Genomic DNA, 72089 nt, shown 5'->3' with positions numbered 1-72089 from the left:
TCTGTCCAAAAATGCTCACGCAGCCTCAGCTGGCGTGTAAATTTATAGTTCTCTATAACATGCTCAAAAGGGTGATTACTCACCATTGGGACGAATGACAGTCCTCTCCTCAACACAGACATCTCGGCCGGTGTGGGGCTGTATGTAGATAAGTTGAAGATTAAGTCCGTTTCCCCCTCTGCCTTGTCGCCGGAAGTGTGCGCTGCCTTGCGGGTATGCCTGCGGCCCCCCCTGCGGGTGGTTTTCCCTGGGTCCTTGGTGCTGGCATCCGCTCCTAAAAAAGGAGCCGATGCGGAAGGTGCTGGACCGCGATCTGCCTGCTCACGTGGTACGCTGCCGTCTGTGTCGCTATCTGATGCGCCGCTTCCGGAGTAGCTCCCCAGCTGCCTCTGCTGCCGTCTGGCGCCTCCCCTTTTCTTAAAGGTACCTGCGCCGGTTGTCCAGCGGTAGACTTTTAACTCCTTATAGTCTTGATGTACTCTCAGACGCTTAGAGCTTTTGAATGCGAGTATCTCTGCTCGGTGCTTACTTATTTGTTCCTGCAGCCGACCTTGCCAGTCGATTTCCTTGTCTGCTGAAATTATAGGAACATGCACCTCTTTGAATGCTGTAAGATCACTCCTCACCAACTTAAGCTCACGACCCACTTCTTCAATAACGAGCAAGATGAGGTCCAGGGAACAGCGATCAAGGATGCCACACCACCGCTTGCAGAACTCAGGGTTGTTCCTGCCTAAAGTTGGTATGTTGTTGATGCGGAATCCCTTTGGGATTTTCTTCTCACGATAATAGTCTGATATATATATATAAAAACATGGAGGAGCATGCCCTAAACTTGTTTAGCAACTTGCCTGGGTGCTGGTAAATAATTTATATATAGTAAATCAGACCAGCAACACCAGGCAGTAGCGATCCTAGAGGGGGGCGGGCCCTGGTTCGTGACGCGCAGCCGGGCCCTGCCCCCTCCGTACGGCCGCATTTGGCCGCATTTGTATGTGGCGCACGGACTGCCGGGGTGGCCCTGAGGGGGTGTGGGCCCTGGCCCGCTCGCACCCCCTGCTCCCCTGGTAGTTCCGCCACTGACACCAGGATTTCTTAATCAAGACAACTCTATTGAAAGTGCATGTACAGCCGGCGTAACGTTTTATTGATTCAACTCACTTTTGAAGGAGGGGATCTGAAGTGAAGTACAGAATATTGATTCTGCCGTATATTAGAGTTAAGGGAATGCAATGCAGCACAATTGAAGAGACTCCGCTGTAATCATGACCTGCAGTTTGTTTTTAACTAATAGGTGATACGTGAGATTTTGAGGACTTACAGAATAAAGTGTATAAGGTTTTTTTTTGTATGTTTAGATAAACTGTTTGATAGTGAGCACAGTGAAATTGGGTTTTTTGTAGATAACTAGTTGTCTAATTCTGGGCAGTGTCATTCTGTCTTGCATAAAAAAGGGCATTAACTCAAGGGATGAAAACATAATTATGCCTCTTTATAGGTCCCTGGTAAGGCCTCACCTGAAGTATGCAGTGCAGTTTTGGACTCCAGTCCTTAAGAGGGATATAAATGAGCTGGAGAGAGTGCAGAGCCATGCAACTAAACTGGTTAGAGGAATGAAAGAGGGTAGACTGTCAAGGTGAGGGGTTGATTTCTCTGGAAAAAAGGCGCTTGCGAGGGGACATGATTACACTTTACAAGTACATTAGAGGACATTATAGACAAACAGCAGGGGACCTTTTTACTCATAAAGAGGATCTCCGCAGCGGAGGCCATCCCTTCAGACTAGAAGAAAAGAACTTTCATTTGAAGCAACGTAGGTGGTTCTTTACAGTGAGGTTAATGAGATTGTGGAATGCACTGCCGGGTGATGTTGTGATGGCTGATTCTGTTAATGCCTTTAAGGTTTTCATTTGGAGGGGTTGAACTTGATGGACTTTGTCTTTTTTCAACCTGATTTAACTATGTATCTATGTAACTATATATAGTGCCAGGCCTGGACTGGGAGTCAAAATAGGTCCTGCCATTCCAAGTACACAGAGGCCCAAACACCCTCCTACCAGCCCAAAACAGCCTCCTACCAGCCCACTATATGGTAACTTTCTATGGAACCATACAGCAGCCCCTCTGGCATTTGCCAGAACCCACAGATTGCCAGTCCGGGCCTGTATAGTGCCCACTAATTTACACAGTGCTACACAGAGATTGTCCATCATTCAAGTAATTCCTTGTACCAGTTGATTTTACAAACTATGTTCATTTACATAACAAACACTAGGGCCATTTTCATTGTTAACTTTCCTGTATGCTTTTGGAGTATTTTAGGAAACCCACACATTCACAAGAAGGGAATGCAAATTACATAGATATAGTGCCAGATTAGATTCGAATTTAGGACACCAGCACTGCAATGTTGAATTATCACTTAGCACATAGTTTATCACACAAACCCTGCAAATCCCTACAGCAGTGAAGGATTTAATTTCGCTGAAATAGTATTACCATTGACAAGTATTGAAATCTCCCAAAGCAAAACACACTGGGAGATTAGTAGCCTAGTATAGAGATGCAAATCGCCTATCATGATAGTTACATACATAGTTACATAGTTAAATTGGGTTGAAAAAAGACAAAGTCCATCAAGTTCAACCCCTCCAAATGAAAACCCATCATCCATACACACACCCCTCCCTACTTTTAATTAAAATTCTATATACCCATACCTATACTAACTATAGAGTTTAGTATCACAATAGCCTTGGATATTATGTCTGTCCAAAAAATCATCCAAGCCATTCTTAAAGGCATTAACTGAATCAGCCATCACAACATCACCCGGCAGTGCATTCCACAACCTCACTGTCCTGACTGTGAAGAACCCTCTACGTTGCTTCAAATGAAAGTTCTTTTCTTCTAGTCTAAAGGGGTGGCCTCTGGTACGGTGATCAACATAATCTCCTGGGCGTTAATTTTGAACTATGTGGCACTATGGGAAGTAAATTGCTGGGAAAGCAAAAATCGCTTGAAATCTTTGCTTCAAAAAGACAAACGTCTTGTCACCGAAATGCTCTTCTAAAAAAATTGTGGGGGACTAATCTTCCAGTGTGCCACTGCCCTATAGGATGGAATACAAACGCCACTAGGAACTGTCAGGGTCAGACAGGGGGGCGCGAGGCCCACCAGGGCTGCTGTCTCAGGGCCTGCTGAGCAGAGCCGCACGTGCTCACATTGTGTTTTTGTCGCGACTGGTCCGAAGAAGGGCGGTCGTGCCCGGAAGAAGCAGTGCAGGGTGCGGATCTGGGCTGGTGGGGTCCACAAGAGCCGGGGGCCGACGAGGTTTTTTCCCGGTGTCCAGTCGGACTCTGGGAACTGTCTACAGAAAAGTCCACTCAGAGTCTTTGAGATTCTAAAGATAAAAAGCAGGCATTCATTGAGTGAATTTTCAATTATTTTAAGGAATATGTACAATAAGCTGTACAATGCCATTCAATTATTAAAAATCATTTCAGTGATCATTTTCAGTGCATTAACAATATTTCTTTTGTGTTGAATATACTGTATGTATATTCATAGTACTAAAGTCCCTTAGGACATACTAATCTAACAGGAAGGACCCTTCCTCTCGCCCCGGTGGCTAGATTCCGCTATTTAGGCATAAAAATTAGTACAGACCCAACATCATATATAGCTGAGAATCTGGACCCGATCCTAGTAAAATTTAAAAACGCAACTCCGCACTGGGTTAAACTCCCTCTGACACTATGGGGTAGAGTCAACCTTTTTAAAATGCTATATCTCCCAAGGTTTCTTTACCCGCTCTGGAATGCACCGATTTACATAACCATCCCATTCTTTAAGAAAGTTAACAGTGAGATACTTTCATTTCTTTGGGCCAACAAAGCACCTAGATTATCATGGCTCACGCTTACTGCATCTAGGGATAAGGGGGGACTTGCTCTTCCACATTTGCAAAATTATTATTATGCGTCCCAGCTATCCTATATTCATAATTGGTTTAACCCAGATGATAGCAACCCATTAACAAATTTACATGCAACAATCATGGGTTCTATGGAAGCTTTTCGTAATGCTCCCTATAGAAGGGGGGGGGGGATCGTCCTTCATTACCAGGGGTACTTGTCACTCCTATTAAAGTGTGGACAACGGTGCAAGCTAAAGGCGCTATCTCTTCTCCTACATTATCAGGGAAAACACCACTGTGGAGAAATTCAAATCTGCCTCATCTGTCACAACTGCTGGATTTTCATTACTGGCCACTTATTGGGATCAGACACTTAGAGGACCTATTAGTGGATGGATCCTTCCCCTCCCTGGCACAGTTAAAAACTAAATTTAACCGGCAGGACATACAACTATTTCGATACTTTCAATTAAGACATGCTTTCTATGCCCAATTCCAATCATACCAGCTTTCACCAACACAGCAGGTGTAGGAGGCCAGACTTTGGGATCCTGCCCCAGCTAAACTGGTATCACAGTTATACAATATAATCCAGGCTTCACCATCTGTGCCGTTTGACAAAGCCAAAAGAAAATGGTTGGATACACTTCCCTCATTAGAGGAGGAACAGTGGGAGGAGGCTATAGACAACTTTACTCCTTTCTAATCTCCTTAAGGGATAAAATGATCCAATTTAAGATGATTCACCAAATATATATCAAGCCCCAGAGACTCAAAGTTATGGGTAGACTAGAAGGGGCTAAATGTGCTAAGTGCAGTACAGCGGAGGCAGGCTTCCTACACTTAATTTGGGACTGTTCCAAGGTACGGTCGTATTGGAGGGAGGTAATTCGATATTGTAATGAACATCTGTCTCTCCCTGGAATTTGTACTCCTGAAGTCTGTATCCTAGGTATAATTGACGAAGTGGTGCCCTTATAAAAAACTATAACTTTACTACGTTCTATAGTGTTTTATGCAAAAAAACTAATTATTATGAAATGGATGAGCCCTAATGCCCCCACACTCCAGCAGTGGATTGATTTAATAAATGTCACCCTTCCACTGATTAAGATGACCTATAATGCTCGGGGAACTCCTGACAAATTTGGGAAAATATGGACCCCTTGGTTGGATGTCAACCCCCAGGTATCGTTGTCAGATAGTTAAACTTTGACTGCAAGCTGTGATATATTGCATTTAGTAATGTGTCCATCACTGTGTTATGATATCACTTGTACCCAGTCTCCTCTGCAAATGCCAAGTACGATTATTATTATTATTGTTAATTTTTATTGTTTTCTTTTATGTTTAAAATGCAAAAATAAAAACCTTTAAAAAAAAAAAAAAATTGGTTGAAGGGGTGTATGTATCATCCAGATTTCTGTCATACTGTTTTTAAGCAACCAAGTAAATGTACATTTTTTCACGGGTCTGTGGCTAGCTGTAATAGCCGGGAAAAGGACCCGGTTTACAAGAGTGTTGAGTGTTGGGCAGGATCCTATTCCAGATGGACGGTCCAGGTTTTGCCCAACACCTGAGAGAGGAATAGGTGTTTTCTCTCCTTAAGCAGGGAAGGGATTGTGTGTGTCTCTCTCTCAATCCTGGGGAAAAGAGCAGGCAGTGCAGGCCTGTGAGAGAGCCTGATTCATGTGAGTACGTGCTGTGCCACAAATACTGTTTTCTGTTAGGTGCTGGGTGATAGATTCTCACCTAGTTAGTTAGGAGCTAATTGTTTAGTTAGTGCCGGACAGGCAAGGTTTTATTTTCATTTTTGTTTGTTTTGATTCCTGTCTTCCTGCCAACCAGACAAATAAAACTGGTTGCGGCCAGTTGCACATTACCAACCAGTTTTGTGTTGTTTTGCGTGGACTCCAATACTGCTGTGCACCCGTCTACCCCCAGGAGACGACGACCCTGTGACCTCAAACGGTTACAATATATATATGTCTTATATAAGAGTTTTCTCTCTATATATATCTATACAGTATATATGTATATGAGTCTTTTTCAATAATAATAAAAGCAACAAAAAATCCAAACATCAAACAAAAGCTATTTTTATTAAATATTATGGTGCTTTTTTGGCAATAGAACTACACTAAATACTATCAGTAGAGTCTAGCTGTGGGGAAGAAGTGATGCATTGTGTGTATAAATAAAAACAAAATGCATTGCAACAGTCAAGTTTTAAAAATACATTTTTGATATCACTTCAGTTCTTGTAAGATTACAGCACCTCTCGTCCTGGCAGCTTCCAGGTGGTGACAGGTTGTCTACCCTTTGGGTTAGAACAAAAACTTTGATGCAACAAACTGGTTTGAGGATCTTGTCTTTCCTTTTCCACAGTCCACACAGCTAGTTTATTCTGTAACTCTATTTTTTCTCCTTGACAAATCTCTTATCCATCTCATATATCACATGCATTCCCAAACCACCCAAGTTTACTATGACCTTGTTACTAAACATAGTGTCAGATACCTTTGTAACACTTAGGAATACCACACTTACTGACAGCTTCCTAAAGATATTTCTCTACCATACCGTCATTAAACCTCATAATATATCTACAGCGTGACAAGATGTTCCAGGTTTGTTAGTTTGAGCCTATGCTGGGAACATGTTCTCAGTAATAGATACAACTTCTGTGTAAAATACTGTAGTTTGCGCATTCCTACATTGTAGTTAGAAAAACATTTGCATTCCTCAGATTCTTTGTGATTTATATGACAGTTATAAGTACCAATTCAATAAAATTGTTACTAAATGAAGAACTGTATTGCACAACTACATGATTTGATTTAAACTACTGTATGTACTTTGTGACAGATGTTCCACCTTCTACACTTTGATGTAATTAAGAACTGATATTGCATTGCTTGGTTTACTAATTATCATTGTCTCATTAGAGCTGTGATGATTTGAGTATACAGGTCTATGAGATGCACACAGACACATTTTGGTGCTGTAAATTCAAGTTAAAGAGCACGCTTAAAATGATAAAACTTTCACTGGCTTTTTGTGGCAGAAATATCTTAAATGCTTGTGAGGGTGAGCATGAAGAGAGGAAAATGGAATCATTCATATAGTGCTTTTCTCCCGTGGGACTTAAAGGAAAACTATACCCCCAAAATGAATACTTAAGCAACAGATAGTTAATATCAAATTGAATGACATATTAAAGAATCTTACCAAACTGGAATATATATTTACATAAATATTGCCCTTTTACATCTCTTGCCTTGAACCACCATTTCGTGACTCTATCTGTGCTACCTCAGAGATCACCTGACCAGAAATACTACAACACTAACTGTAACAGGAGGAAGTGAGGAAGCAAAAGGCAGAACTCTGTCTGTTAATTGGCTCATGTGACCTTACATGTGGTTTGTATGTGTGCACAGTGAATCTTACGATCTCAGGGGGCGGCCCTTATTTTTTGAAATGGCATTTTTCTATTTATGATTACCCAATGGCACATACTACTAAAAAAGTATATTATTATGATAATGGTTCATTTACATGAAGCAGGGTTTTACACATGAGCTGTTTTACTCAGTATCTTTTAATAGAGACCTACATTGTTTGGGGGGTATAGTTTTCCTTTAATGAACTATACAACAAGCAAGGCAACCATTTCAGGCACACTAAGAATGTTGGGACACCGGGAGGTTAAGTGACTTATCCAGGGTCACCAGGAATCGAATCTGGGTCTCTAGTATGAGATCTCACATCAAAGGCTACCCACTTAACCCTAGGGCCAACTCCTCTTCCTCAAGAACCTTAAAACTGGCCACACAAACTAGGGGTGCCCCAAATCCATAATTTTTCGATTTGATTGAATGCTGAATGTTGCACAAAAACTCTGCTGAATGCAGGACCATGTCTGAAGCCTAATATAGATATTTAGATTTGAAAAATTAAAGTTGCATTCAGTTGCCCAGAGTTGTAAATTCAAATGAATTTCTAAGAGTTTGGATCCAGTTCAGATTCTTCAGTTAATTAGCGTACTTATTCAACCTAAAGTTTATCCCTACTGCAAACAACTGAACCATGCTGTTTGTTATTAGTGCATATGATGGCATTAGCCAATCAGAGCAGTGACTCATAGCACCAGCTCATTGGTTGCAGCCAGGAAAAAACATTATTTGTGTAACATATTTATTAAACATCCTCTACAGTTTAGGGGACTTTTAGAATAGTGACAATTCCCCTTTAAATTAATGAAAGGCCTATCGCATGTACAATACATTTCTATTAGGCAATTGTATGGAAAGATTATGGATGCCTGGAATCAGCAACATCACCCCAAGCCTGAAACAACTTAAAGGGCAAGTAAACACCAAAATAAAAATGTGCCTAGTAAAAAAAACATAATTCTAAGCAACTTTCCATCATACATTTATTCAAATTTGCAGTGCTTTTAAAGTTATTTGTAAAATCAACAAGGCAGCAGTTGCTTAACTCCTCGTTGTTACTTTTTAAACAATGGTGAAAAAGTCTTAGTTCTCCAGCAAAGGCAGGTCTCGTCTTACATTGTTTCAACAGTCTAAATCATCAGGACAGAGAATAGAAAGCAAGAGACAAACTTATTACTTACTTAAACTTAACTTATTAGGCTAAACATTTTTTTGGGGGGGTGGTTGACCATTCCTTTAAAGACTGTTACCATAGCAATAACAACACTCCTTTTGCTATCTTTAGCCATTAGATGGAGCTGCATTGCTGTTGTACTATCTACACTAAAGGGCAGATTTATCAATGGTTGATTAAAATTAGAATTTTCGAGTTTTTTTTATGGGCAAAACTGTCAAATTCGACAAGGGAGTTATCCAAATTAGATTCGAGTTTTTAAAAAAAATTTAATTAGATTTTCGAGATTTATCATACTTTGGCCCTTTAAGAACGTAAATTTGACTATTTGCCACCTAAAACCCGCCAAACTGTTATATAAGTCAGTGAAAGAGGTCCAGGGATCAATTTGGTGATGTTTGCAGCCTTCCTGACATTCAAGTTTTTTTCAGAGAAAAAACTTGAATCGAGTTTATAAAACTCGAATCGAATTAGATTTGAGTTTTCGGGTCAATCCTATTCACCTAAGTTTAGAAAATTCTATTTTTTTAATAAATTTCGATTGGTCGGATTTTGAGTTCTTGGGCGTTTATGGGAGTTATAAAAAAAACTCCCATGAATTTGAAATTCGATCCTTGATAAATGTGCCTCTAAGTAGATGAGTTCTTTGCAGGCTATCCCTATGCAAGAAATAATTAAATAATTAATGTTGCTAGTTTAAAGCAGGGAGTTCCAATCTTTTGCTTTCCAGCTCTTGTTAACATGTGAGTTTGAGAACAGCTTGAATCTATGGCAGGCTAGACATGCCTTAGCAAGTATATTTAAACATATATCTATCTAAGCTTTGAATCTATTTTATTAGTAGATGCTATATCTTAAATGGCAATTCCGGTATCTGAGGCTATAATGTATTAACAAACAAGTGTCTAAGGATATAACAGGATAAGAAGACTCTATCACATGTATCTGTCTCTTGTATGTAAGGTTGGTGCTTGGTTACTGCAGTGAGAGTCTGAAAAGGATTGGCATACCACAGGCACATCATAATTAGAATTTGTCCACAGTAACTGTTCATCAGCATCTTATGGAGCAATTTTGCAGAAAGCTGGTTATCTATTACTAAAAATAATATACTGTGTATCATAATGGAGATTGTTAAATACATACTGTATACTGTGTGTGTATATATATATAAGAGAATATCTTACTGACACAACAAGCTTTTTCTCAGCCAGTGAGTAAGGTGAGCCCTTATTCTTCCTGCCTCTTGAAGACCAAAAGCTAAAAGCCTCCATTATCAGCAGCATTTGAAACAGGAAAGCACTGAAAGCGTATTACTGCAACTGTAATGAGGCAGAACAAAAATAGCTTTCTTACAGCCCTTTTTGTAGCTAGATGTGAACAAAAACAGAAAAACAAACTGCACTCCAACTTGCAAAACTGTGTACAATTGTAAAATGCCATTTTTGCAAAGGTTGTTAATGTATTATGTAATTCTGTGTACAACTGTAACAGATAGCAGATAATCAGAGTGGCAGTCTTATGATATTCTACCTAACACTTCAGCTTTGGGTTGTCCTGTGTACAGCAACTAAGGATGGCTCTTAGATAAATAACAAGGAAGGGCTTTGTTGAAGGGGTAGGAAAGAGTTGCATTAATTAGGGTGAAACTGGTGAAAATTGGGGATTTAAGCATTGAGAGAAGTCTTCTTAAAAACATGGGTTTTTAAGAAGTCTCAAATTGAAAAATTTACAAAAGGGATTAGTTCATTTATTTCCAAATGGCTCCATGAGCAAGTGATATGAATGTTTAACACCTTAGCCACTCTCTCATTCATCTGCTTCATCATCATTCTTGATGGAAATGCTGGAAAATTACATTACATACACATTAACACTGTGTCAGAAGTGGCAGTTTGTTATCTTACCCCTATTTTATAAGAGGAACAGAGTAAGCAGTAATGTAACTAAGCCCTTCTGGGCCTGGGCGCAGGATGTGCAACCCCCCCTCTAGACACAAGAATTTATTATCTTGCCCGGAGGGGGAGCACGGGGGAGCAGACCCTGGTGCAATTGCACCACCTGCTCCCCCGGTAGTTATGCCACTAAAAGTAAGCCAGGTGCTGTAACAAGTAGCAACCATTAGGATGTCTGCTTTTAAACAGGTGAACAGTAAATAGTAACTGCTGATTGGTTGCCTTTGATACCTAGACCTATAGCAAAATGTCCCATGTTTTAAAGCTATAGACAGATATGGAAACTATATATGATATACACACAGTATCCATTGTTTCCTTTATGCACTCTTGTAAGAATTGGAAAAAAACGGATAAGTTCAAAACATCCTTCGACTTCGAATATCGAAGTCCAAGGATTTACCGATATTCCTACGATCGAACGATTAAATCCTTTGAATCGAACAATTCGGAGGATTTTAATCCATCGATCGAAGGATATTCCTTTGATCAGGAAATTGTTAGGAAGCCTATGGGGACCTTCCCCATAGGCCAGGGGTAGGCAACCCGCGGCTCCGGAGCCTCATGTGGCCCTTCATCCTGCTTGCTGCAGTTCAGTCTTGTGGCTTTACCGGTCACGTCGTCTATACAGCCCTCGCACTTGCTGGCGGCTTCTTGAGTGTGGACTGCGGTAAGCTAGCAGTTAGCTTACAACGGTTGCACACTCAGGAAGCTGCCAGCAGGTGTGAGGGCAGTACAGACATCCCAGGAGTGACAGGCAAGACCGAGCCGCAGCAAGATGATTCATCATGGTCCTTACCGCAGTCACACACTCAAGACAAGAAGGAAATTCAACATAGAGCTTCAGAAACAGAAGTCACATTGAACAGATGAGAACACTGGCATTTAATAGGGCTATTCAGTGTTTAATTTATTTAAATGTAGGTCTACGCATGCACACTGCACTTCTGTTGTATTCTGTTGTTGTTAAAATTAAAAAAAGGTTAAAACTTTTAAGTTTATAAGCTGTGTTATGTTTTGTGGCTCCAGACTATTTTTCTTTAGTGGAAGAGGGGGCAAAATGGATCTTTTCATAGTAAAGGTTGCTGACCCCTGCCATAGGCTAACATTGGCCTCGGTAGGTTTTAGGTGGCGAACTAGGGGGTCCAAGAATTTTTTAAAGAGACAGTACTTCGACTATCGAATGGTTGAATAGTCGAACGATTTTTAGTTTGAATCGTCAGATTCGAAGTCGAAGGTCGTAGTCGAAGGTCTAAGTAGCCCATTCGATAAGGCTACTTCGACCATTCGAAATTCTAACTTTTTTTCCTCTATTCCTTCACTCGAACTAAGTAAATGGGCCCCTATAAGTATGATATAGAGAGTGATATACTGCGAAAATTTGCAGTTGGTTTTCATTTTATATGATTTTAGTTTTTTGAGTTATTTAGCTTTTTATTCAGTGGCTCTCTAGTTTGCAATTTTAGAAATCTGTTTGCTAGGGTCCACATAAAAACACAGGGTCCAAATGAAATAGAAAATATTTCAAACACAATCCAGAATAAAAAATGAAGACAATTTAAAAAGTTACTTAGAATTAGCAATTCTATAACATACTAAAAGTTAAAGGAACAGTAACACCAAAAATTAAAGTGTTTTAAAGGAATGACAATATAATGTAACGTTGTCCTGTACTGAACTGATGTGTTTACTTCAGAAACAAAACTATAGTTTCTATAAACAAGCTGCTGTGTAGTCATGGGGGCAGTTATTCAAGCACAGGATACACAGCAGATAACAGATACATTAGAATCCCATTGTATACTACAGAGCTCATCTGCTGTGTACCCTGTGTCTTTTCTCCTTTTTCACCAGACCCCATGTCCACACAGCAGGTATAATCTATAGTAGAGTTTCTGAAGCAAACAAGTCAGTTGTACCAGTGCAGCACAAAAGTATATTACATGCTCATTACTTTAATACACTTTCATTTGTTGGTGTTACTGTTCCTTTAACGTAAAGGTGATCCACCCATTTAAGATGAACACATTTTTGGCTTCTTGTCCAACTTTATCTATAGAAGCCCCATAGAGGCCTACAACTGACCACAAGGTAGCCAGCTGGACAACCACACTCCCTAGATAAGGGAGGAGTGCTATATAAATAAAATAATAAAACATATAAGATAAAAGGCATGCTGTTTGAATTCCTAAACTTCCCAGAGAATTAGGCTTGAAGTAATGTCTGCATTACCAGCTTCTGAGGCAGAGGAGCTGTGAAGTTATTACCTTCAGCACCATGTCCTTTTGGGGTCTTTGTCTGGCTTATCAATGGTAATATCACATTACATGACCTGGATTTGAGATAATGCCCAAAGAACACTGTGAATATGCAGTGCCATCAATACAGTAGAAATGACCAAGTGAAGTCAGAAAGAAACTGATCTAAGCCAGCAAAGTAGGAGGCACAGATCACTGGGGTTCCCCAATAACTTTTTACGTGCAGTATATGTGGGACCATGCAGCACCTTTCTCCCAACCTCCCTGCTTCTCTCACCAAGCACTTCCTGTACAGGCCTTTCTTCCTGTCTGCTCATAGGTGTGGAAAGTGTGACTCCTCCCCTCCCTGCACAGAAACAACGCAGAGGGAGAGACAGGCATTCACATCCTCACTACACACATTTAAAGTCATAATTTAAGATGCCATGTAATGAAGAGAGGCTAAAAAGAAGTTGTTTATGGGTTGGTTCACCTTTAAGGTAACTTTTAGTATGTCCAATTCTAAGCAACTTTTCAATTGGTTTTCATTATTTTTTTTTATAGTTATTTGCCTTTTTATTCTGACTTTTTACAGCTTTCAAATGGGCGTCGCTGACCCTGTCTAAAAAACAAATGCTCTGTAAGGCTACAAATATATTGTAATTGCTACTTTTTATTACTCATCTTTCTATTCGGGCCATTTTCTATTGCCAATTTCTTATTCAAATCAATGCATGGTTGCTAGGGTAATTTGGACCCTAGCTACCAGATTGCTTAAAATGCAAATTGAAGAGCCACTGAATAAAAAGCTAAATAACTCAAAAACTGTAAATAATAAAAAAATGAAAACCAATTGCAAACTTTCTCAGAATATCACTCTGTACATCATACTAAAAGTTATCTCAAAGGTGAACAACCCCTTTAAAGGGATTCTGTCATGATTTATATGGTGTCGTTTGTAAATTACACTTTACACTACACAGGAGGGCGGGCCTGTGATGTAGGGGGGCAGGGTGGTGTTGTCAGGGGTGGGTGAAGTCAGGGGCAGGACTAATGACATGGCGATTGGCTGATCGCCATGTCATTCACTTCAATGTTCCAAAACAAGAAAACCTGTGCAGCCCTTCCAAAAACCAGGCAGTCCGAGTGAAATTCGGACAGGTGGCAACCGTACTCTACCATGTAAAATTTAGTTCCAACAACTGCTTTTCTTTAGCTGTAATATTGGTGTGTAGGCAGCCATGTAAGGTAATTTTTCTTGGTCATGTGCTTTCAGAAAGAGCCAGCACTTCAGGATGGAACTGCGTTCTGACAAGCTATTGCTTCTCCTACTCAATCTAACTAGAGATGTCTCAGTGGAACATGGATTTTTACTATTGAGTGCTGTTCTTATATCTACCAGGGAGCTGTTATCTGGTTACCTTGCAATTGTTCTACTGATGAGCTGCTGGGTTGGGGGGGGGGGGAGGGGAGTGGGTGATATTACTCCAACTTGCAGTGCAGCAGTAAAGAGTGACCAAAGTTTCCTCGTGAGGCAACTCAAGACGACTTCGGAAAATTAAGCATTTCGAGTGTCATCCTGCCAGCAATTTCCATTTTAGCGGTTCGGGGAGATTAGTCGCCGGAAGAAGAATCGATTTGTCTCTGGACGACTAATCTCCCAAAATTGCAGCGTGTTTCTCTACCCTAACAGTACTGAAGTACTCTGTAAATACAATGTTTATGCCACATTAATAAAATAATTTAGGTAAGTGAATGAGTCCTTTTATTTCTGACTTAATTCATTCAAGGGCTTAAGGGTTTATTTAATTAAAAGAAGTAAAAGCTCGTCACTTAGGAGTTCGATGATCATATAAAGGCTTGAGTCCAAAGACTCAAGTGTTTTATACAGGTCATGGAACTTCTTCGTGCCTTCTAGTAGCCTTTTTATTGTACTACAGCAGGCACATTGTTTTTTTTAATAATACACAAGTTTCAGTGAGTCATGTGACACATTTTCTCACTAGGCACTGATTATAATGCATGACTTGTAATTTGCATTTGTATGTAGCAATAAGTGGGATATTATTCACTATATCATTCTCAGGATATTCATGGCTCGTGTGTATTATAAAATAATAATCACAAACCTGCACCCATTAGTAAGGCATTCACTGTGCTAAACCTTACTGGGGTGGTCACTCTGTCCGTCTGTTGAACAGAACATTAGAAAGGGTGTTCATGTAAACATCCCCTGGACATGCACTTGGCACCTACACAGATTGCATAATCATTCCCTGGCTCAGATGTTAGCCTTTTTAGAATGGGACCTAAATGTTTTTTGCAGATATCAGCAGGTACGTTGATCGGGCATTGCTAAGAAAAATGGTGCATTGTTAATAAAAACATAATTTTTTCTATGGGTTTTTACCCTGCACCATCTAACAAATGAGCTGTGTCCTTCTAACTGATTAACATTAATTTTAAAAGGCAACTGAAGATGCCATAGTGATAGATTGCATGTTGTGTATTGGCACTAGTGGTGTAGGATAACTCAAATGCAGTCAAGGTTCCACAGCACAAAGTATACAAATTTTGGTACAAAGGTGGTTTGGTCATTGCATTCCATATCAACGTTCCAAAGTACAACAGAAATAGTATTCTGTATACTTTAATAGGAAATACTGTGAGTTGGCCTGCATTGGTTCATTTTGAACCCATTTCCAATCCCTGATGAGGATTTGGGTTAAACAATGTGTGAAATATGACTCCTTTTCTGATACAGAAGCTTTCATGGCTACCTGTAAAAATTACATTGAGTTTGTGTGTCCAGAGCCATAACCTATCTCAAAATTTGTAATTGGAGGTTTAAATTATGAAAATTTGAAAGTTGCTGTTGTATCTTCACAGATTTAGTAATGCTCTTTTTTTAATAAACATAGGTGGGGCCTAACTAAAAAAATGCTGGGCCGAGGATCCCTTGAAGAGACCGGCTTTCTTTTTTCTTCAGAAACAGCTTAAAAAGCTGAAAAATTACTCTTAGCGATGAACTCAAAACATGGGAAAAAGAATGGATTTAGATGGTGCAGTCAATCCAGCCTTTGAAGGTGTGTGATTTCCTTGTCAACAATGACTGTCCTATAACACTGGTATAATATAAAATGACAATGTTTGTGTTGCTTCATAAAAGAAAATGTATTTATAATTATCGTCAATATTGTTATATTTATCAAGTTATAAACATCTAATGGTAGTATAATTCCTGTTACTCAGAAGCCCAAACATAACATTCTTCAAAACAAACACTCCTCAAGATATTTACAGCTATGAAACAAACATCAGTAACAAACAAAATATAGTAGCTGAACCTACTTATTAGACACATTTCACAGACCCAGGTTATTTCTCTAGTTAACATAGTAGTGAAGTGGGATGTTGAAAAATCAAATGCATACAGTATGTCAGGTAATATTTAAATGCAATGTTTAAAATGTTAAGTTGGATTTCTGGGCTATGGTATCTATAAATTGCTAGAATGTCTTTCATAAATCTTTGTCATAAGACATATACTGCCAGATCTATTTCTTTGGAAAGGCAAAGTCCTGAGGAAGAATTGGTCTGTATAGGAATACTATGTTCACAGGGATAAATAATAATAAAATACTGGATATGATCTTCTGTGGCAAAATGTTGCACTAAAAAATATGTGGAAACACACCATGCATATAAAAGTCTAATTTAAATCATATATTATGATCAGTCAGACTGCTGAAATAGTAACACAGACACACACTATACAAAAATACCACAGTGACTTTATGCAACTTTATTTAGGCAAAATCAACACCAAATGCTTACACAAGAAACAACTCTAAACTTAGGCAAGCTGGCTGGCAAGTGTCTGGGACATAAATACCAAGGTTTAATTGGATCTTTTAATATTTAGCCACCTTATAAGCATTTTGCAACCGATGGGCATTGGGGGCTAGTAATTTTAAAGCAGTTCATCATTCAGAGGGATTATTTCGTCCTATATATAGTTATATATATATATATATATATATATATATATATATATATTCCAGTTATATAGATATATATATATATGTATATATATATATATATATAATCACAGATATATCAATTGTTTAAATGGTGGTGAAACTTCCTCCATAAAACTCTCCATTTGGCTCCACAGCTTTTCAGTGTTAGTGGCATATTTTCAGCTACAGATGCAAGAGGATGCCCAGTGATAATCCTGCTTGCTGGGAATGTTGTTGGTATAAAGATATAGACAGATTGCTGTATACAGTGGTTTAACTACTCTACAGCAAATGGGGATTGATTAAATATGGCACTGTGCATCCCACCACCCCATCTGTACCTGTACCCTCCCACCTCCCACAGGGGCCTGAAATCTATTTTGCAGTGGGGTCCGAATGTAAAATCTGACTTGCTGATTTTACAGTCTGAGCAAACATCAGAATAGAAAATGTTTAGTGCTAGACAAAATATTTTTAAAAGGGGTTTTCACCTTTAAGTTTACTTTTTTATGTTATAAAAAAAGGCTTATCCTAAGCTACTTTTCAGTAGCATTTTTTACTTTTTGAATTATTTGCCTTTTGTTTCTGACTCTTTCCAGCTTTCAAATGGGGGTCACTGACCCAATATAAAAACAAATGCACTGTAAGGCTACAAATGCATTGTTGTTGCTACTTTTTGGGTAGTTTGGACCCTAGCGAAGATTGCTCAAATTACAAACTGGAGAGCTGATGAGTAAATTCTAACTTATAAATTTATAACTTATAAACCACAAATAATAACAAAATTAATTTGAATTGAAAATTGTCAGAATATCACTCCCTACATCATTCTGCAAGTTAATTTAAAGGTAAACACCCCCTTTAATACACTTACTCCAAGCGCAGGAACAAAGTAATTTTAATTAGAGAGTACATATTCTTTGAATGGTGTCTGCTGGGGAATTAGGGAAAGTTTTATTAAGCAGTGTTGCATAATGAGTCCATTCCTGATATTACTAAACTACAGCTCCCTGCATACTTTATCTCTGGATAATATAATGTCTCATTTTAGGAGATAATTTCCAGAAACATTTGAGTCATGGTTAAATAGCATGTATCATTACCATAACTGATTTAATACTGTGTAGTGCCAGCGATGTACACAGCTCTTTACAAAATTATTATAACAAACCGGGAATTTATAACAGATAATCAAACTGGAGTTATGGTTAGATGCTTAGACCTTTTTAATGAAAAGCATAGCTGGAGTGTAATGATATGCAGGCTGGCCAGAAAGTGCCAGATATTATATGGCAGGCCAATATCTGGGCCACATACAGAGGCCAATAAGCTGTCAACTTGTTCTTAAGGTATCAACTTCGCAGCTTTAATCAGCCAGTGTATCGCCAGCTTTATTTGCAATTACCAGTGCAACCGCTTCATGGACAGACTTTTACATATCGTCAATGTAAAAAAAACATGAAAATGAAACTTCCTTTCTGCTAACCTCAAAGAATGCCTCTTAAACGCACACCCCCTGTGGCTTCATTGACGGGACTGCAGTTGGCCTGTGGGGAGCTACATGGAGTGGAGAATGCACAAAAATGTGTTCATTCAATGCTTTCATGCTGATTTACCTTTGTCCTTAGAATGGATACTTAAAACAGATCATGTTCTTTTATTTAAGGTTCTAAATTGCAGAATTCCTATGATTTATTCTAAAACTTATCTTACACAATATTGTAGAAGAAATAAGTGTTTTTTAAGGCACTAATGACATGTGACTGTCCAGAGTACACATTAATGAAGTAACATTAAAGACCAAGGAAAGCCTATTTCACTGTGTCAAAATATACCTCCCCCCATAGATCACAAAGTTTTTCCTGTGGCTGGTTCCTCTATTTGTAGAGTACCTGTAAACAGCACATTCGAAACGTATGATTCAAAGTTTCCCCCCCCAAAAAATGTAGATTTTTCAAAGTCCACCAATTGACTCAAATAGGTTCTAGGAGGTCCCCCAAAGGCTAAAACAGCAATTAGGCAGGTTTTAGATGGCGAATGGTCAAAGTTGAATTTTTAAAAAGACAGTACATGATAAATTTTGAAATTCAAATGTTCTGATTTTTTTTCATTTCAAATCTAATTTGCACTATTCCCTAGTCAAAGTACACAAAAATTAGCTTGAATTTGAATTTTTTTAATTCAAATTTTCACTTTGACGTTTGATAAATCGGCCCCTTAATGTTACTAGTTGAATTTTTACTTAAAGCACTACAAATGATTCACAACAGTGAGGGCAATGAGGTTGTTGAATACACTGTCTTGGTAGACTCCGTTAAGGCCTTTAAACTGGCCATAGATGTAAAGATTTTTAAAACATCTGATCGTCATCGTAAGACCATGATTATCTCGAAATGATTGTACGATCGTGCGAATTGTCCATCAACTAAAAAGACCATTTCAGGCGATATTGCCAGGAAAACAAAGGCTAGCTGCTTGCTTGTCCCTGCAAACATAGATAGATTGCACTGGGACCGATAAAGATTTTTTAACCTAGCCGATCAATTTTCTGACAGATGTCGGCCGATAAATCATAAGATACCATTGTTTGAATCCCACTAACCGCACGATAATTTCGAAGGATTGGTCGGACTTCGCTAAAATCTGTCGTTCAGGGAAGAAAAATCTTTGCATCTATGGGGACCATAAGAGTAGCTTGAATGGCTTCTTGGGCTACAATAATCTCAATATATAGATATATAGTGAATAAAGTACCTCCTCTTGTAAAATATAAGGATATTATAAGTTACCAAGGAGTTTCATGACCATATAAAAACACGAGGCCGAAGGCCGAGTGTTTTTATACAGGTTATGGAACTCCGAGGTAACTTCTAATATCCTCATATTTTGCAACAGGGGGTACTTTATTTATTATAATACACACGTTTCAGTGAGTCATGTGACAGAAATGAGATCAGAACTCACCGTTTATAACTGATGACATCAGAACTCACCGTTTATAAGGATATAATTTACAAGATATTCATGGCTTTTGTGTATTATATATAAATATATATAATATATATATATATATATATATATATATATATTTCTCACAAAACATATTTTGCAACATAGAGGCCTATTTATCAAAATTCCAATGGTTTTTAAGTCACATAGAAAAACAACAAAATATTTTTCCTTCTTGGCCCTTAACTGTTTAACTGTTACCAAACACATTACATATTACAATATAAATATTTGGAGGTAATAATTCTGTCAAATCTTGCAGGCTTTTCAAGGATTTCATGTGTTATTGTCCTAAGGCTTTTAAATGCATCTATTATATTTGATTTTTTAATGAAAAATACAGTGAGGTTAATGCAACAGGTTTGTAAATGTCCATTCTGTTTGACCTTTCATTCCTACTGTGAAAGCTATGCTACCTTAAAAGCATAAAATAATGTGTTTTCCTTAATATCAAATATAACATATTTTCCTTCTCTGACAAATTGTGTTGTTTGTCATTACCATTACCATGTAATTAGGACTTGCAGATATAAACGTTTAGTTACTGGAAGAAGTGAGAAAAAAGGAATGAAAGGGGCATAAGGCTACTTCAGATATTGATAAAGCAAGTTTTATCAATTCTGTATTTAATGGAAAACTTTGTGTTCTGGTATGCATGGCAAGGCTCACTAAATACTTAAATGCATGCAGGAGTGTCTGCAAATTAACTCACCTCATCAAAGAGTCCAGGGCCACCATCAGGGGGTCACAGGGGGGACAGTTGTCCCGGGCCCGCAAGATTTTATGTCTAAGGGGGGGGCCAGGCCATGCTTCACTCACTTGATTAGCCGGGCCCCCCTGCTTTTGTGCTGCCAGCTTCACATAATAGGACACAGCACCTCTGTGCACAGAAGCTTTTCTTCTATTAAGATTTTCTGTACCCTCATTGGTCCTTTAAGAATAAGTCAACACTTTTTACTCACGGAGCGTCAATGGCGGAGCTCGTCCGGACCGATACGCCTTCCTGCTAGGTCGCAGCTCTCGCGATAAGCCGGTCACTCCACACCGGCTAATGCTTCCAATCCGAAAAATACAAGTCGCTGTCAAGCGCTGACCAAGTATTCAGGAATCCAATTCAATTATCATCAAATATAGGCTTTTATTCGCACAATTAAAAGGAGTTACAGTGGGGGGTGTGCAATTCTAACGCGTTTCATGCCCCATAGCTGGGCACTTCATCAGAGTGATTGTGTGCACTTGTGTGAGTACCGTATATACTCGAGTATAAGCCGAGTTTTTCAGGCCCCAAAATATGCTGAAAAACTCTACCTCGGCTTATATTCGGGTCAAGTGCAAAAACGGTCGCCGGCATCTAAGAATAGTCGCCGGGCCTAAGAATAGTCGCCGGTGTCCAAGAATAGTCCCCGGCGTCCAAGAATAGTCTCCAAGAATATTCGCCGGCGTCCAAGAATTGTCGCCGGAATCCAAAAACGAGACGCCGGCACCTCCAATGGGAGCAGAAACCCTCAATTTTTTGATTGAAACTTACCAGAAGCTGCTGCATTTCTCACCCTCGGCTTATACTCGAGTCAATAAGCTTTCCCAGTTTTTGGAGGTAAAATTAGGTACCTCGGCTTATACTCGGGACGGCTTATACTCGAGTATATACGGTACTTAAATAACCACGTGTGAGCATGTGATCAGAATAAAGGCGAGTTAATACCTCAATGTAATACATATAATAAAAACAATTTTTTATCACATATACTAAGATTTAACATATTAGTATATTGTAAATATATATAATTATACCATATAGGTGAACTTATACATAAATAAATAAATAAAATACACACTGTGTCATTTGTCATTTTTTATGTGATTAAAATAATTTTACTTTAAAAAGTGATAATAAGTGTCACAATATTTATTGAAAACAATTTAAATTCTGTATCAAAATTAACCTATCGTGATCAAGAATAATAAATATATGTATATGTGTAAGTCCATGTGATTCAGTAAAGGAAAAAAACTCTATAAATACATACATCTTAATAACATCATATATCATATCCATATCGAGTATTCATTTTTATGCAAGCACGTGTAATTTTTTATTATTTTTTTATTTTTTCTTATTATTCTATAATTTAGCAGGATATATTCCCATAAGTGCTTGTATGCCTCCATATAAATATTATTTTATCAATTAATGAAACGGAGTTATAAAAATTATAAAAGTTAATGGGGGTTTTCTTCTTGACGAAAACTATTAATTACTCAATCATTTATTAAATCCATTTATTTATTGTCTTATTTCCGCACTAGTATAAATGGTAAAAACCTTTTACCCGGCGGATGGATATATTAAGGCACATAAATAAATGAATAGATAAATAAATAAATAAATACATCAACAAATGAATACATTTTACTTCCTTGCAGAATCTGTTATCCCAATTGCACTAAATTGATACTCTACCCTAAAAAGTATTTAATATCACAATCTCTATTCAGCCCTTTAGGTACAACAGTATCCATTATGGTCATCCACTCAACCTCTTTCCTGGATAACAGAGTATCTATATCGCCTTTTCTTTTTCCCAATCTTATTGTCTCTATTACCTGGAAGGAAACAAAATTGTCATTAGCTCCATGCTCATGAATTATATGCTCTGCTATGGCTGAGGATACATCTGCTCTGTTAATGCATGCTACATGTTCTAAGACCCTGTCCTTCAACATTCTCTTTGTCTTGCCTACATATTGCTTGCCGCAGCGACAGGTTGATAGATATATCACACCCTCGGTTCGGCAATTAGCATATGTCCTACATTTATAAGTTCTCCTTGTTGTTGTGCTTTGTACACTTTTTGCCACTTTTATAAATCTGCAGCATTTACAGATGTTTGCACCACATTTATATGTTCCAGTGGTTGCCAGCCAATTCTTACCACCCTTCTTTTCTGGTAACATACTAGGAGACACTTTGTCTCTAAGGCTATTAGCCCGTCTATAGACAAACTGTGGCCTTTTTAAATCCAATTGTGCCAGAATGGGATCAGATCTCAATATGGCCCAATGCTTCATAATTATATTCTGTATTTTTCTTGCCTCCATGTTATATGTAGTAATGAACCTCATCTTATTTGTTTCCAGTCCCCTGTTATTCCTCTTTCGTCCATGTTTCACGGTGCTGAGTAATTTAGATCTATCGCTGAGCACCGCTTTCTCATAAGCCTGTTTCACACAAGTTGTGCTAAAACCTCTAGCTATCAACCTATCCCATAATTCCATGGACCGCTCTTGAAAGGAATCCCATGTGGAATAGTTCCGTCGAAGGCGTATAAACTGGCCCACTGGGATGCCCTCCAACAGAGGTCCAGGATGACTGCTCTCCCTTCGCAGGATGGAATTTCTGCTAATAGGTTTCCTGTATATGTCAGTATGTATCTGAGTCTCACTTGATATAAATTGTATATCCAAATACTCAATGGTATTCGCATCACATTTATATGTAAATCCGATATTCTTATCATTGTTGTTGCAGTGTTCCACAAATTGTTTTAATTGTGACTCTGTCCCCTCCCAGATCAGTATCAGATCGTCAATGAAGCGATAGTACCCTTTAATTTTATCACTGAATGCAGATTGTTCTCCAAAGATATGATATCTCTCGAACCACCCCATAAACAAATTTGCATATGAGGGCGCAAACCGCGCCCCCATCGCTGTACCACACCTCTGTAAGTAATACTGACTGTTAAACATAAAATAGTTATGGGTTAGTAAATATTCTACTGCTTCTACTATGAATTGGTTTTGTTCCCTTGTATACAGGTCTTTCTCAGCTAGCCAATATTGTAACGCAAATATACCATCGCTATGTCTAATGGAGGAATACAAGGCTGTGACGTCCATTGTCACCCACATATATCCCTGCTTCCACTGTACATCAGTAAGTTTGTTTATGGCATCCCCACTGTCTCTTAAAAAAGAGGGCAATTGTGTTACGATAGGCTGTATCAACTTATCAATGTACTCACTTAGTCTCTCATTCAAGGAGCCTATCCCTGCAACTATAGGTCGCCCCTTGGGTTGATCACTATTCTTATGCACCTTGGGGAAGGTATGGAATACAGGGATCTTAGGACACTCACACCATATATATTCACACTCATTGTCATTAAGGATACCTTCTGATTTGCCATAACTTATTAACCTTCTAAGTTTTTCTTGAAAACAGGGTGTGGGATCCCTCTCTAATTTTATATAGTTGGTTAGGTCCCCTAATTGTTCCATTATATCCTGTTCATAATAGTCCCTGTCCAATACGACTATGGACCCACCTTTATCGGAATTTCTCACTACTATGTCCTGATTTCGTTTCAGAGATTCTATTGCTTGGTATTCGTTCTTTGTTAAGTTAAACCGTTCCTTATGTTGCCTCAATATTCTGTTTTTATAATTTTCCTCATCCAATATTTTTAAGTCACGTATTACCAGGTCATAGAATCTCTCAATAAACGGACCCCTATGTTGTGCTGGGTTGAAATTCGATCTCACTTTCAAATCCGTGTGAATTATGGCCTTTTCTATATCCCCTCCTATTAAACCCGGGGTATGGTCTTCAGTATTCTCCCCACTTATACAATCTATAGCTTCCAATACATCCTGTGTCAGGAAATCGGTCTCCTGTTCCATAAGTACCTCATTTTGTATAGTATCCTTAGGGTAAAAGAATCTCTTCAGTGCTAGCCACGATAAGGAAAGAGACTGAAGACTTGGTAATTAATATATCTAAATATACTTTGACAGAAAGTGAAAGAACTTTATTGAATAAGGGACTCACTTTTTGCCCCTCATCACATTTTTCTCTGACAGATACAATTATTGATGTTAATAGATTCATGAGGGTTCTAGCACTGAAGAGATTCTTTTACCCTAAGGATACTATACAAAATGAGGTACTTATGGAACAGGAGACCGATTTCCTGACACAGGATGTATTGGAAGCTATAGATTGTATAAGTGGGGAGAATACTGAAGACCATACCCCGGGTTTAATAGGAGGGGATATAGAAAAGGCCATAATTCACACGGATTTGAAAGTGAGATCGAATTTCAACCTAGCACAACATAGGGGTCCGTTTATTGAGAGATTCTATGACCTGGTAATACGTGACTTAAAAATATTGGATGAGGAAAATTATAAAAACAGAATATTGAGGCAACATAAGGAACGGTTTAACTTAACAAAGAACGAATACCAAGCAATAGAATCTCTGAAACGAAATCAGGACATAGTAGTGAGAAATTCCGATAAAGGTGGGTCCATAGTCGTATTGGACAGGGACTATTATGAACAGGATATAATGGAACAATTAGGGGACCTAACCAACTATATAAAATTAGAGAGGGATCCCACACCCTGTTTTCAAGAAAAACTTAGAAGGTTAATAAGTTATGGCAAATCAGAAGGTATCCTTAATGACAATGAGTGTGAATATATATGGTGTGAGTGTCCTAAGATCCCTGTATTCCATACCTTCCCCAAGGTGCATAAGAATAGTGATCAACCCAAGGGGCGACCTATAGTTGCAGGGATAGGCTCCTTGAATGAGAGACTAAGTGAGTACATTGATAAGTTGATACAGCCTATCGTAACACAATTGCCCTCTTTTTTAAGAGACAGTGGGGATGCCATAAACAAACTTACTGATGTACAGTGGAAGCAGGGATATATGTGGGTGACAATGGACGTCACAGCCTTGTATTCCTCCATTAGACATAGCGATGGTATATTTGCGTTACAATATTGGCTAGCTGAGAAAGACCTGTATACAAGGGAACAAAACCAATTCATAGTAGAAGCAGTAGAATATTTACTAACCCATAACTATTTTATGTTTAACAGTCAGTATTACTTACAGAGGTGTGGTACAGCGATGGGGGCGCGGTTTGCGCCCTCATATGCAAATTTGTTTATGGGGTGGTTCGAGAGATATCATATCTTTGGAGAACAATCTGCATTCAGTGATAAAATTAAAGGGTACTATCGCTTCATTGACGATCTGATACTGATCTGGGAGGGGACAGAGTCACAATTAAAACAATTTGTGGAACACTGCAACAACAATGATAAGAATATCGGATTTACATATAAATGTGATGCGAATACCATTGAGTATTTGGATATACAATTTATATCAAGTGAGACTCAGATACATACTGACATATACAGGAAACCTATTAGCAGAAATTCCATCCTGCGAAGGGAGAGCAGTCATCCTGGACCTCTGTTGGAGGGCATCCCAGTGGGCCAGTTTATACGCCTTCGACGGAACTGTTCCACATGGGATTCCTTTCAAGAGCGGTCCATGGAATTATGGGATAGGTTGATAGCTAGAGGTTTTAGCACAACTTGTGTGAAACAGGCTTATGAGAAAGCGGTGCTCAGCGATAGATCTAAATTACTCAGCACCGTGAAACATGGACGAAAGAGGAATAACAGGGGACTGGAAACAAATAAGATGAGGTTCATTACTACATATAACATGGAGGCAAGAAAAATACAGAATATAATTATGAAGCATTGGGCCATATTGAGATCTGATCCCATTCTGGCACAATTGGATTTAAAAAGGCCACAGTTTGTCTATAGACGGGCTAATAGCCTTAGAGACAAAGTGTCTCCTAGTATGTTACCAGAAAAGAAGGGTGGTAAGAATTGGCTGGCAACCACTGGAACATATAAATGTGGTGCAAACATCTGTAAATGCTGCAGATTTATAAAAGTGGCAAAAAGTGTACAAAGCACAACAACAAGGAGAACTTATAAATGTAGGACATATGCTAATTGCCGAACCGAGGGTGTGATATATCTATCAACCTGTCGCTGCGGCAAGCAATATGTAGGCAAGACAAAGAGAATGTTGAAGGACAGGGTCTTAGAACATGTAGCATGCATTAACAGAGCAGATGTATCCTCAGCCATAGCAGAGCATATAATTCATGAGCATGGAGCTAATGACAATTTTGTTTCCTTCCAGGTAATAGAGACAATAAGATTGGGAAAAAGAAAAGGCGATATAGATACTCTGTTATCCAGGAAAGAGGTTGAGTGGATGACCATAATGGATACTGTTGTACCTAAAGGGCTGAATAGAGATTGTGATATTAAATACTTTTTAGGGTAGAGTATCAATTTAGTGCAATTGGGATAACAGATTCTGCAAGGAAGTAAAATGTATTCATTTGTTGATGTATTTATTTATTTATTTATCTATTCATTTATTTATGTGCCTTAATATATCCATCCGCCGGGTAAAAGGTTTTTACCATTTATACTAGTGCGGAAATAAGACAATAAATAAATGGATTTAATAAATGATTGAGTAATTAATAGTTTTCGTCAAGAAGAAAACCCCCATTAACTTTTATAATTTTTATAACTCCGTTTCATTAATTGATAAAATAATATTTATATGGAGGCATACAAGCACTTATGGGAATATATCCTGCTAAATTATAGAATAATAAGAAAAAATAAAAAAATAATAAAAAATTACACGTGCTTGCATAAAAATGAATACTCGATATGGATATGATATATGATGTTATTAAGATGTATGTATTTATAGAGTTTTTTTCCTTTACTGAATCACATGGACTTACACATATACATATATTTATTATTCTTGATCACGATAGGTTAATTTTGATACAGAACTTATATTGTTTTCAATAAATATTGTGACACTTATTATCACTTTTTAAAGTAAAATTATTTTAATCACATAAAAAATGACAAATGACACAGTGTGTATTTTATTTATTTATTTATGTATAAGTTCACCTATATGGTATAATTATATATATTTACAATATACTAATATGTTAAATCTTAGTATATGTGATAAAAAATTGTTTTTATTATATGTATTACATTGAGGTATTAACTCGCCTTTATTCTGATCACATGCTCACACGTGGTTATTTAAGTACTCACACAAGTGCACACAATCACTCTGATTAAGGGCCCAGCTATGGGGCATGAAACGCGTTAGAATTGCACACCCCCCACTGTAACTCCTTTTAATTGTGCGAATAAAAGCCTATATTTGATGATAATTGAATTGGATTCCTGAATACTTGGTCAGCGCTTGACAGCGACTTGTATTTTTCGACTTTAAGAATAAGTCCCTGATCACCAATGGCTTTTTATAACTTGTGGGGGGGGCCTAGGCCATCATTTTTTTTTACTTGCAGGGGGGCCCCTGATCACCAATGGCTTTTTATAACTTGTGGGCGGGGCCCGAGGCCATCATTTTTTTTTACTTGTAAGGGGGGCCCTGCCACCAATGTTTTTTTAAAAAAAAAAACTTTTATGGGGGGCCCCGGCACCAATTTTTTTTAACTTATGGGGGGGCCCTGATCACCGATTTTGTTTTTTAACTTGTAGGGGGGCCCTGATCACCAATTTTTTTTACTTGCAGGGGGCCCCCTGATCACCAATGGCTTTTTATAACTTGTGGGGGGGGCCAAAGCCATCATTTTTTTTTACATGTAAGGGGGGCCCAGCCACCAATGTTTTTTTTAAAAAAACTTTTATGGGGGGCCCTGGCACCAATTTTTTTTAACTTATAGGGGGGCCCTGATCACCAATTTTGTTTTTTAACTTGTAGGAGGGCCCTGATCACCAATTATTTTTTTTAACTTGTAGGGGGGCCCTGACCACTAATTTTTTTAAAAAAAAATTTGGCGGGACCCTGGCACCACAGTTTTTTTTTACTTATAAGGGGGCCTGACCATCAATAGCTTTTTATAACTTGTGTGTGTGGGGGGTTACCATTTTTAGTACTGATGTCTATATGGTCTTTTAACTGTAGTGTGGAGTGGGCGGGATCTGGGGTGGGGCTTGGGCGTTGGAGTTGGAGAAACAACAGCATGCCAGAAAGCTCTTTCTGAAAGCACATGACCAGGCAAAAAACCTGAGATGGCTGCCTACACACCAATATTATAAATTTAAAAAAATACACTTGCTGGTTCAGGAATTCAATTTTACATGGTAGAGTGAATTATTTCCAGTGTAAACAGTTTCATTTAGAAATAAAAACTACACCATAAAAATAAAAACATCCATTTAAGGGCTAAACTTTCTGTTATAAGCAGGATGTTTTTGTCCCTTACGATCATGGTAGGGCACAATATGCTCTTTCTGCAGGGTAAAATCATGACCCCCTATCTAACCTCTTGAACCCTTCTGCAAAGGTCTTGGTAGCTGTGTACAGTATGATTGGGACTATCCATGTATAAGGTAATGAAGTCATAATTCAAAACGATTATGTCTTAACCGTGGAAAATGCCAGCAATAATTGTTATTTTGTGAGGATAATGTATAGTAACAGGAAAAAACAGCATCAAGGCAGTATTTTCAAACTGAAAGTGTTTCATTTATTAGCAATGTAAACACTACATGTTTCGGGTACAACCCTTTCTCAAGTCGGGTACAACTTGAGAAAGGGTTGTACCCAAAACATGTAGTGTTTGAAAAATACTGCCTTGATGCTGTTTTTTTCCTGTTACTATACATTATCCTGACTACGTTGAGGAGTGTGACACAGGCTCATTGGAATCTACAGCACTATAAAATTTAATTAACCAATTGTTATTGTTAAGGGGCGTGACCCCGAAACGTTGCTCACTTCCGCATTAAACGTGCAAGGGGATCCTTGCTTGCAGCAGCCTGTGTGCCGTGGCTTTCTTTCGTATTGATTCAACTGTGAGGTGGCCGAACCTCTACCACTGAGCACCGGACTTCGCATTATACACTGGGTGTGCGAGAACCAGCTTTTGTTTTACAACCAGTATGGCTGTAACAGATACAGATAAGGCAAATGTGTTAAATCAGTTCTTTTCTTCTTGTATACAATAGAGGAGTCTGGGTTCACAGGCTCACTTAATAACTGCACGAATGGTTCAGCTCAATCTAGTCAGTGGCTGACTCAGGATATGATTCAAAAAGCTTTAATACAAATTAATGTAAACAAGGCTCCAGGGCCTGATGGCATACACCCCCGGGTTCTAAGAGAGCTTAGTTCAGTTTTAGACCAGCCCTTATTTCTGATTTTCTCAGATTCACTGTCATCTGGTATGGTGCCTATGGATTGGAGAAAAGCTGATGTTGTTCCAATATTTAAAAAGGGATTACGATCTCAGCCTGGCAATTATAGGCCAGTAAGCTTGACATCTGTGGTGGGCAAATTATTTGAAGGCTTGTTAAGGGATCACATTCAAAATTTTGTCCTATTGAATGGCATTATGAGCAACAATCAGCATGGCTTTATGAAGGATAGGTCATGTCAGACGAATTTGATTGCATTTTATGATGTGGTAAGTAAGTTTCTGGATAGTGGGGGGGCAGTAGATGTGATCTATTTGGATTTTGCCAAAGCGTTTGATACTGTGCCCCACAAACGACTGCTTTCTAAACTAAGGTCTGTTGGGCTTAATGAAGTCGTTTGCACGTGGATATGAAACTGGCTACAGGATCAGGTACAGAGGGTGGTTGTTAATGGGACATTCTCTACTTGGAGTAAGGTTCTTAGTGGGGTCCCCCAGGGCTCAGTATTGGGTCCACTTTTATTTAACTTGTTCATTAATGACTTAGGGGAGGGTGTTGTATGTAATGTATCAGTGTTTGCAGATGACACAAAATTATCCAGCCAAATTAATTCCATCCAGGATGTGGCATCCTTGCAACATGATCTTGACAAACTGGCAATCTGGGCAGCAAAGTGGTAAATGAGATTCAATGTTGATAAATGTAAAGTCATGCACCTGGGATGTAAAAATATCCAAGCCACTTATACCCTTAATGGGACTGCACTAGGCAAATCCATTATGGAAAAGGACCTTGGAGTCCTTGTAGATGATAAACTTGGCTGTAGCAAGCAATGCCAGTCAGCAGCATCAAGGGCAAATAAGGTCTTGAGCTGTATTAAAAGGGGCATATAATCAAGGGAGGAGGGGGTCATTCTTCCACTGTATAGAGCACTTTTAACGCCCCATCTAGAATATGACGTACAGTTTTGGTCTCCATCACTCAAACAGGACATTATTGTATTAGAGAGGGTACAGAGAAGGGCAACTAAGCTGGTAAAAGGTATTGAAAATCTTAGCTATGAGGAAAGACTAGCCAAATTGGAGAAGTTCACGCTGGAGAAGAGGCGCTTAAGGGGTGATATGATGACTATGTATAAATATATAAGGGGATCATATAATAATCTCTAATGCTTTATTTACCAGTAGGTCTTTCCAGCTGACACGAGGTCACCCATTCCGATTAGAAGAAAAGAGTTTCCGCCTAAATATTCGGAAGGGGTTTTTTACAGTGAGAGCTGTGAAGATGTGGAATTCTCTCCCTGAATCAGTTGTACAGGCTGATACATTAGATAGCTTTAAGAAGGGGTTGGATGGCTTTTTAGCAAGTAAGGGAATACAGGGTAATGGGAAATAGCTCATAGTCCAAGTTGATCCAGGGACTAGTCCGATTGCCATTTTGGAGTCAGGAAGGAATTTTTCCCCCTCTAAGGCAAATTGGAGAGGCTTCAGATGGGTTTTTTTGCCTTCCTCTGGATCAACTGGCAGATAGGTAGTTAATAAAAAAAAAAAAAGGTTGAACTCGATGGACATGTGTCTTTTTTCAACCTTACTTACTATGTTACTATGTTACTATGTAGATCTTTTAGAATAACATTTACAATGTATCATTACTTCTGTTACATATCTTTTCCAGAATAAAGCTGGCCATAGATGTAAAGATTTTTAAAAGATCCAATCGTTATAGTGAGACCACGATTATCTCGAAATGATCGTTTAAATGTACAAAGCTTCCATCAACTAAAAAGACAATTTCAGGCGATATTGCCAGCAAAACTAAAGAGTGCTTGGCCCTGCAAACATAGATAGATTGCACTGGGATCGATAAAGATTTTTAAACTTGGCCGATCAATTTTCTGACAGATGTTGGCCGGAAAATCGTAAGATGTACGATCGTTCAAATCCCACTAACCGCACTATAATTTGATGGATTGGTCGGACTGCACTGAAATCGGTCGTTCACCAAAGAAGAATCGTCACATCTTTGGGGACCTTAGCACATTTATTTTATCTGCATAGATGTCATTTGAAGCTTTGTTTTCAGTATATTTCTGGAATGTCATCCGGAACTTTATTCTTTAGAAGAGCAAAATTATGACCTAACTTTTAAAAAGGTCAGACAGAAAGCATTACTTGTTTTTGTCAGACCTGCAAACATACAGTGATATATACCTGCACGGCTGTCTCTGTGAGTCCCACAATTAGCACTGTACCAAGTTAGCTCCAGGTTCTTGGTAGAGGCTAATCTAAGATCAGATTTCCATCACACCTCCATACTATACATGCCATTCATGATAATAAGTATGCCTTTGACCAGAACTGTACAACCCCTAGTCCCAAATCACTGGGACCTATAATAAGAGGACTTATTTATCTCAGGGGCAATGCACATGCTTTTTGCCCACAATACATCGCTAACAGGCACAACTTCCTTTTTTTTCCCTTACTCTGACAGGCACAACTTTTAGCATCCTCTTCTATGCCCTTCTTTGTGCATCATTCAAGAAGTAAGATTACAAGGGACCCTAGAACCTCATAGTTAATTCTCAGGGTTCTTTCATGCCCCTGTGTCCTTCCTGATGTTTCTTACACCAGGATTTCCATTCAGCACAGGGCACAGTGTACAGCTTGCACTGATTTTTGATATAGTGCAAATGTTTGGGTCTCTAAGGGGCAGATTCCTTGTAAGTAAATGACATACTGTACAGCCACAAATGGGCACTTCTTCAATGGCTGAAAATACTGGCAGACCACATGCAGGTCTGTGTATCTGCTGGCTCATTAGTTTAATCTAATTTAACTTTAAAGGAGAACTGAACTCTAAAAATTAATAGGGCTAAAAACGCCATGTTTTATATACTGAACTTATTGCACCAGCCTAAACTTTAAGCTTCTCAATAGCAGCAATGATCCAGGACTTCAAACTTGTCACAGGGGTTCACTATCTTGGAAAGTGTCTGCGACACTCACATGCTCAGTGGGCTCTGAGCAGCTGTTGAGAAGCTAAGTTTAGGGGCCGTCGCAAATTATCAAGCACAAAATTAGGTTGGCCTGTCATATAAGCTGATGCTACAGGGCTGATTATTAAACTCTGATGCTAATTGCACTTGTTTCTGTGCTGCCATGTAGTAATTATTCATATTAATTACTAAAAAGCCTTATAATGTGACAGTTATATTCTATGTGTAATGTATATTTCCGGTTCCTAAGCTCAGTAAGTGACAGCAGCACAGAGCAGATCAGCAGAAAAGAAGATGGGGAGCTACTGGGTATCTTTGGAGACACATATCTTCCATGCTAAAGGGCTGTGGTTGCTGGTACAGAAGCCCAAAACATTATGTACAACATTTCTAGTCTACTTTTTTAGTTTAACTTTCCTTGTCCTTTAACTAGTTTAATCCAGAAAACAACCAATTTTGTGATATTACCCTTAACCTCTGCCTTTACAGTTTATAGCAAGTAAACCAAAACAGCCAGCGTGGGTAAAGTGTTCAATTTAATGAAACAGGTGCATTTGTTCATAAATAATGTAATTGCAGGTTGAACCTTGTATTAATTTAGATTTAGAAGGTATTACTGTGGTTTTCAGTTGTGATCAGTACTGAAAATACAGATGCATCAATCATACTATAGTTCCATAAGAATCCAAGTAGTAGTACAACCCTGGTTTATAAAATAGGAGATTCAATTTGCAGTAGCTCTAGCCAAGTCGTTGGTTTAGTAAAGTATAGATAAAATGTATTCAACAAAAAATCTTTGTGCTGTATTTTCTATTCATTAGAACTTGGGTGGAAATACACACAGAAAGAGCAAACATATAGGGAATAAAGTACCCCCTCTTGTAAAATATAAGGATATTATAAGTTACCAAGGAGTTTCATGACCATATAAAAACACGAGGCCGAAGGCCGAGTTTTTTTTTTATACAGGTCATGGAACTCCGATGTAACTTCTAATATCCTCATATTTTGCAACTGGGGGTACTTTAATATAATACACAAGTTTAAGTGAGTCATGTGACAGAAATTACATCAGTTTATGTCACCGTTTATAACTGATGACATCAGAACTCACTGTTTATAAGGATATAATTTACAAGATATTCATAGCTTTTGTGTATTATAAGTAAATAAACTACAACATTGAAAATGGAAATAAAAATAAATCACAAAATGAAATATGACTCATTTAGACATTCTACAGTGATCATTCAATTTGAGGAGCAGTGTGATGTAAAAGGAAATTGTATATATTCTTAAAGGGATACTGTCCTGGGAAACATTTTTTAATGCATCCGTTAATATTGTAGTTCCAGCAGGCTTCTGTACTGAAATCCATTTTTCAAAAGAGCAAACAGATTTTTTATATTTAATTTTGAAATCTGACATAGGGCTAGACATTCCATGTGCCCCCAGTCATGTGACTTGTGCTCTGATAAACCTCAGTCACTCTTTACTGCTGCACTGCAAGTTGGAGTGATATCACCCCTCTCCCCCCAGCAGCCCATCAGCAGAACAATGGGAAGGTAACCAGATAACTCCCTGGTAGATATAAGAACTAGTAAAAACAATCAATAGTAAATCAATAGTAAAAATCCATGTACCACTGAGACAACTTCAGTTACATTGAGTAGGAGAAACAATAGCCTGCCTGAAAGCAGTTCAATCCTGAAGTGCTGGCTCTTTCTGAAAGCACATGACCAGGCAAAATGACCTGAGATTGCTGCCTACACACCAAAATTACAACTAAAAAAAATACACTTTTTGGTTTAGGGATAAAATGGTAGAGTGGATTGCAATGTAAACAGTGTAATTTAGAAATGAAAACTACACCATAAAAATCACAACAGAATCCCTTTAAACTTAAAGCTCCTGATTCCCAGGGTTTTCTTTACTGTAACGAGTTTAATATTCTTTTCAATAAACTGATATTGTATTTAAGGCTTTTCTTAGTACTGATATATAAGAAGGTAACAATTATAACAGCTTCAATAAACAATATTTTCTGTAAATAATTCATATTAGCCCTGGCTTCACCCTTAGCTTCAGTGGTTTGAAGGCTATCAGCTCACAATTTAGTTGTAGTCCTCAAAAATCTAAATCCTTAAAGGAAAACTATACCCCCAAAATAAACACTTAAGCAACAGATAGTTTATATCATATTAAATGGCATATTAAAGAAACTTACCAAACTGGTCTATATATTTAAGTAATTTTGCCCTTTTACATCTCTTGTCTTGAGGCACCATTTCGTGATGGTCTATGTGCTGCCTCAGAGATCACCTGACCAGAAATAATACAACTCTAACTGTAATAGAAAGAAGTGTTAAAGCAAAAGACAGAACTCTGTCTGTTAATTGACTCATGTGACCTAACATGTGTGGTTTGTTGGTATGTTTGTGTGCACGGAGAATCGTACGATCAATGGCACATACTATTATAAAAGTATATTATTATGAACATGGTTTATTTACATGAAGCAGGATGTTACATATGAGCTGTTTTATGTGATATCTTTTTATAGAGACCTACAATGTTGGGGGGTATAGTTTTCCTTTAAGCCTGCAAGAAAGAGAAAATGGCAAGATGTAAGCAATGTCTTAAATGCGTTAGCTAGTCTTGCTTCATTACTATCATTTGATGTGATCTCTCCATTTTTAGTTATGTAAAACCAAATATCACATGGATTAGGTTTTCTCCAAGTAGCATTCATTTTTAGGAGCCAAATAGTAATCTATATCTGAGTTTTAGGTGTTTGTTTTTAAAAAACATGTTTTTATGCAAAAGTCGACTTAAAGGTACTGTAATCTTTGTTGGTTCAAAACACACTGGATGATGATTGAACTGAGTTCTGTCTGCTTGCTACACTCTGTTGGCTCAGTACCATCAATTGGACAAACATTACAACAAGGAGCTAGGTTATAGTGCCGCTCCTGTATTTTTCTTGGCCTGCCAGAGCTGGGTTTTGCAGCAACTGTGCCTGTGGTCTTCTATTTCCTGATTACATTCCTTACAGCTAAAACTGACAGTTTAAACCTCTGAGACAGCTTTTTGTAGCCTTCCCCTTACCCATGATACTGAACAATCTTTGTTTTCAGATCTTATGAGAGTTGCTTTGAGGATCCCATGCTGTCACTCTTCAAAGGAGAGTCAAACAGAAGCACAACTTGCAATTGGCCACCTTACTGTAAATACTGTACCCTTTCTCATGATTATATACAGTATAAACTTCAAGCTGGAAAAACTGCACTCACAGGGCTTAGTAAAGATAAAAATGCTTTTATTGTTAAATCAGCCATTCTCAAAGTGAAATAATGTAACAAACACCTACATTTAATACCCAGTTTGGCGGAAACCCACTGTGATGTATAGAGAGTGACAAATGTGTAATGCATACAGGCGTAAATCACCGCCCCACTCGAACCCAAGTGAAAATCTCGTTACTAAACATTTACGTGAAAGTTCCTTAATATCGCTCCGTATGAAAAAGTTTGAAACTAAAAAATAACAAAGTAGTGAATGAGTACAGATTATAACTTTGTAGCTAGTTGAAACATTCCTTTATGAAAGTCCAGAGAAAGCGCACCTTTCTTGACAGAATTAATTGAAGCATACCTGAAAAGAAAAAGGATTAAAGAAATTGAAAAAGGAAAACAAAATGACCACTTCAGTACCAAGTCAGTTTGTGGTTGCAAGTCAGTACAGCACATTTAGTGAGATTCTAAGGTTGTGTCTCTCTGTTGGTGCTCAAAGATGGTAGATGTTCGATTAATGGTTGCGGCTTAAGAGCATCATACAATAACAACTGGGGTAAAAAAACCCTCCCATGGCTTACACACGTAAGGACACTTAGTTTCCAGGTCCATGGACAAGTTTAGTAACCCCCCGCTATCAGCCCCATCAGTGTGGCTAATTTTATAGGAAAGAAGGTATGCCAGATATTCACAAAATTAAAGCAAGCCTGCATACCATCCAGTGATGATCCTAGACTCTCAGTGCAACAATAAACTGCAATATATTATATTGTTCCATCACAAGAGTTCTACAACTGTATTATGTAGTCTTCATCCACATTTACCTAAACTCATCAAATCTCTATTGGTGGTGCTTCCTTCAAGAAGTTTTTTTTTATTTAAAAAGACTGAATGCCCGGAAGCAAAAGTCTACTTGGGTTATGTGAAGAATTCCAGTGCCAAAACAGGATATAGGATAACTAGTGTATGTGGCAGGGGGTAAAGGTGATGAGAGAGAAGGGAAAACACACAATAAATCATCTGTGAATTGCAGGGGATGCTGGGAGGTGTTGGAACTGGTACATGAATACATACTTGTAATGATGTTATATTATGAGACCTAGCCCGCTATGAATATCTAGAGAAAAAAAAACATTCATTGTTTGTTAATTTGGTGTTTGTACTCCCTTTCAAAATAACCCTGGAATATCATTCAAGAAGTAGCAATCAGGGTCAAACAAGGCCCGAGGGACACCTGACAGTCCGCTGCCTGTATGGGCCCGTTCTGCTTTCTGATCTTCCCCCTTCTGGCCCGATTGAGAGAATAGGTATGGACAGTGGCAAGGGGGGCCTGGAGGGGGTTTGCAGCTGGGGCAGGGGACCTGGAGGGGGGTTGTGGCTTGGGACCCAAAGGAGGGGTTGGGGGGCCCTGCTGTGTTGGAAGCCCTAGTGGGCCTTGGACCCTCCAGTCCAACACAGAAATACTGTCAGCAAGGTGAGATAAGATGTAAGTTACGACTTTATTTGCTGAACCCTCTTGAAATACTGTACATTATGGTTGATTACCTCAACCTCAAAATCTGATTTTATGAGGGATTTACAACAAAAATAGAACTGAGGCAAAAAAACATCTTTTCATAACTTAGCCATCATTACGACTTGGGAAAATATATGATTATTCATAAATGCTCCCTCTAATTCTAAATGTTATATGAGCATTAGGGCTTTTTTTTACTTATACCTCTGTGCCAGACTGTGACATTTTTATCCATCAGGTACATCTTTCTATCTTGTGCATACCATAAACTTTCCCATTGAATCAAGCGCTTAAAATTTTAGTCGTAAGCTACAAACCTTCCCAGTGGAGGTGTCTTGGGCCTGTAGTCACAAAATATACAGTATTTTGCATAAAGGATTTATAATTCACTTTTACTTTTCAGTCCCAACCACCTATAAAAGGCCCTAAAGACACTTGCACCATGCCATCATCACCTGAATTTCTAACCTGCTTAAAATGTATCAGGTCAATTTTCAGTTGGGCAGGGTTGGCCTTGGGAGGGCCACATACACAGGCTAATTAGTTGCTGACTCTGGAGGGACAGTATCAGCAGCTTTTATAAGACTGTGTATGGTCACCTTTACAAACACAGTTTTGTTTTAAGTATTTAAATCTTGTATTAGTGTCAGAACATATAAAGGGCAATTTACTGTATATTTGCTACTACAGTTGTGCATAAAATCCCATTCAGTAAAGGAACTTGTGTCATAATGTGCTGGTGCCTCTAGCCCTTTGTGCCTCCTGATTGAATTGAGCGCAGTTGCACATATTGACACCGAAACTCTGGATCTACTGCTGCGTTCAGACCAGGCGGTAGCTGCGAAGTTCATTCAGCACCATTAGTTAATAGGTGCACCATACTTGCGTCTAAAGAATTAGATGCACATGTCACTCTCTTGCTTAACTTGAAAGCTTTCAGCACAATTGAATCTAAATTAGGGCAAAGTACGAGCACAATTGCACAATGGCTACAATTGCATTAGTTGCAATACCCCCTTGTAGCCAAAACAGTGGTAGAATTCTGGGAAAAATGCTGCATTTTGGGGGGAAAAAACATTGTGATTGTGCTTGAAGTTGCACTTTGCTCACTGCACTTAAAAGATAAAATTCCTGTTTAATCTAACATGAACTTTTTATGGCAGCATAAAAGTCTGCCAATGAATAATAATCCCAATAGTAGATGATGGGGTCCCCCCAAAGCTGCAGAAAGAGGTATTCCTGTTTGAAATATTTGCAATTCCAGATTAATGACACTGAGAAAATGCATGGATTCTTTACTTAGTTTGTTAATGCCCAGCAAGCACATACAATAGGCCAGAGCATGGGCAGTACCTCACAATGTTGAAGAGGTCTGAAAAGCAAACAATTTTGTGGGAAAAAAAACCCACAAATAATAACAAATGGTAACCAAACTAAAATGAATTCAACTAAAAGTTAATTCAAAGGGGAATATCCCACTTGCCATATGGGAGACTTTTTCATGATGATAATATTATTGCAGAATAACTGCTTAGTTATTGCAATAAGCCTTGTGAGGTATGTGAGCACTTGGCTGATATGACCCTTCAACCTAAGTCACTGTAAGATCCCAGCGAGAATATTCACATTCTATAGTATCTCAGCCACCTAATAAATGAGTGATTGGCTGGTTGATATGGATACAAAGCCAGCTAATTGCTGCAAGGAAACTTGTTGATAGCCTTCTAGACTACCTCTTTCTGAGGGTTTATATTACGTTCAGTATTTTGTAGATTTAACATTTTCAGGAAAAAAAAATAAACAATTTGGGGGCATCTGTCTATCTTTCTGGAATTTTATTTTAATAAAAGGGATATAATTCACTATTGAAATGTTGGTTTGCTTAATGTATTGCATGTGGAATCTACTCATTACCCGCAGAGGGACCCTCAGCTGAAAATTGTATGTGGCTGCCTCTGTAGAGAAGCTGTTACACTGCACCCCTAAGTGCATGAACCCTTTTATGTGTTCATTTTCTGATTCTGCATATGCAAATTAAAGTGTTTAAATAAAAACATGATGCTTGAAGAAACCAGTGGCCTTTTTAAAGCACTTTAACATAATTCAGTTTGTGTATATATTTTCATACTAGCACCTATAAAGGTAAGGTGTTTCCCACCTAATAGTGCAGGCAAAAGAATATACTATATACTGTATTTGTGTGTTAACATTTACACTTTCAGGTCTTTTATATGTTGAAGAAATACTTCAAGTCCTGCCTTCCACAGGCATTTATTTAGAAAAAATACTCTCAGTGTTCTTGACCAGTGTGGAGGTCATAGCTAGGAACAACTGGAAGCTCTTCTTGGACTCTCTCTTGCCTTTTTAGGTTATGAGGGTCTCAGTGTGTTTAGGATAGCGTGATTGACAGCTCCACTCCTGCCCCAATTAGCACCCTATAATTTATTATCTTCTGCTTTCAGATTATGCGTTAACTTCACAAATATTTCAACCACGGAAACAGCAGCTATCAAGTATCTTTCCTTGATCCAGCAGCCTGGAGCTGTAGTTAAGAGCATACAGAGCTGTCTGCCCAAGCCTGTTGGGATCTAACAAGAATAATCATTTGCGAGTATGTGAGCTGGTGTGAGGCCAAGTAAGAAAGAGAGCACTTTAGATATTGCAGTCATGGAAATTGGACAATGTGTCAGGATTCCACTCACTTTGTTCAAAGGAGGTGGGGAATGAAGGGGATTGTAACGATGGGGGTTTGTTTGTCTAACTGCACTGCCTGAGCAAATAGAGAGCTTCAATTACACACAAACAAATGCTAATTCTACCACAGGCTATTATTTGTCCCATGAAGCCCAAATCATGCAACTGATAAAAAATCCACAAGTGCAGACAGAAATTACTTGACCCCTTTGTGGCCTATATGTTTATATTTAAGTGTACATGTGTACAAGTTATAGATTGCCGGAGGCTCAGGCCATAAAGGGGTTCAGCACTTTCTGTCTGCCCTTGTTGATTTTTTATCCAGAGTGAAGTGCAGAGAGGACCAAAACTATAGGCAGAAGTGATCTTTGAATTAGCACTAAGCAGTATGTTATGCTCCCCGTAGTGCTCCTGCACTTCTATCAGGGATATATGTAAATGACCCATTACAGCTGTAAAATATAGAGTGCTTTACAGAGACTCTACCATATAAGTGTCTTAGCGGTATATACAAGATGATGATGTTTTTGTACTAAAGACCTTTAATAATGTTAATAATGTTCTCAGGAATCATAGTGAAGAGCATCTGTGTCATAAAAGATTACAGAACACAAAAAGGGTAGATACACAAGCAAGATTTCATAAAGATATCATAAATCAAGGGCTTGATGTACTGTTACTAACACCTACTGTGCAGTCTCTATATATGAGAAAGGTTATCATGTTTACATAATTGCCAAGGAAAAAGTTTTTACAGTGAATGGGTCCCAGGATCCAAAAACACCATATATTTTCCAACCTTTCAGAGAGAGCCAGGCTTAAGCTTAGTTGATGTTTGGCATGAATCTGTGATCACAGTGGGCTCCTGACTTAAGAAGAAACATGACACAACCTACAAGATTTATTTGCATGCAAGCTTTGGATAATTTAAAGGTATGAAATAATATGTAGACAGGAGTCATGTTAGGATGGACATGGTCAGTGGAGTCACATTGCTGTCCTTTCTATGTCAGATCATCAGGTGCAATTTAAACCCACAGGGTAAGTAACTCATTCAGTGCTTCTGTGCAGTAGACAAGGATAAGAGGCTTTCTTAATCAGTCCCTCAGCTGACATGAGTAACAGCAGAGTTGCAATAAATCACACATTTATAGGGGAGGTGTGGAATTACAACAGATACCAGTCTACTGTTTTATTTGACTGGCTCTGTTGCTGTCTTTAACCATTTCGGCAGGTCTATTGCTTTAGAGCAGTAGCACATGGCCAAATGCATAGCTGCTAATATTCTCTAGGGCCTTTTTGACTATTTAAAAAATTATTAGCATTGCTGTACATGTGTACTGCACATTGCATATATTGTATTTTTAGCATAAATTAACAGAAAGTACAAATACTATATTTCTAGCATTTCATGGTTTACTAACATCCTATTAAATCCTGTGCTAGGCTTATAGTAAAGTCTTGATAAACCATAAATATGTGATCTAAATGATTTGACATTCACACCAGATTTTTTAGCTTTTCCCCATGTAGGAATAAAGAATTCCAAGCAAAAGCCATATGTATACATGAAGAGCCATCAGCCAAAAAAGGAGGTTGTCGGCTGCATGGCTAATGAAGCTAAACCAATGCAGCCAACCATATATGTTGTATGAAACATGGCACAAAATGAGAGTAAAACCTCATTACTATGGTAAATGTTTTAGAGGCAGTGGACCCTCTTGTTCGACGTGAGCTTAATGCATAGGGCATGTACTGTATATACTTTTGCTTTATTATTTTTTTTTGTCAAGAGAAATCAGTGGCTTTTATTATTCAAGTTAAACAGGGCTACTCCATGTTTGGTCTTTATGAGATACTGCATCCTTGTTCCAAGTTCTAGATCATATTGTGCTGATAACTATGTTGCTGCTGCTATTAGCATCCCAGTCAATTGTAATAAAGTAAAGTATACTTGTCAGAACCCAGTCCATAGGAACTTTTGAATGTGCAATACAGGTAAATGCTGACATTTAGAATTAAATTTCTCTAATAAATAATGATACTGTTTTTAATTATATGGATTTAAAAAAAAATAATACAGAAAAACTATTTATAGGGGACATAAATGTTATACAACTCTCACATTACTGTTATACAACTCCCATTACCCTCCATCTATCAAAGGTTAATGCCAACTTAGATCTAGTTAAGATATTTTAGACTGCAAAAGCAGCATAATTAGAAAAACCAAACTGTGTGGTAAATCTAAATGTCATTACAGATTAAACTAGTTATCTCCCCCACACTCATTCTTTCTCTATAGAACTAATGCCAGAGTAGGGGGCGCTTCCCAATGATATAAATATTTTTGGTTTTTATGAAAAGAATTGGATGCACTCATGGAACTTCTAAAATAAAAAAACTTTATTTATATATATTTATCTTGATAATGAAACAGCGAGATATTTTTTTGAAAGTATAGAAATTCCTTGCAGTTCTACAGTAAATTGATTCTGGGATTATCACAGGCACTTACATTCATTTAACTCCAGATAACTAAAGCCCAGCAGGAAGGGAGCAAAACCTGCACAGGCCACCCCACCCCAGGACATGTACCCACACACACTTGTACCTCCCATCCTTCAGCATCATGCTGTGGTGTTCCTGGCAGGACCCTATGGCAGGCTTGGGTGCAGTCCCACCTTCTCCCACCCCTAGTAGTTATGCCACTGTTTGACTCACTTGTGTTTTAAATATATTTAAATGTGATAGTCATCGCTGTTACCTAATTTACAAACAACTGACTTTTTGAATGTTAGTTCATTTAATCTTCAGTGTTTCACGTTTTCAATTCTTTATTTTTACATTTTATTCTGTATTTGAAATGTATCAGATGAAATATAGACCACTTAAGCCACTCCTTTTTTATTCTCCCTGACTGTATTGTCAAATGACTAGATGTTGCAAGGGGCAACTTTGTGGGCTGTTCTTCTTATGTATTGGACATAACATATTTGCAAAAAATTACAATAAACATAGGTTCTTAAATAATGCTTTATTGCATGCTTTGGCATTATGCCTGGCTTTTAGTCACAACATTATGACAGTGCATGTAAATATTTTCTGATTGGTCAAAAAAAAGAAATATCAAAATATTAACACCCTTACGGATTGGGATTTTGCTATATCACAAATTACAGAAACATTTTTATTTATAAAATTCGTTTTAATGCCCATAATTTAAAGGTTTGTGAATGAAATCTTAAATTCTTAAGTGGACTTACTTTCAGTTATGTTTTAGATTACAGTTCTAATTTTTCTAGACCAGAGCCTTCACAAAATTAACTGTGATCACCCAGTGAGCAGACAGATGTGAATCTAATTTCAGTAAAATGCCTGTACAGTTATAGAGACAATTTAGCAGGATAAATATGATAATGCAAGGGTAAATAAACGGTGATATGTCAAGTGTTCTTAGTTTGCAACTTTTAAGCCCACAAGTAATTTTACTGAACAATGAACATGACAGAAGCAACTTATGTTACATATAAACTTTGTTAGGTCATTCTCAAACAGCTGTTTATTCAAAAGGCATAATATGCCAACCACTATAAATATAAGTGGGCCATTGCTCTTTGATTATTTTTTTCCAGAAATTAAAATGGTATGTTTTCTTACAAAGCAAGTCAGCCAAAATCAAGGAGATATTTCTAATACTCAAGTTCTACAATTAAACACATCTTGCTCTGTGTCCCAAAGTGGCAGAAGGACAGCAGTGCAGAAGCTGTCTGAGATCAATTGTCCATGCTGAGCTCTCTGGAGATCTCCTTTCATTCTGTTCCTGCAGTTGTTCCATGTAAAGGCTGTCAATTTTCTAAAGGGTTTCTTCTTTCATCATAAAATTCTCCTTGTAAAAAAGAAATGCAATTGTTGGGCTAAACCCTGGGAAGTGCCACCTTGCTTGTCATATTTCTGGAGTTTGAACAGTTGTCTGTTTAACAGCTGCAGTTCTATAAGCTTGGGGCAGGTGGTCCATGTACAACATAGGCTGGATTGTGTATCAACCTATAGTCCACTGACCTTTCATTTATGTGTGTGTCTCTGTGTGTGCTGTTTTATCAACATACAACATAGTACTCACTGTACAGACATATATATATATATATATATATATATATATATATATATATATATATATATATATATATATATATATATATATATATATACTGGACTGGATCATTAAACAGGTAGCTTGCAAGGAAAGTAAAATTCACATAGGCATAAAAAATATTCACAACACCATAAAATAGTCTTTTGTCAAAAGTAAGCCAATAAATTTATATTAATATATTTATATATATATATATATATATGTACTGTATATATATATATATATACGTACTTCTTTCAGATGGCACCAATTAGTTTTAGATAACAATTTAAATAGAAATAACATTGTTCTTTTGACTGGTCTCAGCAAAGAAGGAAGAGACATTTTATCTCCTAATAGTCTTGGGATTTGGAGTCCTATTTTCATCCTTCCCTTGCAGTCCCAGTGCTGGTTCAGATCTGTTGTAGGTCTTGATTAAGCTGAGACGTTGGGTGAATGGTTTGACTCAGAATCTTTAAGAACATCAGCTCAGGAGAGTCCCGCCACAGAAGGAATAACGACGAGCTGCAAACCAAGATCACAAGCGGTTACCACCAAACCAAAGCAACTCCAAAGTCAGCTCAGAATGTCATCAATTCTACATGCTGGAGAAAATTTAGCTGTGAGAACAGGTTAAAACCAGTACAGATCCTTGCTTTTATCCTGGGGCTGTAGACCTGGGAATGGAAAAGAAGGAGAAAGATAAAGAAGAAAAGGGAGATATAAAGGTACAAGATGTTTTAAGACAGGGTGAAATAAAAGTATGTGATAGATTTAATGTGGCAGATAAGGATATTTTATGACAAGAGGCGAGCAAGAAGGTTAAAAGCACAAGATTAGAAGTAAATAATCAATATTTACATAAAACAAAGAAGGACATAGGACATGGTAAGCTTGGTATGTGCCATGCTTAGGTTCATTATATCTATCATTTCTCTGGTTTGGCAAGTATAGTTTTGCCCTTCAGAATTCATTGTAATGTAGCAGATAATAAAAAGTTGATTGTAACGGGTGGTACTAACTAGTGGTCCATTAAGGGGTGCCAGCTGAGGCCCACGACTTGTGGAAAACTTTTCCGCCTCTCATCATGTCACTAAATCTTTCTTTGCATGGCTACAAAATAAAAATACCTAGACTAACCAGTGATAGTGTCCGTTGTGTGAACGAACAGCCATTTATTAACAGAGATTTTAAATAAGTTTACCTGCATCTACATTAAGGCCAATGCTCTGTCCCATCTCTGTTGCTGGCCCTGTAAATGGCCCAGGTGTTGTCCATGCAGAAGTGGCTGGTTCTCCTTTTCCCAAATCACATTGTGCTGTAGATGCAGATGTCCCTGCTGGGGTGATCCTGTGAGGTCGAACAGAGGCTGGCACAAGGAGGGAGCTGTAGCGGGGATCAAAGTGTGTGCTGTAGACCTCATGCATACCCGGCCGAGGGTAACTGGAGCCTTGAGTATTTAAAGCTCCCCCAATGGCATAAGGGTGGTGATGATGATGATGGTGATGTGCATGGTGCCAGGGCTCCGGGGGACCTTGGTGAAGGTGACTGTGAATAGATGCTGGAGAATAAGGGTCTGCCCCAAATGTAATATCTGCATGTGAACCACTCAGAGGACTAGCTAGGCTACTGCTCAAGGAAGAGGGAGCAGAAACTGCAGAAGGATGATAACTGCTATTCCAAAATGATGGTGGGAAGCTCCTTTGACTCATTGGGAAAGATGACTCTGCAGAGAAAATGAAATAAAATCAGTTTTAATTAACCTACATACATCTTGGGGTCTGTGAAGTTAATATCACAAACCAGACGCAAGCCATACTGAACTCCCAATTTTAATAAAATGCATTAGGTTATCCAAGTCCAGAAACCAATCAGCAGTAGAATTTCCTGGCCACCTGTTTAAAATCTAACATCTTCCTTTTTATGGGTTACTGCACCTGGGCAAACCTAGATCCTTTTTTTACTTATGGGAGTTAGTCAGCATATATTTAAAAGAAAAATACCAGTCGTCTAAAATAAACTTGGTTATTAAACCCCATTGTCATTGGTTTAATTCTTTTCTAGCATTTGAAAAGATTTTACTGAGTTGCAGGACTTTCCCACAGACGGAAAAGTTTCCAGACTGTCAGGAAATGTTTGTATCCTCAATAAATCTGACATCTATGCCACCTGTGTCAGTGGTCTCTATTATTTTTCATTGGGAATGTAACATATTTACATCTTTTGAAGGAAGAAGTCAAATGACAGAGAAGGTAATTGCTGTTGATGAAGTGCAAAGCAAGCAGAGAATTCAGAGAATCAATTTGACCATGAAGCTTCTCACCTTGGTAAGCGTTATGTTTTGGGTAGCCGAGGATTAGTAGAGTATAACAGTGCTTTATTAGCAGAGACTCATGCAGCCATTGCATAACAGTAACTTTCGCTTTCGTAATGGTAATGTTTAGAATATACGCTGTCCCTCTGCTCCCAGGCAGTGAATAAGTAAAGCACGCTTTCTAGCAGCAGAAATCTCCCATTGGTCAGCAGCAATAATGTAATAGCATACGGATCCAAGCAGTAAAAGGTTCAGGGTTTGGAAGAAAAGGTGCAGGCTGCTGCAGAGGTAGAAGAGCCATCTCGTCGTCAATTTGTTATGTTTTGGGTAGCCGAGGATGAGTAGAGTATAACAGTGCTTTATTAGCAGAGACTCATGCAGCCATTACACAACAGTAACTTTCACTTTTAAGCTGACAGGAAGTATGCACAGTATAAGTCTGAGCACAGTGACATCTACAGGCCATTTGTATGAACACCACAGTAAGTTGAGCAACAGGTGCAAATTTCAGGCCCAGATTTCTGCCGAGGCCTAGGGTGAAAAAAAATATTAGGGGCAGCTTAGCCGCTTTCTGAGGAGCACTGAGGACGTCAGGCTCCCCAGTGCGCCTACGCGTGTGTGCATGCTGGGGTGGGGGGTTGTTCACTATGACCACGCAGAAATCCAGCCCTGTCAATTTTTACAATTTGATGGATAAACAATGCACAAGTTCCACAATACAAAGCAAATGCCATCTGCAAATATAATGTTTGGACACATATCACCGTGATTTTTTAATTCAGAATGCAGCCTATTTTCCTAGCATTTCAGTGTCACTACAGGTGCCTCCCATTAAATCATGTACAATTTTGCATCCACTTTAGTGCTTTGCATAAATAAGCCTTAGTGCATACTCTTAACAAGTATTTACAAAGGCTTCGGAATAGAATTATGCCAAAGACAAATTAGTTGTTTTGGATAAAAAATATATTTTGTAAAAAATTGAAAACACAAGTAATACATTAGATGTCATTAGAATTATATGGCGTGTTTCACTCTCGATAAGGACCTGTTATTCATTCATATCCCACTTAGTTTTTAAAGATGCAATAAGTTAATTGACCCAGTCATAGTAAATAAGCTCCAAAATGTTTGGGGCTATAGCAGTGGCATAACTAGATGTTACTGGGCCCACAGCAAATTAATTTTAGGGCCCCCAACATAACCAGAGGTTGTCCTTTTTCTACCAATATATGTTTAAATTGCTCATTATTATCATATTAAGGGCCACATGGGGCCCCTATACCCTGCCCCCCCTGCAGCTACAGGGTCTGCTTCCTCTGTAGTCAGGCTATAGCACTTATGCTACTTCATTTTTCACTTTCAACAGCTCAAAAAAAAAACCCACTGTGAAACATGAGAGCACATACTGCCAGAATGTGGTTGGTTATTGTATTCATATAGTAGATACTTATACATAGGGATGTAGCGAACCGCCGATAATGTGTTCGCGAACGCCGTTCGCGAACACCGGCAAAAAATGCGAACAGTTCGCGAACAGTTCGCGAACTTCGAACATCCGAAAATCGTTCGATTCGAACGATCGAAGGATTTTAATCGTTCGTTCGAACGATTTTCGTTCGAATCGAACGAAAATCGTTCGATTTTAGCGACCGAATGGTCGAATGGTCGAACGATTTTGACGCGAACGCCTATTGGCGAACGTCGCGCGACGTTCGCGAACTTGCGGCGGACGCGAACAGCCGATGTTCGCGCGAACAAGTTCGCCGCAGAACAGTCCGCGACATCCCTACTTATACATACCATTAATCCAACCAACAATAGGGGCATGCTGGCAAAAATTCCCCCAAGTCAGTGGTGTGGAGTGATGTTTCACAAAAATATCTTGAAACTGTCCGCACCACTCTGGACTCCCTAAATATCTGGGACCTCCAGCAGCTGCAGTATAATGTTACCTGGAATATTGAGATATTCTAAAAACAGTCCTAGTTTAAAAATTTGCAGTAATTATGAATCCAAACAGGATTGTTGTTTTGTTTATACTTAATACTTCACTACTCTCTACTATACTTTCAAGTCAAAGTTAGTTTAAACAGCAGTAACTCTGTAAGAACACCCCCCCTACAGCTTGAGCTACTGATAAATAAGGAAGGAGCAATCATATTTCCATAGCGCTGTCCCAGCATTGCCATGATAAGTATGATGTAGTATAATATGATAACATTTTAATATACACAATGTCTCAGTTTCAGCACAAGAGCCCCACTGTGCTCAGTGCAATCAGAAGTACCCCTGTATGCTCACTTCATTTCCAGGTCTGAAATACAAATCATATCAATCTTGCAAAAATCGTTATTCTTTATATATCATTCACTGCCCAAGTACAGCTTACAATGTATGTCCCATTTACATACACTACAGTCAGAGCCAATTAATGTCTGTATGTTTTCGGGCAAACCATTGTGCCACCATGCTGCTCATCCATCAGAAATATGGAAGTCAATCAATAAAACAGCTATTTCAGCACAGTGACTGTAAATATGAATACTATCTTATTATACACAAGAACCATGTTGTAAAACATGTTGTTTTAGGTGGTGCTTAGTGAAAATTGGTGCTTACTGATACCACTTGTCACATGACTCATTAAAAACGGTGTAGTATGATAATTATGGGGTACATTGCTCACTATTTAGTTATTTTAGGCTGCATGCACAAATGGTGTCATGTTTGCATATAAGCCAACTTTGCCCCAGTGCCATATAAACCAACCAGAGGTATATTCTTCCTGCACCAAACCAGAAAAGCAAACTTTGCTATGGGTTAGCTGTGATATAATAAACTTTATTTCTGCTCCCCATTTTTGAATCTTTTTCTTTGGCTTTGTCCTGGAATTGTTCAGCATTATAATAAAAACTGGCTAAATAGATAGGCTGTGCAAAATAAAAAATGTTTCTAATATAGTTAGTTAGCCAAAAATGTAATGTATAAAAGCTGGAGTGATTGTATGTGTGACAGAACAGAACAGAACACTACTTCCTGCTTTTCAGCTCTCTTGGTTTACACTGACTGGTTACCCTGGTTAGAGACTTGAGGGGGGGGGCACATGGGTCATATCTGTTGCTTTTGAATCTGAGCTGAATGCTAAGGATGAATTGCAAACTCACTGAACAGAAATGTACCATGTGGCTCCCCTTCAAGTCGCTGACTAACTCAGAGTTATAGAGCTGAAAAGCAGGAAGTAGTGTTCTGGTTATTGTTACAAGTCCAGTCACTCCTGCCTTTATACATTACATTTTTGGCAACTATATTAGAAACATTTTTTATTTTGCACATCCTATCTATTTACCCAGTTTTTAATTTCACACTGAACTGTTCCTTTAAGGCATGTGTAATGCATTGTAAATGGTCGAACCACAACAGGACTTTGCAAAAGAAACATTTTTTTCCAAATTCAGTAGTTTACTAAAACTGGATCATTACCCATTGTCAATCTCAGTACAAAAGTCAGTAGTTGGTAGGAAGCTTTAGTGACAACATTGTTGCTTGTAGTGCTAGTGCACATACCTGGGTCACACACATTCACTTGAATAGCACTGATTGGATGCAGGACAATGACATAGGAACCAAGAATGCACAGTAAACAGTAACAAGGACTTAAAGCTTCACTGTCCTTAATTAAACTTTCTACCTGCTGTCAATCTCTGCATTTAAATGGTGAACGATCTGATCTGGTCAGTAATAATGAAGATCTAAGGTGTCTAAAGGTGGCCATACACAGATAGATCCGCTCGTTTGCCGATGTCGCCAAACGAGCGGATCTCCCTCCGATATGCCCACCTTGAGGTGGGCAATATCGGGCTGATCCGATCGTGGGCCCTAGGGCCCAACGATCGGATCCTAGCGTTCGCCAAACGGGCGGTCGGATCGCGGGACCGCATCAACGAACAGATGCGGCCGCGATCCGACGGGATTTTTAATCCCATCCGATCGAGATCTGGCCGACTTTCGGCCAGATCTCGATCGGGGAAGCCCGTCGGGGGCCCCCATACACGGGCCAATAAGCTGCCGACACGGTCTGTCGGCAGCTTTTATCGGCCCGTGTATGGCCACCTTTAGGGTAAGGGGCTACTGTATTTATTAATGAAATTTAAAAATAAGATTTGCAACACAATTCTGGTTGTAAAAGTAATAATTTTGCACACTTTAAATAAAAGGTTAACGTCCCCTTTAACTATAATATATATATAGTATATATATATATATATATATATATATATATATATATTTTTTTTTTTTTTTTTTTGGGGCGGGGGACATGGAATATTAAATTATTATTATTTTGAAAGTTGCCGAATACTACACTTCCTTGGATAAATAAACTGCCAATTTTGTAAAGACAGGCCATATTGGGAGTATATGGCAATAAGATCTTCAAGAACAAAGACAGGCAATTCACACCTGTAGCATTCTATAGAACTGTAATGTCACAAGTAAAAAATTGTAACAACCAGGGGCATAACTATAGAGGAAGCAGACCCTGCGGGGGCCCAGGAGGTATAGGGGCCCCATGAGGCCCTAATTCATATACAATTTCAATAAATATTGGAGAAACAAGTCAACCACTAAACATTTTGGGGGCCTGAAAAATAATTTGCTGTGGGGCCCAGTAATATCTAGTTACGCCACTGGTAACAACTCATGTTACAGATTTACAGGTTTATAAAATCGCCATACAAGCAATCAAATTAGACCAGTCGTGCTGCATTATCAACATTTATACTACCCGTATAATTTACAGTATTATCAACATGTCATTCTTAAAATTAAAAGGCTAGTAACCCAGTGGCTAAACATTTCTTTCCTGGGCTCTTCCTTTACCATGCCACCCCTTCCCACCTGCACACCCACTTGGACTGGAGGGTGTGGCCAAAAGCAGGAGGGTAATGGGGGTTATTCCTTACTGGGCCCCTGCAGTAACCAGGTTTGCTTAGATGAAGTTATGCCACTGAAGGTATACAAAACACACTGAAGGTATTCAAAAGTGACATGAATAATTTTTACTGTCTCTAATGGGAACTTTCTCTATAATCTAATGTACTGGACCAAATCTTAACCTTAATTTCAGGTTCAGATTTTAGCAAAATAGATGTAATTACCAGTCAAAAATTGGCCTACTGCCTGACCGGATGCAGAGAGGGGCCACACATGGCATGTTTTTCTATTGCAGAACTGGGCCAAAGTATAAGGGTGCACAGCCCCACACTGTAGTGTTCACAATACAACAGAGATTGCAAGAGATATGTTGTAACTTTAAGAGCTCAATTTGCTATTGCGCTCATTGCACTGAAGTTTTAAGCATGAAGCAAGAAAGGGGGACGCAGTAACATAACTGAAGATTATCTGTCCTGAAATCGGCCGCTGTGGGTGGAAATCGATTGTGCACTAGCTACCGGGGGCCTTGAGGGGTGCGGGCCCTGGCCCAATCGCACCCCCTGCTCCCCCGGTAGTTCCGCCACTGGGGGAGGCGGCATCAAAGCTGCAGCCTCAGGTGGCAGCAGCCCCAGGATCGTCCCTGAGTGCAAACATACATAATTTAAAGGAGAAGGAAAGCTCCAAGACAGTTTATTGCCAACAGATTAGCCACAATAGTGCAAGCTAGAATGCTATATTTACTCTGCAGAATGCTTTACCATACCTGAGTAAACAGCTGTATACACTGTCTCTGGTTGTTTAGGATAGAAGTTGCCATATAAACTTGGTGTGACATCACTACCTGCCTGAGTCTCTCCCTGCTCACTTACAGCTCTGAGCTCAGATTACAGCAGGGATGGGAGGAAGGAGGGGGAGAGGAGCAAACTGAGCATGCTCAAGCCCTGCCCTGGAGGTTTATGCTGAAAACAGGAAGTATGATACAGAATACCATGTGTACACAATAAAATGAGAGAAATGCTGTGTTTCTTTTGACAGAGGACTCAGAGCAGCATTACTTTGAGGGTTCACTGGTGTATTTATATAGGCCTTTCTGATAAAGCTTACTTAATTTTAGCCTTTCCTTCTCCTTTAAAGCAGTGGCATAACTAGATATTCCGGGCCCCCACAGCAAATTATTTTTCAGGCCCCCAAAATGTATAGAGGTTGACGTGTTTTACCGATATTTATTGAAATACTACATGAATTAGGGTCTCATGGGGCCCCTCTGCAGCCTCAAGGGTCTGCTTCCTCTGTAGTTACGCCCCTGATTTGAAGCAACTGCTTCCTGCTCAGGATTTCTTATTATGAACGTGAACAGCACACTCCTGCTGTATGTGGTGCGTGCTGCTGAGCAGTACTGAAGGAGTAAGCAAGAAGATACCTTGCTGACTGCACCACTTAACTGTAAGATCCCTAGAGAGCTGCATCTTTTGTCGACCCCTAGTTCTGGCCCTGTTCTACTGTTCTGGTCGTTTGTGCAAAAAGCATGAATGATCAGAACAGAAGGAATTGAAGAAGAGTTGCAACTCCCTTCATTTCCTCGCCTCACTAACCAACATGGTGCATCAGCAACCACCATTTTCAAAAGGGTTTATTTACAATCCTGGGAAGCGCAAGAGCACTAAGGGGTGCAAGAGCCGCCTCCTCACTTGCTCATTACTAAAACAGCATTGACTAACGCAGTCGGCACTGTATTAACAAACGGAGAATCAGGAATCTGTGCTATGAAACGGAGCGTAGAGTTGTGCGGCTATTTGCACAGCTCCCCATACAGTGCGCAAAGTGCAAAAAAAAAAGGCAGGGTGTGACCTTGCACACTGTGTATGTCATTGTAAATGACCTCTAAAGTTTTGTACAACATTACTGGTACATACATGGCCACCTTAAAGCTAATACAGTTTAACGTACAGCTGGGACTGACTTTAGGCTAACTAGCTTTCAAGCTGTGCTCTGCATACAGAAAGTTCCATTTTGGGCCATAGGGGGTGGGGGTAGCACCACAATTGGCAAATACTGCTAACTGTCCTTTCATCCTATGCATGTAGCTGCAAACAGCAAAACATATTGTAATTTGCTTAAATGAGGGCATAAGAAAAATGTTTGAAGAGAGCATGAGCCCTTCAGCATGCCTGCTTGAGGCGGAGAAATGGTTTGCCCAATACAGAACCCAGACCTTTGCTCATGTCCATGGATTATAACACTGAAATGTAATAAGTACTTACATGTTTTTTTTTAATTATAAAGGAAGACAGGTCATGCACATTTGTAACAAGTTTCTTTGAATGAACTTATGATAAAAAAGTTTTTATTAGAGATGCACCGAATCCAGGATTTGGTTCTGGATTCAGCCTTTTTCAGCAGGATTCGGATTTGGCCAAATTCAAGCACCTGGCCAAACCGAAGACTAAAAATCATGTGACTTTTCATCACACAAAGAAGGACGTTGAAATTTTTTTAAAACTTTTTAATTATCTTTCTTCCTTCATTTTCCTAATTTGAATATGCAAATTAGGGTGTGGATTTTCTTTGGCATTCAGCCAATTCAGTGGATTGGGTGCATCCCTAGCTTTTATTTCCCTTTCAAAGTAAAGAAGCTATGTAATGAATGGCCATTCAGATCTGAAGGCAAGGTCTCTTCTATACAGCCCTACTCGCCCCTCCATGTACATTACCATCCAGCCGTGTTTAGCCCTCCATATAGCCCCAATTATCCTTCCATGTACTATAACCTCCAGTCCCACTTACTCATTACTGTAGTGTACCATCCAGCCCCCTCAATCCACCATGTTCTGTACTCACCAGCCCCACTCATCCCTCTGTGCAGGGGCGTAACTATAGAGGAAGCAGATTCTGCTGCTGCAGGGGGGCCCAGGAGGTATAGGGGCCCCATGAGGCCCTAATCCATATGCAATTTTAATAAATATTGGTAAAACAAGTGAACCTATAAAAATTTTGGGGGCCTGAAAAATAATTTGCGGTGAGGCCCAGTAATATCTAGTTATGACACTTCCCCTGGATACTGTACCCAGCATCAACAATCTCTTATCCATGTAATGTAACCTCCAGTCTGACTTACTCTTTATTGTACTTATACCATATTGTATTGTACCATCCAGCCCTGTTAATGAATTACTGTGCTATATGATTCAACCCCTTTATGCCACCATGTACTGTACCCACCAGCTCCACTCACCCCTCCATGTACTGTAGCCAGCATCAACACTCACTCTTTCATGTATTGTACCTACCAGCACCACTCATTATCTGTATACGGAACCCATGTGTCCTACTTACCCCTCCATGTATTGGCACTCCTAGATGACTTGGCACTGGTGCTGCTGGGTGAGTAACTGCTGGGCTGACTGAGGGCCCTGCTAAAGTGCTCATCCACCACGGAGCTAATGTCCCCCTGAAAGTAAGTAAAGAGCACACATCTGGAGCTAATGTACTCTGCCTCTGGGGGTCTCTCCTTCCCCGGGCTACACTCCTCTTCCTTGATGCTGGTGGGCACATGGCTAGAGAAGGAGCTGCCACTGCTGCTGGTACTGCTGCTGGTACTGATACTCTCTGGGGCTTCCTGCATCTTCGAGTAAAAGGCAAGTTTCTAAAAAACAGAACAGAAGAACATCGATCAGTCGCACACAAGACGTCACATTCTATGATTTGTTTAGTAAACTTTTAGTATGATGTAGACTTGTAGAGAGTGAAATTCTGATACAATTTGCAACTGGTTTTCGTTTTTTATTTGTGTTTTTTGAGTTATTTAGATTTTTCTTCAGCAGCTCTTTAGGTTGCAAGTTCAGCAGTCTGGTTGCTAGGTTCCAAATTATCCTAGCAACTTATCTCTGAATAAGAGACTGGAATATGCATAGGAGAGGGCCTGAATAGATTAATAAAAAATAGCAGTAACAATGCCTTACAGAGCATTTGTTTTTTAGATGGGGTCAGTGACCCCCATTTGAAAGCTGGAAAGAGTAGGAGAAAGAAGGCAAATAATTCAAAAATGATAAAAAAGAAAAAGAGAAGGCCAATTGAAAAGTTGCTTAGAATTAGCCATTCTATATCATACTAAAAGTAAACCAGGTGAACCATGAGTGGCACGCAGGCCCGGACTGGCAATCTGTGGGTTCTGGCAAATGCCAGAGGGGCTGCTATAAGGTCCCATAGAAAGTCAGTATTTAGTGGGCTGGTGGGGCCTGTTTGGGCCTCTATATGGGCTGATTTGGCCTCTGTGTACCTGAAATGCCAGGGCCTATTTTAATTCTCAGTCCGGACCTGGCACTGGCACGCAGCATCCCGGCTGGTGGACACATAAGGCCATAAAATCATTATCGAGTCAAGTCATTTCTTGCGCACCCCGCAAAACTCTAGTTTCTCCTGTGTCAGTGTAGCCGACGCGAGCAGACTGGGAACATACCCAACTAATCGCTAGCGGCCAAAGCCGCATATCTGTTCTGAGTAAAATAAATCGGTCACTAATGCCGTTTCCCGATAAACAGCAAACATTACGTTTTCATTCATTTCTACAAACCAAAAGAATAAAGCATACAGACACAGTCAATCGACATACGCTGTTACGTTTACGTTTTCGCTTTCTGCTATTGTTTAAATGAAAACCAAGAAAACCAAGAAAGTGATTAGCGATTTATCGCAAATTTGTATCAATTACCAAAAGTATTTGCCTTTGTTAAAAAAAATGTAAATGCATAGAGTTGGAGGTAGGTACCATGCAATAATTTACAAATCTGTAACATTATAGAATTGTTTTGTAGAATCCACCGGGACAGGGATATATATGTAAATGAGAATCACATTAGTACATTAATAAACGTTAACAACAGTGTTACATGCAAGCCATTTTCGGATCTTTAGCAAAACATTTTAATAAAAAATAACTATATCTTAAAAATGTTTTTTATACTATGTGCCTAAGCGATAAAATGGATGATTTTGGTTTATCTCCAGCTCTGGGTATATCTAAAGACTATATATCCGATATGAAACTCCGGTATTATCATATACATTCAGTCCATGCAAATAATACCGTATACGAGATTTGATAGCTAGAAATCGAAAATCGCCAATATGCAATTTTTAAAGAACGAATTCCGCAAACAAGGTGTATAATTCGGAGTAAAATTCCGACACCTACATACCTGATTGCGTATTAGCCGCAAACAACTAATTCTTATAACCACATCATTACACGTTTTTAACTCCATCTCAGATCTGTCATGTGTGGATTTCTTCAATCCCTGCCATAATAATTACTATTTTCATAACTCCATTTGCTATTTTTTTTCAAACATAAAATCATCCATTTTCATATATAATCTACCAGTCCCGACTATCTCTAAATTATTTTGTCAGCTGTGCCTAAACCTACCATCTGAGTTTCAAACAGTCCTTGCATGTCAACTTACCAAGGATGTGGAATTCCTACAACACTGCTATTTTGTTACAAAATGCTATTTATTGCACTGGAACTTTTAGAAACAGGAGGCAGAGCAGCGATTAGTTCCGTGAAGGCATAATACAATGGAAACTGCTGTGAGTTGTTGCGATTGCGATGCCAGTGAGTGTGGGAACACGTGGAACGGACTAGGACAGGTGCAGACTATGGGAAAGGGATCTTTACAGGCCAGCAAAAATGCTATCTAATTAGAATAGAATCGCCTGACACAGTTCTATTAAAATAGTCAATTGCCCGCACGAATTTTTGTTACGCTACTTCAGCCATAAACTTAAACCAGCAAAGCATTATCATCTTTTCTTTTGTGTTATACCATAATATATATATATATATATATATATATATATATATGATCAGTACAACGATTTGAGCTTAATTCTACATAGTTTGTCATACGAAAGGATATCGAATACATCGATACATTTTTAATAAAGTGCAATGAGCCGTATAAACCGCACGATTTATTGATGATCAATCTGCCCAGCGGTGACAAGGTGATTGCGGGTTAGCGGTTGTATAAATATTATTCTTTGCACCTAATCACGAAGCCATTAGCACAGTGCTAGAAACCGCAGTTTGCTAATCCCACAGATACAGACAGGGTTGGACATTCTGTTAAATGTCCCACTAAAAGCAAAGTGGACAGTTCAGCTAAAATGAGCCAACTTGTCACTAAAGTTGTTTGGACCCCACTGAATGGGAACTGGCACAAGCTTGCCATTTGGATGGCACTTTAGCAAAGAGGAAAACCTCTGCTGCTGAGCTTTCATTTGACTCACCTATTTTGTTCCCAGCTTGTGCCCAGTGCATGAATCCCAAATCTCACGTACCTGATGGTAAGGACTGTATGCTGCCGCAAAATAAGGCTGAGGAGGACCGTACACTTGGTACATAACATCCAGACAGCTCATGGCTAGCGAGAGATGATGCTCCTAACTGGACTCGGGCTTTCTTTTCTGTGTTTGCCTTCTCATCAAGGTCCAGAATTACTCCTCCATGCCAGCTCCTCTTGGTTATATCCTTACGATAATGTGCAGTAGTTGCAGCCTCCGATGGGCAGCGCTACCCCTGACAGACCAGTGTTTTCGGGCACAGACTAAACTCCAGTACGGGACAAGCTACAGTGCACTAAGCAACTCGCTGCCAGCTGGAGGGCATTTAAATATTGCGCATGCGCGATAGCTCTTCGGTTCTGCTGAACAGGAGCCGCAAGGAATGAGCAAGGGAGGTGGGAAACCTGAAAAGCCAATCGCTAGTATAGCTGTGCTTGTCATTGTGACAGGCAATGTAACACGCAATGTATATACAGGGCCGGCCATAGCTGCACCCTCGTACATTTTACAAATCATTGTCTACTTCTACACAGTGGTCTCTTTATCTACCAACAACTGAAAACACAAACCAAATCTTGTACCAGCATCTTACCTTCCGCAAATTTAGAGGCTATGTTTTAAAAAATACCTTTTTACTTTGACCCATGACATCACTGGGTCTGCCTTCTTCCCCCAGGAGGTGTGCCTGATAAAACTCAGCATCGCAAATAAAAATAAATATTTAACGAAAAATAAATAAAATCAATAGCTGAGAAAAGCTAGCCGGGCCCCTGATCACATAGGCTATAGCCTAGGGGACCCTGTGCATTAATCAAACCCTGTCATCATCATCATTGTCATCACAGTCATCATATATGCAGGGCCGGCCTTAAGCCTATTGGACCAATTGGGCCCAATAGGGCCCCGCACCTCTGGGGGCCCCGCACCACAGGGCAGCTCATATAATATTTCCCTCAGCAAATGATGCTTTGAACTTTGAGAGTCCAGCCCATCCCCAAATCCATAGGTCCAGCCCACCCCCAACTCTGATAAGCCAGCCTATCCCCCAACTCCATAGGTCTAGCCTTCCCCCAACTATCATAGGCCCAGCTTTCCTCCAACCTTGATAGGCCCTGCCTGCCCCCAATCCAACCAAGCCTGCTCCCAAGCTGAATCGGCCCAGCCTGCCCCAAACTAATTGGCCCAGTCCACTCTCCTATTTCCTCCCTCTCTCTCTTACCCTGTGTGCCCCTATTATGTGCCCCTATTTCATCCCTCTCACTCTCTTACCTTGTCTGCCCCTTTCCTTTCTATTTTGTGCCTGTATGCCCTTATTTTCCTAAATACTTGGTGTGTCAGTAGCCAGCAACACTTTTTCTAGGGGCCCCGCCAACATGGTCCCAATTGGGCCCCACATTTGATAGGACCAGCCCTGCATATATGTATATAGCATCAGCAAGGTTCGTGCCATTTTACAATAATTTATAACAAACACGGGTCTTACTTATTTAACAAATAAGTGTTCTAAATTAAAAATAGAACCTGCTATGAAAAAAATGTGTCTTAACCCTCCTACATTGTCGAATGGATCACACTCAAGACAATTCCACCATAGCCAGGGGTCCTTGCAGAAATTTAAGACAATATGGACCCTAGATCATCTAGATCATAACTACAGTAAAGCTCTAATTAATGAACAGTTTCAATAAATCTTGGTAGAATAGATTACCTTACCAATTTTTTGGGGTCATAAATTGAATTTGCTATAGGGCCAATAAGATCTACTTATGCCAATATTGTCATCTACTTAAATCTTGACTGCACTGGTTATTTCTTTTACCTTTTCATTCATTAGTGGGTAAAAGCCATTAGGTAATTGGCTGCACCGGGCTCTGTTGGTTCTGCTGTTATAAACCAACTTGTACAATGATAGGGTGAGTAATTAGCTATATCAGGTGCTCGGATGCAGCCAATCAAATTGAAGTTTTAAATAACATCAGTGGATGGAGTCTATTAATTTAAAGGGAGCTTCTGGAAAATGATGATGAGTTGGGTACCAGTCAATAGTCTGTCACCTATTTACTTAAACTGGCATGAGCAAAAAATGACATATTGCACAATAAGAGACTAGCTATATTCACTTCATTCATACTCATCCAGGGTTACATTCCAAGGTGGAAAACTGCACCTGTGCAGTAGTCTATAGCAACCAATCAGTCAATTCATTCTTCTAATTTGCTCTGGACTTAACAAAAGCTAATTGCTGATTGGTTACTATGGGTTACTTCATTGAGTTAGTTCATCAGTAACCATGTTGGCAACTGAGTCCTAGTCAATTCAGGGACTGCATCTGGAGCTCAGTATAAAATACAGTAAATGTGGATATGGCCATTTGGAAACAATATGTGTTTAAACATTTAACAAGCTTATCAGAAACAAATGTACAAAGCATATGGGCTGATATAATATAAAACATTGGATTGAGAAACTGGTGGATTATGTTTTGGGATGGAAAGTACAGGTTCAAGCCCTCTTGCAATTGTTTTTTTAGTATGTTATTTCTTATTTACTATAACCAGACACAGCATTATGTGCCAATATTGTGTGTGTCAACAGTTTACTTGGTGCATATTTATCAAGGAGTGGAACTAGAGTTCTTCATTGTCCTCCAAAGGAATTTCTATAACTCAGTATCGGACTGGTGGTCTGGGGCCCCTTCATATGGCTATGTCACCCCCATCCCACCACCCCAGGCACAACCCCTCCAACGGCCCTTGCCCCAGACACAACCCCCTCAGATCATCCACTGCCCCAGGTGAAACTCCCTTTCGATGGCCCCCTGCCCAGGCTCAAGCGGCCCACCTAGTTTTTTCCTGGTGTCCTGCTGGCCCAGTCCGACCCTCCTACAACTCTCCATATGTCTTGTCACTTTTATGGGATTGTTAAGGGTTCATTTATTAAGGGGTGAAACTAGAGCTTTTTTTTACCTTTAGATCAATATGCCTCTAAATTCTAAATATACCCTGAAGAATTCTGACCCTTCTGTAGCTTCTCATCACTCCTCCCCTAACCCACTGCCAGTTACATAGCACAGGTAGACGGGGAGATCGGGGAACTTTATTGAGCAGGGTGGAGCAGTGTGGTAGGGGTGATGGTTGCATCCACATTTTGGCCTTTCACTGCTCTAGAAATTTTATAGAAGTTAATTGAGATCAGTGAAATTTCCCTCTGGGGGACTGTGGACAGCTCTGATTTCACACTTTGATAATTATGCCCCATAGTGTTTGGATCTGTTGCTGGTGTAGAGCAGATGTTGTCTGTGCATTTGTATCAGCCAAATCTTTAATACAGAGCAATGAAGCACCTTACATCCCTAGATTCTAATTCCTTGCATGTCATGAATGATGCATGGAAGTTTGCTTTCCCCTTGCATGTGATGCTGGTAGTCAATGCAAGTGCTGGATTCATGGATGAACGCAACTCTTTGCACTTTGGCTGTGAGCTGAGGGCCTATTTTGACTCCCAGTCCAGGCCTGGCTGCAAGTGCCACACTGTGGTGGTAAGGTACGGTGTGAGCAACAAACATGTTTTTTGTATCTGTCTCTGGCACTTCTAAGCCCTTTTTATCTGAAGTTTTAAAAGGGGTGGTTCACCTTTAAGGTAACTTTTATTATGTTATAAAACTGCCAATTCTAAACAAATTTTCAATTGGTTTTCATTGATTATTTTTTATAGTTTTATAGTTATTTGCCTTTTTCTTATGACTCTTTGCCGCTTTCAAATGGGCGTCACTGACTCCCTTCTAAAAAACAAATGCTCTATAAGGCTACAAATGTATTGTTATTGTTACTTTTTATTACTGATCCTTCTATTCAGGCACTCTCCTATTCTCCTATTCAAATCAATGCATGGTTTCTAGGGTAATTTGGACCCTACTTACAGATTGCTTAAGATGCAAATTGAAGAGCTGCTGAATAAATAGCTAACACAAAAACCTTCAATAATAAGAAATTAAAAAAAATTGCAAATTGTGTCAGAATATCACTCTCTACATACATCATAGTAAAAGTTATCTCAAAGGTGAACAATTCCTTTAATGAACTCCTTTTATTTCCACCTGTAGCAGTGAGTCTCATTGTGCCTGCTATCTCCTGCCTGCTAAGACATCGTTCATTATGTTCACAAGTTGCAGTGCTTGTGTCCGTCGAAGTCTTTTCCCATTTAAATCTACTCTTTGGTGTAACATAGCTATTAATGCTACCACCTCACTTACTGACATTCAGACCACATGTAAAGAAACCTAAATAATATCACTAACATAATTTTGTAGTGGCAATTTTGATTCATAATTTATGTGAACCATAGCAATATTACAACTCAAAAATAAATGCATATGCCCCATAGTATGTTTTTCAGAGTGGCACCACTCAAGTGCACCAGAAATAGTACATTAAAAGAGAAAGAAGAGTTTCTGTCTTTCTAGACTACTCCTTATATTAAGGATACAAGGAAGAAATAAGATTGAGAAAAGATTTGATTTGGCATTTGGCTGAAGAGGTTTGATTAGATATTTAATTCAGCACCTTAAAAAAAAGCCAAAGGTTGAGTAGCACTACTTTAAAGTGTTACTGTTGCCCTCTTGCGCTACTACCCTTGCTATGTCACTGTGTATTCTTCCCATATGCTATAATTACCATTGTTAATACAGAAACTGCTGTGATATCAAATTCAGTGCTGCTACCGACCTATTGTATTTGTACAGAGATTTGAACAGAGATTTGCATCTATGACCCCAATGAGACATGAAATTACTTTCTATAATGAAAGTCTCCACTATCCTTCCTCAGTCTTGTCCTTTCTCTGTATCTTTTCACACATACCAAACCTGGATCTCTCTGTTCAAAGAATACTCTCATAAGGCTCCTGTCATTATTTGAATGAATGAAAACACATATGTTTATGTTTTTAAGCTTATTTTAATACTTATTTTCCTTTTTTTAAGGCACAGCATATCCTAACTTGTTGTTCCTTTTTCAAGTTGCTTGCCATACTGGCTGATCTAAGCAAATATAAAACATTAGGTATACCATGAAATTACATACTTAATAGTATAAAAATAGTACCCACCAAGGTCAAAATTAACATATGTTTGGGTGTTTATATTACATAGATAATGTAAGGATCCATTGCTTAGCTAAAAAATCTACAAAACATTAATTGGTCAGTAATGACCCATAACCATCAAAACATCTTTTGAACCCTGTATAACAAGCAATATGGCAGCCCAATCATTATGTTGATGCACTGATAATTGTGTTTAGTTGACAGAACAGTAGCTTTGCAGTGTTAGAATCCTTGATTCAGTTCAGTTTCTGGGAACTAAAATTTTTTCCCCAAAAACATGGCAGGTTACATAGTTACATATGGGTTGAAAATAGACCAACGTCCATCATGTTCAAACTCTCCAAATGAAACCAAGTGCACATACATCAACCACTAAATCCTTACACATAAAATATATATACCAATATCTATACTAATTGTAGAATTTAGTATCACAATAGCCTTGGATTATTATTATGCTTGTCCAAGAAATTATCCAAGCCCCTCCTAAGGCATTAACAGAGTCAACCATCACAGCATCATCCGGCAGGACATTCCACAACCATGTACTTATAAAGAGTAACTATGTTTAAATCCTCCATCCCTTTAACCAGTTTAGCTGCAAGTCTTTGCACTCTCCAACTCATTTATATCCCTCTTAAGGACTGGATCGCAAAACTGCACTACATACTTCAGGTGAGACCTACAGTATAAAGAGGCAAATTTGTGTTTTCATAAATTGAGTTAAGGCCATTTTTTTATGCAAGACAGAACTTTATTTGCTTTAGTGGCCACAGAATGACACTTCCTGGAATAACACAACTTGTTAAAAATTCATTGTTCCTTCTCAGTTAAGAAAACTCCCAACAACATTTAGTGTTCAGTTAAGCCAGTGCACAGAATTTGCTAAAATTTTGTATCTTCAACCTGTGTCTCCAAGGGCTTCTTGGGTTGTCTTCAAAACATGAGGTTGACTGACTCCTTACATACTTTACTTCTGTGAAGGGAATATGACAGATAAAGTAAATGCTACTGCTATAGGTATTGGTCTTTTGCATTCTTCATAGACACTTATTTAATCATTGTCATGTCATTTGAATTGTATTTACATTAACTGACTTCTTGACTAATAACAGGCAAGCAATGCATGGCCTGTAGCCATATTAGGATTTGCTAAACAGGAAGTGAGATGTAGAGAGAGGGAGGTCATTTGTCATTTTAAAGAAATAAGTATAATTTCAGCTTATTTAGTTCTGTTTATTTTTCTAACCTTCACGACAAGTACATTGGTCAATACTGTATTACAAAACATCCTTTCACGTAGTTTGCATTTAAACACAAAGGTGTGACTTTTAACTTCTCATGAACTAGGGATGAATGAGAACATTGTAAGGAATATTTGTTTTTAGCATGTTTGCAACAGTCCCTAGGCAGGCCTTTTGGGTAAGGATCAAAGTAAGGGCATCTCAAAGGGGTGTCATTCCACTGGATACTAACAAATACATTCTACCTGTACTATTTAAATATATCTGTCTTGTAAAAAATATTTCTTTGTATCAATCTTGAAGAACAATGGTTGGTCATTCTGCTGTTGATTGAAATGATTGATGAGTCAAGATCTTTGATACTTTGTCATAAAACGAATTGAGGATGTCCTACACACACAAAAAAATGTTCCTCTTGCTTAGAAAACAAAATATGATTTTTATGGCAGCGCTATTTAGCCCCAAGTCAGTGGTATCTTGGTGAAGTTATGAAGACATAAAACACAACCTTGAATTGTTGTACCTACTTCTAAGAAATGGAAATAACAAAGAAAATGTTATCTTTTTTACATAAAATATACAGAATTACAAAGACTAGAGTGACATATAAGGCTCTAGGAATATACAATAACTGGGCAGATGTAGAAATTTGCAAAATCACATGATATTTGTAGAATTCATAGGTGAGCTAAACAACAAATTCCTGTTTCACTGTACCACTCACTGTTTTAAATCTGCAACTCTCTGTACAATGGTAGTGGGCCAGTAAAAAAATAATTACAAACAACAAAACCAGGGTAACTCCAAGTGGACAGGGTAAGGTACGTGCCATCCATTGAGTACATATTCATTCATTTATATTTTCTCCAGCAACTGCAAAGGCAACATAACTAAATAAGCTGAAATTATACTTATCCTATATCCAGAAAAAGAAATATACTGTATACAGTTCAGAAATAGAGTTTTGTTCTCACGAGATCCTCTGCACATGAATATATTACTCATATGAGACTAGTTACAATTCCAAGAAAACTGTATCACTAACTGTAAACTGTATCACTAATCTGTGGCCCTCTAGTTGCTGTTAGTTTTTAATAGAAACTGACGCACTTCTACAGGTTCTGCAGGTTCTACATAAATGTTCTGAAAAGCTAGAAGCAAAACTGCTGTGGAATATCAGAGTATTTTAAGTTTGAAAATAATTATTCATTCTAAAGGACTTTATGTTGTCAAGAAAAAAACTGTCACTCACAGTAGGGATGGTGGGGAAGGACCAACAAATCATCCATTCAGAGAGCCAGTAAGTTCAGGTCTGCATATTATATTTATTAGAAAAAAAGACTACATGAGTATCTTCGTCCCATTGCCAACTTTCCTTCAGCAAATAGTTAAAGGGATCCTGTCATCGGAAAACATGTTTTTTTCAAAACGCATCAGTTAATAGTGCCACTCCAGCAGAATTATGCACTGAAATTCATTTCTCAAAAGAGCAAACAGATTTTTTTATATTCAGTTTTGAAATCTGACATGGAGCTAGACATTTTGTCAATTTCCCAGCTGCCCCCGGTCATGTGACTTGTGCCTGCACTTTAGGAGAGAAATGCTTTCTGGCAGGCTGCTGTTTTTCCTTCTCAATGTAACTGAATGTGTCTCAGTGGGACATGGGTTTTTACTATTGAGTGCTGTTCTTAGATCTACCAGGCAGCTGTTATCTTGTGATAGGAAGCTGCTATCTGGTTACCTTCCCATTGTTCTTTTGTTTGGCTGCTGGGGGGAAAAAGGGAGGGGGAGCAGTACAGCAGTTAAGAGTGATTGAAGTTTATCAGAGCACAAGTCACATGACTTGGGGCAGCTGGGAAATTGACAATATGTCTAGCCCCATGTCAGATTTCAAAATTGAATATAAAGAAATCTGTTTGCTGTTTTGAGAAATGGATTTCAGTGCAGAATTCTGCTGGAGCAGCACTATTAACTGATTCATTTTGAAAAAAATGTTTTTCCCATGACAGTATCCCTTTAATAAATGTGCTGGAAAAACATAATTCATTCTCTGTTCCAATGCCGTATTCCTCATATAAAAATCCTAGCAGAAAATCCCGTGGTTAGAGAGCATAAAGGCTGCCACGTTCCTTCATTTGTAGTCATATGTTAAATATGTCAGAGAATTTCAGTCCACACTCTTTACATTTTTGAAGGTTATCAATGAAATACCACAGCAAGGTGAATTACATTAAAATATTTTTCTAGCCATTCCTGAAATCTCAGTCCAAGTTGGCATTGGGCTGCCAAGACATGAACTTTTGACCGAAGCTCAGATTGCTCAGAGACACATCCTCCTTGTTAGTTTCGGGTGACAGTTAACTGTACTAGAGATGCACTTGTGTTTAAAGAGGGGAGGATGATACAAGCACTATATTTTCCCAGGAGCAAGAAATTCCATCTGCCTCAAATGTGTCTTGGACTTATGTCTTATTCTGTGCAAACACGACAACCACAAAGCCTCCTATTTCAGTCTTTAAATTGGATCTGGATGGATGAGCAAATACCAAATAGAAGTTATAATTAGTTAGCCTGCTAATAATAATAACACTTGCTTATATCCAACAAAGGATAAATGTGTTTAAATATCTGAGGTGTCAGATGCTGAAGGCTTCTGTGTCATGGCCACGTGCAGTTTTTCAGTGCAGGCTCCAGGGTATCCTGTAACAGCCAGTAGAGAAATAGAGACTGCCAGAATGAAGCAATCAGTGTCTAAAGAAATCTCCAGGTGTCACGTGACCTGAAGGGCCATAATATGGAAACTTGGACAGCACTTGCTCCCTATCAACTATACTCCAGTTGCATCAATGTGAAAAAAAATACAGTGATGTAATTCCCTAGCCATATTTAACTGTCTGGAAACTCTTGCTCAGTTGTTTCATTTTTATACGCATTTGATTACCTTAAGATCAAAAAAACTGCATAGAATAAGTCAAATGCAAACTACTGTCATGTCTTTGCATATGTAAACATGTTTAACAATGGTTTGGTCATAATTCTGAGACATCTGAATAATAATGTGTGCAACAGATTTTATGTTTCTTTTTAATGTCGGAAGGTCACTCATAACTTTCATTACATACCTTTTGCTGTTACCCCAGAAGATATAAATACTACAGCACTACAGTGTCAGAGTGCTGAATGCTATATTAAAAATATATATTTATATATATTTTAAAAATATATCTAGAAAAATTCATGATGAATTGACTGATGTTACACATCACAAAAAGTGCTGGTCATTATTTTCTGAGCTCAAATACAGATGGCACCATAATGAACTGGAACAGTTAGAAAATGTGGCATGACAATAATTTCAATTGGGAATTGCATGTGCAGATACCAGGTCCTGGTGAATCTCATCTTTGTGAACAGTAGGTTTACCTGGCAAACAAGTACTTGCTATGAAAAGAGTTCATTGAGTAACAATGTAAACTCTAAAAAGGTCCCAAATCAGATGATGGTAATGTGTAGTAGGGTGAATTTGTAGATCAGCAAACGGGAAAGAGGCATAAGACCTGAAAAAGACAAGCCATTTAAACACTCAGGACAATCTACAGGTAACAGCAACAATGGGTTTGAAATGACTTGCCTCTTCATAAAATGATAGAAGGAAATACTATGAGTAAGATTGTTCTACTTGTTGAAGTTAATAAACTTTTAAAAATGCTTTCCTGTACAGTAGTAACTGTACAATAGGAACATAAGTCATGAGAGGGGAAATTACCATGTATTAAAATGCATTGGATTTTTGGGTAGTTGCATTTTGTAGATTCTCAGCATTGCACAGCCAAATTAGTAGTTCAAATGACTTTCAGCTGTCATGTACCAAGAGCATTATGTTATGGTGGCTCCTTTCCATGTCTGTGCTATGCACAGTAGCTTTGTTTTTATAACTGCCTTCAAATTCATTGTCAAATGGAAACTGGAGTCCAACATCTTGGTGTATGTATGACTATATACTGTATATATGAGGCTTTTTTTGTACTGGGGTAATATTGAACAATGTTTTACAATGGCCTTACAAATAAATGTCTAGTAGGTTAGCTGATTAGGCTGAGTAGTATTTATAGCTTTATCAAGGCATAGCCACAGAAAAATACAAACATCAGTATTTGAGGTCTAATGACTTATAGTCAGGAGCGTCCGATGGCGCTCCTGTCTCCGGCTGCTACCAATCTAAGATGACGGTGCCCGTGCTCCACGTGGGTTGACGCCGGCATGAAATTCAAGTTTAAAAGGCCTTCCAGGTCACAGGTTTAATGCCCGAATATAGAACTTCCTATCTTCTGTTCCTTGGTTCCCTTAATTCCTAAATTGTTGTTTTCTGAATTCCTGACCTCGGCTTTGTTCCTGTTTCTGATTCTTACTGCCTGCCTACTGAATTCCTTGCCTGAACTTGACTCCGCTTATACCTGATCCTTTTTGATACCGCAAACTTGGACTTTGACCTTCAGCTTCCTCCTGGTTTGGACTTCTCCCGCTAGGGGGCCGATAGGTCCCTGACACTTATAAATGATTCATCAATACATTACAATATAAGCATATCAAACAATTAAATTAATGATGCTGTGCAGTGTTGATGATGTAGTAGGATAAGGGTACTGCTCATTGTCATAAGCAGGCCATACAGTGCATGTAATGATTCTTCTTTACTTAACGACCAATTTCAGTGCGATCCAACAAAATCATCAAATTATCATAAGGTTGCTGTGCACCAAATGGTTGTAAATCTGGCAATCTTTCTTCCAACATTGGAAATGTTTGTCTTTAATCACTGACATGTGTCTGTTGATGGGATGGACAGATCTTTATCTCTTATCAGTTTGGAAACTGGACATGTGTGGGGCAGTGATTTGCTGACTAAATAATGTCAGGTATAAGAGATTGCATGTAACGGCCATTCATCCTTTGGTACGAATGTGCATTTCAATAATATAGAGCGGCCCAAAATAAAAAGGAATTACAAAGATATATGTGTTAAATATTTTTCTTTTTTATGACATGTTGTTTTTCTTCTTTATTAAGGTTAGTAGCATTATAGTAACATCATCCTTCTGCCTTGAATCCATAGAGACTCATCTTCACAAACAAATAAAATCAAATGTTTTGTAGGTTTGCGCCGAATGAAGGATTTACAAAAGAATGTTCGGCCTGAAAACATTGTATGCAAACGCTTATACCTCACACATCCTCTTCCAGTTTGTCCAGTTTGGTCTTCAACTAAACGATATCACTTGAAATGGTAATTTTAGTAGATGGACAAATCATACTTTAGAATGATCATTTCATGATAAGCTCGGTTGTATGATAACAAAAATATATATTTTTAAAATCTACATATGTGTGGCCACCTTTATACCCATTGATTACTATGGAAATAGATATAAGGGCGTATTTATAAAGCAGTTGCGGTTGCACAACTTTTGCATTCATTAGAGATACATGCTTCAGATGCATCACCACCTCGGCACAGCAGCTATAATGGAATTGTGGGGAAACACTGGATAAAAGCTTGTTGAATTGATCCTGAAATAGCACTGCACGTGTGGTGACGGTTCTTCATGGTTTGCCTTAAAGCTTCCTAAGGAACATTATTCTAACAATGAACAGCAATGTCATTCTTGCTTTCTAGATACTGTACCTTTTAGGTACCTTTTAGTAGTTTGACAATAAAAAATATCCTTCTCCATGACTGGAATTTCCAATGTCCTGAAAGTTATGATATACTGTATACAGTAAAGCTATGATGGATACCCAGATACAATGTTAGGCTTATCAAATACAGAAAATATTTTCAAATTTCTAAATAAAAATACTCAGATGGGAGCACAATTCCCACTGATTTGGACTATGAATCAATCTTGCCTGATTCTGTTTAAAAATCCTAGAAGAGACATATAGGGGCAGCAGAGATTCCTTTCCTCTAAATTTTAGTAGGTATCAGGGTCCCTGATTTGGGGCAGGTTTAGCCATACACTCTAACTCCTGGACTTTATGTAGACATATCCCTTAATGCAGATAGGCCACGGCTCTATTCTGTTAATAAATGTATGTGTCCAAAATTCTACTACCCCCCTGCTAAATCCTGGGATGTAGAGATGCCTTTCCTCTAAATTTTAGTAGGTATCAGGGTCCCTGATTTGTGGCAGGTTTAGCCATGCACTCTAACTCCTGGTCTTTATGTAGAAACATCCCTTAATGCAAATAGGCCAAGGCGCTATTCTGTTAATAAATGTACAGTATGTGTCCAAATTTCTTGGGATAAAGGCCCTTCATGGGAACAGGTATGTAGAATGAAAATAAAATGGACTTCCTATCCCAAAAAAATTAAATGTAAAGTTAAGCCATCATTTGTCCATCTAATTTTTTACCGGAATTGTGTCATTGGGGTTTCTCTTCCTTGTAGAAGCAGGATATTTTTTTGGCGAGTGATCCTATAAGATAAAAATATACCTTTTGTTTTTTCATATTCAGGAACAGAATAAGGGTTCTACCTTGAATATTCACCAACAGGCAAGTTGGGGGTGGGTATATTATTCATTTTTTATTGTGCCGTTGATCCCTAATGGTGCTGCACGGCTAAATGCTAAAGTCTTGAACTCATTTGTTGTTATACAAACAATCCCTCAATAGCATTGGAGGATTTTCTTGTAAGAGATTCGCATAACATAGGCAATAATAATTTTTTGTAATAAAAAATGAATAATAATACATTATGCCATCCTAATTACTTTACTACGCAAATCTCTTTCATGCTGACAAAGTAATACTGTACTTCAGAAACCCATATCAGAGCACCAGAGAAAATCCTCTAATATTGGTATAATGACAAGCTTGCATAAATAGCATAGTTATTCTTTCTCATGACAAATCATCTTGGTCAGTCAGATGAGGCTCAAATATTATCCACAGAAACTTGTGAGACACATTAGTAAACTTAATTATTAATTAGTTTCATCACATGGTACTCAAATGAATAATTCCATCTATTTGTACCTAGGCTTATGTTTACGGTCTTAGTGTGCCAAGAATTCAGACTAAATGAAAATATAGCCCTTCTAACCATGCCTGGCATGCCTCATAACAAGCTGCAGAAACTCGTGGAAGTATGGCTGCTATGTCATGGGGAATCTTGAGAATCTTATGCCTAACTCACTAGGTCTTCAAACCTTTAGCTAAATGGAGATAACTGAAATACTGCAAGAATATGGGATTCAACAGTCTGCTTATCATAATAACAACAACATAAAAGACTGCTTGATTATGAACTATATTTAGGATAGTTGTAAAAATAAAAAGTACACATTATTTTATGTGACTGTGACACCATTTTAGAATGATTTGTCAGGCTTTGCATTTCTAGATATTTCTAAGGTTGACTAATGACTTTAGATACAGTTGTGTACATAATGTACCATGCATGACTAAAAATGATTAAACGGGTGGTTCCCCTTTACATTAACTTTTGATATGTTATAGAATGGCCAATTCTAAGCATCTTTTCTAAGCAACTCTTCATTATTTCTTTTTTGAATTATTTGCCTTCTTCTTCTCCTTGACTCTTTCCAACTTTCAAATGGGGGTCACTGAC

General features: G+C 38.6%; 1 protein-coding gene across 2 annotated transcripts; it reads right to left on the bottom strand.

The window, feature by feature from the left end:
- Window positions 1–42768: 42768 nt before the first annotated feature.
- On the bottom strand, window positions 42769–59070 carry vgll2.S (vestigial like family member 2 S homeolog). Of its 2 annotated transcripts, none has more exons than XM_018265376.2 (4): window positions 58107–59070; window positions 55098–55407; window positions 45720–46241; window positions 42769–45192 (listed from the first exon to the last, which is right to left on the bottom strand). In XM_018265376.2, the coding sequence occupies exons 1-4, from the start codon at window positions 58185–58187 to the stop codon at window positions 45149–45151; spliced, it is 957 nt and encodes a 318-aa protein (XP_018120865.1). In that variant the 5' UTR covers window positions 58188–59070; the 3' UTR covers window positions 42769–45148. The 2 variants fall into 2 exon arrangements, with proteins under 2 accessions (XP_018120865.1, XP_018120866.1); XM_018265377.2 differs by having other exon boundaries at window positions 42769–45040.
- Between the last annotated feature and the right edge of the window lie 13019 nt (window positions 59071–72089).

This window comes from Xenopus laevis, chromosome 5S (genome assembly GCF_017654675.1).
Source record: "Xenopus laevis strain J_2021 chromosome 5S, Xenopus_laevis_v10.1, whole genome shotgun sequence".
In the NCBI taxonomy this organism is placed as follows: domain Eukaryota; kingdom Metazoa; phylum Chordata; class Amphibia; order Anura; family Pipidae; genus Xenopus; species Xenopus laevis.
This window is presented reverse-complemented; position numbering and strand designations above follow the sequence as displayed.

Excerpts from the sequence above, each read along its gene's own strand:
- vgll2.S (XM_018265376.2), bottom strand. The coding sequence starts at position 58,187 with ATGAGCTGTCTGGATGTTATGTACCAAGTGTACGGTCCTCCTCAGCCT. Across the intron at positions 55,408-58,106 it reads CATACAGTCCTTACCATCAG|AAACTTGCCTTTTACTCGAA; the intron begins GTACGTGAGATT and ends TCTGTTTTTTAG. Across the intron at positions 46,242-55,097 it reads GAGTGCCAATACATGGAGGG|AGTCATCTTTCCCAATGAGT; the intron begins GTAAGTAGGACA and ends TTTTCTCTGCAG.